General features: G+C 35.8%; 1 protein-coding gene and 1 non-coding gene across 2 annotated transcripts; both read right to left on the bottom strand.

The window, feature by feature from the left end:
* Nucleotides 1-39265: 39265 nt before the first annotated feature.
* Nucleotides 39266-41804, bottom strand: LOC115702218 (peroxidase 4). Its single transcript, XM_030629666.2, has 4 exons — nt 41500-41804; nt 40463-40654; nt 40191-40356; nt 39266-39935 (listed from the first exon to the last, which is right to left on the bottom strand). Exons 1-4 carry the CDS (start codon nt 41713-41715, stop codon nt 39544-39546), a joined length of 966 nt encoding a protein of 321 aa, XP_030485526.2. The 5' UTR covers nt 41716-41804; the 3' UTR covers nt 39266-39543.
* Nucleotides 41805-47102: 5298 nt separating this feature from the next.
* LOC133033771 (small nucleolar RNA R71) lies at nt 47103-47209 on the bottom strand. Its single transcript, XR_009685836.1, has one exon. It is a non-coding gene; the product is annotated as a small nucleolar RNA R71 (small nucleolar RNA).
* Nucleotides 47210-72089: the final 24880 nt, after the last annotated feature.

The following is a 72089-nucleotide window of genomic DNA, read 5'->3' as shown; positions in this document are numbered from 1 at the left end:
AATCGAAGCATCGTTGGATTCTTATTTATAAACGAAATTATCCTAATTCCTCTTAACTTATTCATTTCGAATTAGCTTCAAAACATATCATTGGATGAATGGTCTATAAATCATTTCATGTCATTCTATATTTTCTCTTAAGAAATTGAATGACGCATATGATTATAATCCCGAAATTCTATTCCCAATTGATATAAATCCTCAATCTTAGAAATCTCCTACTTGTATGGGTAAATCAGACTTAGAATTAAATTAGTAGTGGTCGTCCAAGATAGAATTACTCATTATATTTGGTTGAATTTAAGTCTTTAACTTTAATTTTAGAATCCAAACAGAAATTTTCTTATATTTCTAATTCCAGATACAATACAGTTACACTTTCTCAAATGTTTAATATCCATCTTTTATTTATGGATTCAAATTGTATGGAATATGAGTTAGGTATTCTGTGACCAGGATCTACTTGCACTATTCTAAGAATTCTTTTATAAACCTATGTCATCAAAAGACAGTACCACACTTTTTTTAATCTATGGCATTTGTATCTTGTTCATAATGGATTTGACAAGATCCATCTCTGCAAAGAGTTAATATGCCTATATCCAGTGAAAGTAAGTTCATCTCATTCGCAGATGGATGTACATTCAGGGGTGGATATGAGTTTTTCGTTGTGTTCTGAAAACGATCACTCTAGATTATACCTTTTAGCAAGAAATTTGAAATTTTTGAAAAATTTCATTAATTTCTAGCAATGGTTAATCCATTAAGGTAAGTGGTTAAAGATCTTGCGAACTGATAGGGGTGGAGAAATAGTTAGTAGATATGCAGTTCAAAGATCATTAAATTGATTTTTGAATTATATCCAAACTTACCTCCCTAGAAATTTCGAGTTGCATGTTGATGATTAGTTACTAGTCGTTGCCTAATTCCTTCTATGGTAATACAATTTCAGAATGATGTAATGGTTGTATACTTAATGTAAATCATTACTAGATTCATGGATGACCTAATCAAAATCTTAAGAAAAGCTAGAACTGTTAACCATGTTTTCTTAGCTATTCTAAGTGATTAGGGGTGGACCATCCCATTGTCAATAGATAAGAAAGTGTTTGTTCAAACAAATACTACTTTTCTAAGATAATGACTAAGTCTGAAAACAAGTAGAAAATAAAGGAGATATTTTTCTTGATTCCAAAAGTGTTCTATCATCTTATATAACATATGATGATCCCACTGCCTCTGTTGTCTTGTCACAACCAAAGAGGTTAATACCATTTAGTTTTCTTCGACATAATTCACGGTACCTCGTCGTAGTGGGAGAGTTTCTAGGAACTCACCTTCTTATGACTTCGGAGACACTAGTGATTAAAATCCATTGTGAGTTTAAACAAGTAATGGATTGTCAAGATAAGAAACTTAGAAGAAAAGCCAATAGAACTATGGTTTAATCCATTCACATGGAATAACCTAAAGTTTTCTATTACAAGGACATAAAAGGAAATTTTAGTTAATAAGTCTATTCTATGGACTTAACAAACTTCTTGTTCCTAGTATTATAGGTTTGAGTTTATCTAAACCTATGGCTTGTGGTATACCTGGTAATTACTTACTCTAATGCAAGCAACTTACTTTAGTAAGATGCTGAAGCATTTTATTTCTAATGGCAATCTATAGAAGCTTCACAACTTCTTAGGTATAGATTTTATTTATCTAAGGAAAAGTCTTAACTATTCCAGAAAAGATAAAGCCATGAAAAAATTTCTTATATCAACAGTGAGAGGTCTTAGATATGCTTTTGTATGCCTTAGACCAGACACCTGCTGTTGAGTGGGAGTAATGAGTAGGTGTCAGATTAATCCAGGAGAAGAACATTAGAAGACAATCAAGTAAATCTTAAGATTAAGAAGAGGAACTATATGTTAGTCTATAAGGGTGTGTTTAAAACTCTTAGACTACACCATATCAGATTTCGAAATTTGCCTTTGTGCTAGAAAATCTTTCTGATAAGATGGTGATTACTCTGGGGGTGGAATAGTGATTTTGGAGAAGTGTAAAAACCTATCTAAAGTCTCTAGGTCTACCAGAGAGAGACTGAATGTTAAAGCTGCAGGAAAGGTACTTATTCAGTCTAAGAAAAGTTCTATACATCTTTGGCACCATTCCAAATTGCCTTAAACTACTAGTGTTAATTTCCTGATTAACCAAAAGTAGTTGCCAAAGGTATAGAATCCAGTATCCCAAGAGAGTAGACATATAGAGAGGAATTTCACATTATCAATGATTTTGTGATTAAAGGAAGAGTAATGGTGGAGAAAAGGTTGTGGTTAATTCAACCTTTCAGATCCTATTACGAGGAGTTTACTACTACTACACTTGATTTGTATATCAAGGTGTTGAGATTATTTGAAACGCACTTTTTGTTTTATATTAGTGCAAGTGGGAGTTTGTTGGGTTTTATGCCCTAAATAAAACTCATTTCAATATAATCAGATTTACTTATTAATATAGATCAAAAATAACATTTAATGTTGCATGGTTCACATGATTTATTTCATGATTATATGTACATAATGTATAAATTCATCTGAAACCCTTTTCACATACTTGATCCTGTTTATTGTGCCGTCAACACATTGGAAAGTAAACATGACTATGTGAATAAAGTTTCCTAGAATGATCAGACATAGGGTTTTACTGATATGATAATCTACAACAAGAGTTTACTTGTATTTGGAGAAATACTATGTTCTTTCCAGAACATTGGTTAAAGTAAAGCTCAGGTTGGATGCATGGAGTATGCATCGGAAGGGACCGATATTGAACTTTGACTTAGATTTATTAAACTTACCGTAATATCTATTCAAGTCAATATCGCCAAGTTGATCCTAGATCAAATGTTCTTAATCCTGTTATGATTAGGCTCAATCTTGAAAGGCTATTCGTGTTCTTTGATTTGTTAGTTAAGCCTACTTTTAGGTCAGGGTGATACGTACATTTTGGGAACACGGTAGTGCAATTGAGTGGGAGCGCTATCATAAACATGGAATCTATAGCTTCTATCTGGCGAATAGTAAGCAAAGGATGATCTCCTTCGAGCTTGACCAAACGAACATAAATGGTGGAGTACTCATTTCACATTAGCTGAAATATCATTTATACGGGGTCAAGTGTTTTAAGGAATAAATACATTGTAGGGTGTAACGGTAATCTAATCCCTTTACAGTGTAGATCATTCATATAGAGGATCATTGATCAAATTAGGATTATAACAATGGATAACTAATGATGTGTCTATATGGTGGAACATATAGAGCATTCTATATACTGAGAGTGCAATTCTAAGTTCTATGCGTTGATTCAACGAAGAATTAATAAGTTAGTGAATTTTAGTGCTAAATTCTTGATCTACTTATTGGAAGCTCGGTTATATAGACCCATGGTCCCCCCACTAGTTGAGATAATATTGCTTGTAAGACTCATGTAATTGGTTTTGATTAATCAATTATAATTCTCAAATTAGACTATGTCTATTTGTGAATTTTTCACTAAGTAAGGGCGAAATTGTAAAGAAAGAGTTTATAGGGGCATATTTGTTAATTATGATACTTTGTATGGTTCAATTAATAAATATGATAAATGACAATATTATTTAATAATTATTTATAGTTATTAAATAGTTAGAATTGGCATTTAAATGATTGAATTAGGAAATTGGCATTTTTGAGAAAATCAGATACAAAAGGTGTTAAAATTGCAAAATTGCAAAGCCCAAGGCCCAATCCATTAAAGGCATGGCGGGCCACCTATTGTAGCATTTTAAATTGATTTTTTCATTATTTTAATGCCATATAATTCAAATATAACCCTAGTGGAATGCTATAAATAGATTGTGAAGGCTTCAGGAAAATTACACTTTTCTTCAGACTTTCTGAATCAGAAAAAACTGAGCCTTCTCTCTCCTTATCTTTAGCTGACCACTCTCTCTCTTCTTCCTTAGAATTTCGAAATCCTTAGTGTATGAGTAGTGCCCACACACATCAAGTGATACCTCAATCATAGTGAGGAAGATCGTGAAGAAAGATCATCAGCAAAGGAGATTCAGCATCAAAGATTCAGAGAAAGAGATCCAGGTTCAGATATTGATAATGCTCTGCTATAGAAAGGAATCAAGGGCTAGATATCTGAACGGAAGGAGTCATATTATTCCGCTGCACCCAATGTAAGGTTTCTTAAACTTTATATGTGTTTATTTCATCGTTTTAGAAAGTTCATATTTAGGATGTTAATCAACATACTTGTGAGTAGATCTAAGATCCTGGTAAAATAAATTCCAACAGTTCATGTGAGGGGGTGCTGGGTTCAGTATGTCGTACCCACTTCTATGGCTCCCAACTCTCACACAAGGCCCAAAAGAGAGGAATTTAACCTTAATAAGAACAACTGTTATTAATTGAATAGGCCCAAAAACTAAATGGGCCTAAATAAATTCTATCAAGAACTATGATAATTTATTTTAGCAACAACAACCTATATGCATCTATAATAAAATTAAACATATAGGCTCACACAGGCACACTTTGGATGGCTCCTATCATGTTGCTAGGTCATACACAGATGAAAGAAGATTGTAAATTATACCTGTTACAAATTATTATCTTGACCAAGGGAGCCATCAGATCGTTAGATCTGGCAAAAGGTAACCATGGCTATCATTGAAAAATTTAAAAAAAATTGAAAAATTCGAAAATTAAAAAAAAATTAAAATTAAACCTACAATTTTTGAAAAATTAGGTTTCAACCAACCTAAATATCATTTCAAAAATTTGCTAACTACTTTTAAATTTTAAATGTTATTTTATAAATAAAAATTAAATAAAAAATTAGAAAAGATAAATAAATATCTTTTTCAAATTTTGAATGTAATTTAAATAAATAAAATAACAAAATTTAAAAAATTAGCAAAATATCTTATATCATTTAAAAATTACATGATTATAAATATCTTATTTTTAAATTTAAAATAAGATGAGATATAATCAAATTTTAAAATAAGATAGATTTTTAAGCAAGAAGATAGATACTAATTCTATTCAAATTCAAATTACACTAATATCTTGAATTAAATTTAAAAAATATTAAATTAATTCAAAAAGATAATTAGAATTGAATTAGGAATAGTAATAGTATAAATACAAAACTATACCAAAAATCGGAAATTAATTCCATGAAAAAGCATGAAAAATCGAAGAAAAACAAAAAAAATTGTGAACTGTACGGACAGATTTGCGATCGCAGGAAAATATCAGCACAGCCCCGATTTTCTTAAATCTTCAAAAAATCATAACTAATTCAAATAAAATCCAAATTAAGTTCTGTAAAAGGCTAACTTGCTTAATTTTTTCCATACTATCCAATAAAAATAATTCCAGAGATAAAATCGCAATTATTTTTCACGAAAATTTTACAAACATCAATCAATCATCAAATAACACTCAATACAACATGATACCATCCAAAGAACATACAAACAATCGTTTTAAAGTCCAAATTTCTTGTAAGTAAATCAATTACCATGGCTCTGAGGCCAGTTGTTGGAATTATTTTACCAGGATCTTAGATCTACTCACAAGTATGTTTATTAACATCCTAAATAAGAACTTTCTAAAACGATAAATTAAACACATATAAAGTTTAGGAAATCTTACATTGGGTGCAGCGGAATAATATGACTCCTTTCGTTCAGATATCTAGCCCTTGATTCCTTTCTGTAGCAGAGCATTATCAATATCTGAACCTGGATCTCTTTCTTTGAATCTTTGATGCTGAAACTCCTTTGCTGATGATCTTTCTTCACGATCTTCCTCACTATGATTGAGGTATCACTTGATGTGTGTGGGCACTACTCTAATCACTAAGGATTTCGAAATTCAAAGGAAGAAGAAAGAAGAAGTGGTAGCTAAAGATAGGGAGAGAGAAGGCTCAGTTTTTCTGATTCAGAAAGTGTCAGAAGAAAAGTCTAATTTTTCTGAAGCCTTCACTATCTATTTATAGCATTCCACTAGGGTTAGGTTTGAATTATATGGCATTAAAATAATGAAAAAAAACAATTTAAACCACACACAACAGGTGGCCGGCCATGCCTTAGTGGATTGGGCCTTGGGTTTTGCAAATTTGCAATTTTAACACCTTTTGTATCTGATTTTCTCAAAAATGCCAATTTCCTAATTCAACCATTTAAATGCAAATTCTAACTATTTAATAACTATAAATAATTATTAAATAATATTGTCATTTATCATATTTATTAATTGAACCATACAAAGTATCATAATTAACAAATATGCCCCTATAAACTCTTTCTTTACAATTTCGCCCTTACTTAGTGAACAATTCACTAATAGACATAGTCTAATTTGAGAATTATAATGATTAATCAAAACCAATTACATGAGTCTTACAAGCAATATTATCTCAACTAGTGGGGGGACCATGGGTCTATATAACCGAGCTTCCAATAAGTAGATCAAGAATTTAGCACTAAAATTCACTAACTTATTAATTCTTCGTTGAATCCACGCATAGAACTTAGAATTGCACTCTCAGTAAATAGAATGCTCTATATGTTCCACCATATAGACACATCATTAGTTATCCATTGTTATAATCCTAATTTGATCAATGATCCTCTATATGAATGATCTACACTGTAAAGGGATTAAATTAGCGTTACACCCTACAATGTATTTTATCCTTAAAACACTTGACCCCGTATAAATGATATTTCAGCTTATGTGAAATGAGTACTCCACCATTTATGTTCGTTTGGTCAAGCTCGAAGGAGATCATCCTTTGCTTACTATTCGCCAGATAGAAGCTATAGATTCCATGTTTATGATAGCGCTCCCACTCAATTGCACTACCGTGTTCCCAAAATGTACGTATCACCCTTACCTAAAAGTAGGCTTAACTAACAAATCAAAGAACACGAATAGCCTTTCAAGATTGAGCCTAATCATAACAGGATTAAGAACATTTGATCTAGGATCAACTTGGCGATATTGACTTGAATAGATTTTACGTTAAGTTTAATTAAATCTAAGTCAAAGTTCAATATCGGTCCCTTCCGATGCATACTCCATGCATCCAACCTGAGCTTTACTTTAACCAATGCTCTGGAAAGAACATAGCACTTCTCCAAATGCAAGTAAACTCTGTTGTAGATTATCATATCAGTAAAACCCTGTGTCTGATAAATCTAGGAAACTTTATTCACATAGTCATGTTTACTTTCCAATGTGTTGACGGCACAATAAACATGATCAAGTATGTGAAAAGGGTTTCAGATGAATTCATACATTATGTACATATAATCATGAAATAAATCATGTGAACCATGCAACATTAAATGTTATTTCTGATCTATATTAATAAGTAAATCTGATTATATTGAAATGAGTTTTATTTAGGGCATAAAACCCAACACTACCGTGTTCCCAAAATGTACGTATCACCCTGACCTAAAAGTAGGCTTAACTAACAAATCAAAGAACAAGAATAGCCTTTCAAGATTGAGCCTAATCATAACAGGATTAAGAACATTTGATCTAGGATCAACTTGGCGATATTGACTTGAATAGATTTTACGGTAAGTTTAATTAAATCTAAGTCAAAGTTCAATATCGGTCCCTTCCGATGCATACTCCATGCATTCAACCTGAGCTTTACTTTAACCAATGCTCTGGAAAGAACATAGCATTTTTCCAAATACAAGTAAACTCTTGTTGTAGATTATCATATCAGTAAAACCCTGTGTCTGATAAATCTAGGAAACTTTATTCACATAGTCATGTTTACTTTCCAATGTTATGACAACATAATAAACAGGATCAAGTATGTGAAAAGGGTTTAAGATGAATTTATAAATCAAATAGACAAGCAATTGATAAAGTGAACCAAAACATACACAAATGAATGAAAAATACTTCTGTTTCTTTATTGATGTTGAATAAAATAGATTACATTGAAATGGAGTTTTATTTAGGGCATAAAACCTAACAGCCCACACATAGAAGGTTAGGTACTCAATCATAGTGAGTAAGACGGTGGTAACCAAACCCGAAGGATACAAAGAGGTCCAGGCTTAGATCTCGATAATACTCTACGACAGAAATAAAAAAGGGTTAAAGATCTGAGCGGAAGGAGTCATTATATTCCGGTGCAACCAATGTAAGGTTTTCTAAACTCTTATGTGTTTAATTTCATTGTTTTAGAGATATTCATATTTCAGATGTTAATCAACATACTTGTTTGTAAATCTAGATTCTGGTAAAATATTCCCAACATATGTTGTGGTCGCAATGGATTATTTCATAAAATGGACAGAAGCCAAGCCATTAGCAACGATCACACCTAAAAAAGTTTTGGACTTTACAATAAACATAATATGTCAGTTTAGACTTCTGCACAAGATTGTTTCGGACAATGGCAAACAGTTTGATTGCCAAATATTTACAAATTTCTGTGCAACACATGGAATCATAAAAAGTATCTCCACGGTGGCACACCCTCAAACAAATGGTCAGGTCGAGGCAGTCAAAAAGATAATCAAAGACACCATGAAAAAATGGCTTGAAAAAGCTAAAAGGAATTGGCCAGAGGAACTACCAGAAGTATTGTGGTCATACCGAACAATGGAGAAAACAACAACTGGGCAAACACCATTTGTTATGGCTTATGGTTATGAAGCAATGTTTCCCATGGAGTTAAAACCTTCGTCCCATAGGAGATTAACCTATAATAAAGAAACCAATCATGCCCTCCGAGCAGGTTCACTTGGCGAGATTGAAGAAGAATGAACCTCAACAAACCTAAAGCTAGTAGATCATCAGCAAAAGGTAGCTCGGTACTTAAAAAAGCAAGTGAGGACAAGAAAATTCCTTGTGGGAGATATGGTCCTTAGAAGAGTATTGCTTAACATAAAAGACAACTCGACTGGCATGCTCAAAACATCTACTCTTAAGTAGATGGCCTTCTGAGCGGATCCTGCTTAAGGGTTTGGATAACATGACTGGAACTCAGGTCAAATGACCATCTCTAAAGTATAGTCTAGATTATATTTTAATTAGATAAAGATCAGTTAGATCATGTAATAGCTTTCATAATTCAATAAATGTAAATTACTACGATAACAAAATTATTCAACCCAATAAATAAATAAAGATATTAATTATCATTCTAATTGTGTCAATCATTTTTTATAGAAATTTATGAATTTATCATTAAAATGTGTACAAAAGCTCTGCTCGAACCCAATAGCTGAACAGAAAAAACCTGAACTTGTGTAATACAAGTGACCAACAGTCATAAGTATGCTCTATGACTCTTGGTCACTTGGGAGGTAATTATACCCGTAAAAGGCATAGGTAAACAACAAGCTCAAAAAATAAAAAGACAGCGGTTTGCATGTGAAATTACTAAAACAAGGGAAAATATTCATTTGAAGAAGATAACAAAGCACGATAAGTTCAGGATTAAAGGTTGCCCGACCTCTTAAAACAAAATGAAGCATAACCAAGTTTAAAGGCCGCTTGGTTGACCATATTTTATTGGAAAAGGCCCACGGGCCGAACTGAACAAAAAAAAAAAAGAAAAAGAAGGTTTCACACGGCCGGAGTCTCTAGCTCTTTCTACAGATTAGCTTGGTCATCAGTGGCCAGATCGTCAGTGCTTTGGTCGATCAGAGCTGTGGAGTTGGCTGCATCAAGGTCTTACTTGTCTTTTTGGGCCGCAAAAATCTGAGATATGCCTCCTCGGTTTCATTGAGGTAATTAAAGTTTCCTTGTGGGTTGGCCTTCCACAATTCATTGAAATCCTCCAAGGTGGCCGTCTCAAAATTTTCGACCTCCATCTGAAGCACTTCCCGCTCTTTCTGCTTGGATTTGAATCTTCTTCCAACTTTGTCTTCTTCTGGGTTAAGGTGGCGAGAAGAGTTCAGAAACCCTCCCTCTTGTCCTTCAGAGCATTGACCTCTCTAGACAGAGCCTCGACGTCCGCTTGAAGTAGGGCGGTAGATGGCATATCCTCAATCTCCTTCTACAACTCCTCAACTCTCTTGTTTGTGGCCAAAAGTTGCTTATTCTCCTTGCCTAGCACCACCCTCGTGCCCTCAACCTCCTTTTTGGCTGCATCCACCTCCTTCTGCAGGTTGTTGGTGGTGGTTATGGTTCTTAAGGCCGTGGACTTGGCTCGGGAGTAAGTGTACGCCATCTTCAAGTTGAGCTACATAGAAAAGGTCAAAACTTCCATGGATAAGAGAATGAGGTAAAAGACCAAAGGACAAATACTTACTCGGGTTGCCTCCTTCAAGAGCTCGCCCATCAGTAGCTCCATAAACATCTCGTCTCCTCCGGCCAGCTAATCATTTACCTCGGGGAGTAATCGGTCCTAGTAAAATTGAAGCATATGTTTCCCCTTCTTTGTCTCAGGGTTTAGCATAACGACAGAATTATTTGAAGACTTGGGCGGACCGGACCCATCTATGCTTCCCCCCTTGGCACTCTTGGTCTTGGAGCTCTTCACCGGTGGGTCCACCTCTGACACTACCTCCTCAGAAAGGTTATTGGGTGACTCGACCAAACTCTTTTCCTTGGGTGGTACCTCATCCACCTTGGATCGTTTGGCCAAATCTACCTAGTAGGAGCTATCACTTGGCCTCTTTTTTAAGGCTTGAAACACCTTCTGAGACATATCTTCATATGAATAAAACAAGAAAGTTAAAAGCGAATACAATATAAGCAATTGCAAATGAAAATTAAATGCAAGGTAAGGTACCCTGCATGTAAGCAGGAGCATTTTCATGAACAATGAGAGAAGGAGCATTATCATCTGAGGAATCCTCCTATTCTTGCTCAACTAGGACGGACTTTCCCTTTCCTGCCACTAGGGCAGATGACCGAGAAACTATTTCAGGGTCTAACCTGATCTGGATAGATCACTCAACAGGTACTTTGTTTTTTGGAGAGGCATTCCTCTTCTTCTTCCTCTTGCTCAGGGCCTCCTGGTCGGACCTAATCTCTTCTGATGCCACAACCTTTGGTATGAAATTGGCCGGAAACAGCTTGTACTTGACAAAATTAGCCTCAGCGGCCAAGAGAGAGATGTTCCATTCAGCAGGATAAAGTTGAAGAATCTTTTGAGCCCTCTTCCTAGGCTCCAGTGTGAACGGAGGGTGGAAGTAGGACGGTACATGCTGAAAGCTGGTGTGGTTGGTGTCCATCCCCTTGACAAAATAATACTCGTTGACAAAGCCTCCTATCTTCATAACCTCGGTGGCCATCGTGCCCGTGAACCATGACTTCTCAATCTTAGAGAAGTAGAAACACCCAGACCTATTCTACTTAGGGCTTGAATTTAGATCAAAAACCCAAGTTGTATCGTGGGGGGACGGCTCACCCTATCCTTGTGAGGCATAGAGTATAAACAGGGCGGATAAATACTTGAGTCCTTGCAGGTGAACTGGGTCAGACTTATGTGATAGTAGTCCACAATCATCTTTAAATAGGGGTGTAAGGGAAACATCGCACCCTGCTTAGTGTGAGTTCTTAACCAATCACAGTATTCTTCTTCTGGGTTAGTAGCTAGCTTGTCGGGGGAGGGAAGGAAGCATTCGACATTCCCGAGGAGACCATGATTGAGCAAATTTGTAATGTTCGTCATGGTCACCATGGGTGGTGGAGAAATCCATCGATCTCATAGCGCCCTTAGCCTCCTCAAATGAATAGCCTTGGTGTATTCCTCAATAACATAGTCCTCGCTGGCCTTTAGAACATTGTCTGCCTCAAATACAAGCTTTCTTTCTTCATTGTAGCCACCGAACGGCAAGACTCGAGCTACTCCCTCTTTCTCATCTCCTTCAGCATCAAGAGGAGTAGCAAGATAGACCTTGCCCTGGTCCTCTACTTCTTGGACTTCAAAGTCCCCAACAATATCCCCCTCTTCAGTAGCAGGTCGGGCCTGTTCTGCCTTAGGCAAGGTGGTAAGGCGGGCAATGTGGGCCGGTTAGTGAAGATTTCCGTACACTTTTCTTAGTCTCAGCCATCATATTATGCTTGGACGAATTTTTATTATACGTTTGCCTAGTAATAGTCACAACAAAGGTGGCAACGGGTTTACCCGCAACAGTAGGTTTGGGCAGCCCTCGAGTATAGTGTCGACTACATCTGGGCGGACTATGTACGTCCAGTTAGATGGAAGGTAGCATTTCTACCCTTTTGTATGTTCCCAAATGAAACTACCGTATCCCTCACATTGAATCTGGTCAAGATAGAAAGTGATGTTGCACCTCGGGTTCTGAGGAAAGCGTTTTCTCAATGCTTATTTCCTAGTATTCAAAGCTAGAGTTAGAAAGATTGTCACTAGATGAAGATTGGCTAGCACGAAGACGAGGATGATCCTCGTACAGAAGTTTAAGCAAATCCTGGTCAATGCAGTGGTTGCCTCCCCAAAACTCACCACAGTTCATCTACAAAAGGTAGGAAACAAGAAAATGAGAATTGGTTTGAGAAATGAATTAAAAAAAAAATTTGAAAGTACTGACCAGGTTCATTTGAGGAATCAAAAGTAGAAATTTCACTCAGAAATAGAATTTTCACCCAGAAGTTCAAAACTTCGAATTGTAGTTTGATTTTCACTAAACCCCTAATGGATGAGTGAAAATGGATATTTTAATGTTAAAATGAAAGTGCAAGATTCCATTGTTAAGCAAAATCAAGATTCCTAAACTTTGAACCTAGGATTTTTAGGGTTACCTTAGAATAGTTCAAGAACAGGCAAAATTCATGGCCTAACATCTAGAAAATTCAGCATGCATTTCATTGCAACTATGTAAAAGGAAGAAATAAAGAACTTGAGGCTTCTTGTTCTGCTCGGATGATGTTGTCGAGAGTTTTCTTGGGAATCCTTTGAAGAATTTGAGAGAAAAAATTTCTTGAAAACTTTTACGCTCTGGTTTATCAAGAATGAGAATGGATAAAAGGATCCTTGAAGGTTCTCGATCCTATTTAAAATTAGTTAAAAAAGGGTAAGTAGTCATTTCAAAAATTTAAACTCCTCGAATTCCCCCCTAAAAATATGTTATGTACTTTTTATAGGCAGAATAACCGTTAGCACGCGCAGACATCGAGTCATGATTTGAGGCAGGACTGTCAATCAACATTAAATGAATTACAATTGATGAGAGCCCTAGTCAAGGTCACGTCAGTTCGTCATTCGACGCCTAGGACACACGTCACCCATCAAGACAAGACTCTGGGTTGAGTTAAGTCCACGTGCGATTAGGAGGATCCCGTCCAGACTTGCAAGGGAAATGTTATCCAGATTTTTGCACCTTGATGTGGTAATATGATCACATGACACGTGTCTCATATGTCTGATGCTTGGGCAGAGGAAAATGTCCCTAGCAGCCCGCACATGACTAGTCAGCATCTATAACAGTCGGTTATCTGAGCAGGGCTGTGGAGAAGACATCCGACCAGGTAGAAGCATTTTTCCACTGAGCGACTTACAAGAGATAGCAATTTCAGAGAATAATCTCGTTGTGTCTAGACACGAAGAAGATCCCAATATTCATGGGATTGAGTCAAAGCAACATGGCAACTTGTTTTAGTTTTCTATTTCATATATTGTAATTATAGAATCATTGTAATTTCTTATTTTGTCATTGTAAGCAAAAGGGAAACCATCCCTCATGCTTAGGTTCCTATATTAGTTACCTAGCCTCACTATGAAAGCGATCGAAAGAATTGCCTCAGATAGATATTCTAGAGAGAAAAGAGTGATCTAAGAGAGAAACACACTCAGAGATCAGTTGTAAGAGCTTTCAAGAAGAAGAATACTTTGTTCCTTCTCTTAAGTCAATACAATACAAGGGGAGTAGGCTATTGTTGGAAATATTTTACCAGGATCTAGATTTACTACCATTTATGTTTCATTAACATCCTAATATGAATTCTAAAACAATGAAATAAACACATATAAAGTTTAGGAAACCTTACATTGGGTGCAGCGGAATATAATGACTCCTTCCGTTCAGATCTCTAGCCCTTGATTCCTTTCTGTAGCAGAGCATCACCAAGATCTGAACCTGGATCTCTTTCTCTCCTTCCTTGATGCTGATTCTCCTTCTTGTTGATTGGATTCTTCACAATCTTCAACACTATGATTGAGATACCACTTGATGTGTGTGGGCACTACTCTATCACTAGGGTATTTCAAAATTAAAGAGAAGAAAAGAGAAGAAGAGGGTGGCGGCTATAGAGAAAGAATAGCAGGCTCAGGTTTTTCTCTGAAAGGAATAAGATGCATGCCATTACTTCCTAAGCCATTACTATCTATTTATAGTAAGCCATCTAGGTTTAGGTTAGAATTATATGGCATTAAAATAATGAAAATATAAATGGTAAAATACTTGCATAGTGGCCAGCCATGATATGGATAATGGGCCTCACTTTGCAATTTTGCCATTTTGTCATTTTTGCATCTCACTTTCTCAAAAATGCCAATTTTCCAATTCAACCATTTAAATGACAATTGTAATTATTTAATAACTCAAATTAATTATTAAATAATATTGTCATTTAATATTTTTATTAATTGGACATATAAAGTCCCCTAATTAATAAATAAAACCTAGAATCTCTTTTCTTCACAATTTTGCCCTTGCTTAGTGAAAATTCATAAAGTAGACATAGTCTAACTTTAGAATTATAATTGATTAATTAAAATTAATTAACTGAGTCATACAAGCAGTATGGTCTTAACTAGTATGGGGACCATGGGCCTATATAACCGAGCTTCCAATAAGCCGAACTGAATTTACCAAGTAAATTCCCTAACTTATTAAGTCCTTATTGAATCCACTCTTAGAACTTGGAATTGCACTCTCAGTCATATAGAACGCTCTGTATGTTCCACGATATAGATATGATATTAATTATCCATTGTTATAATCCTAATTTGATCAATGACCCTCTAATAGATGATCTACATTGAATAGGAACTAAATTACCGTTACACCTTCAATGTATTTTGTCCTTAAAACACTTAGCTCTGTATAAATCAAAGAACATGTATAATACTCTTGAGATCGAACCTAACCATATCAGGATTAAGATCATTTAATCTAGGATCAACAGCTGATATTGAATTTAATAGATATTACGGTAAATTTTAACAAGTCTAATCAAAGTTCAATATCGGTCCCTTCCGATGCATACTCCATACATCTGATACTGGTAAACTTTGCTAATGCCCTGGAAAGGACATAACACTTATCCAAGGTGTAAGAATACCTATAACTGATTACCATGCCAGTCTAAATCCAGTGAACTGACAAATCAGGGAATAAACTTTCGAACATATAATTAAGATTATATTCCACTGTGCTGACAACACTATAATAATTAACAAATTCATATGTTCTGGACTTAAATAGAATTTATACATTATATATATAATCATGAAATAAATCATGTGAACCATGCAACATAAAATGTTATATCTGATCTTTATTAATAAGTAAATCTGATTATATTGAAATGGGTTTTATTTAGGGCACAAAACCCAACAAACTCCCACTTGCACTAATATAAAACAAAAAGTGCTTTTCAAATAATCTCAACACCTTGATATACAAACAAGTGTAGTAGTAGTATACTTCTCGTAATAGGATCTGACAGGTTGAATTAAACACAACCTTTTCTCCACCATTACTCTTCCTTAATCACAAAATCCTTGATATTGTGAAATTCCTCTCTATATGTCTACTCTTTTGGGATACTGGATTCTATACTTTTGGCAACTACTTTTTGGTTAATCAAGAAATAACACTAGTAGTTAAGACAAGTTGGAACGGTGCCACAAATGTATAAAACTTTCCTTAGACCGAATAAGTACCTTTCCCGCATCTTTAACATTCAATCTCTCTCTGGTACACCTAGAGACTTCAGATAGGTTTTTACACTTCTCCAAAATCACTACTCCAGCCCCTGAGTAACCACCATCTCATCAACAGACTTTCTACCACAAAGGGAAGTCTCGAAATCTGATGTGGTGTAGTCTAAGAGTTTTAAACACACCTTTATCGACTAACATATAGTTCTTGTTCTTAATCTTAAGATTTACTTGATTGTCTTCCAATGTTCCTTTCCTGGATTAATTTGATACCTACTCATTACTCCCACTCAACAGCAGGTGTCTGGTCTAAGGCATACTAAAGCATATCTGAGACCTCTCACTGTTGATTTAAGAAATTCTTTCACGGCTTTATCTTTTCTGGAATAGTTGAGAATTTTCCTTAGATAAATAAAATCTATGTCTAGAAGTTGTGAAGCTTCTATAGATTGCCATTAAAAAGGAAAATGCTTCATCATCTTACCGAAGTAAGCTGCTTGCACTAGAGTAAGTAATTAACCAGGTATACCATAAGCCATAGGTTTAGATAAAATCAAACCTATAATACTAGGAACATGAAGTTTTGTTAAGTCCATTGAATAGACTTATACACGAAAATTTCCTTTCCTGTCCTTGTTAATAGAAAACTTTAGGTTACTCCATATGAATGGATTAAACCATAGTTCTCTTGGCTTTTCTTCTAAGTTTCTTATTTTGACAGTCCATTACTTGTTTTAACTCACAATGGATTTTAATCACTAGTGTCTTCCAAGTCATAAAAATGTGAGTTCCTAGAAACCCTCCCATTACGACAAGGTACCGTGAATTATGTCTAAGTAAAACTAAATGGTATTGACCTCTTCGGTTGTGTCAAGACAACAAAGGCAGTGGGATCATCATATGTAGAATAAGATGATAGAACACTTTTGGAATCAAGAAAAAATATCTCCTTTATTTGCTACTTTATTTTTAGACTTAGTCATTTTCTTAGAAAAGTAGTCTTTGTTTAAACAAACACTTTCTTATCTAATGACTATGGGATGGTCCACCCCTAATCACTTAGAATAGCTAACAAACATGCAAACCATGGTTAACAGTTCTAGCTTTTCATAAGATTTCGATTAGGTCATCCATGAATCTAGTAATGGTTTACACTAAGTACCCAACCATTGCATCATTCTGAAATTGTATTACCATAGAAGGACTTAGGCAACGATTAGTAACTAATCATCAATATGTAACTCGAATTTCTGGGGAGGTAAGTTTGGATATAATTAAAAATCAACTTAATGATCTTTGAACTGCATATCTGCTAACTATTTCTCCACCCCTATCAGTTCGCAAGATCTTTAATCACTTACCTTAATGGTTTTCACCATTGCTAGAAATTCATGAATTTTTTCAAACATTTCAAATTTCTTTTGCATAAGGTAAAATCTAGAGTGATCGTTTTAAGAATTTAACGAAAAACTCATATCAACCCGTGAATGTACATCCATCAGCGAATGAGATGAACTTACTTTCCGTGGATATAGGCATATTAACTCTTTGCAGAGATTGATCTTGTCAAAACCACTATGAACAAGATACAAATGCCATAGATTTAAAAAAAATGTGGTTGTAGTCTTTTGATGAGTTAGGTTTAGTTACATTAAAGAGTTCTTAGAATAGTGCAAGTGGATCCTGGTCAAAGAATACTAAACTCATATTCCATACAGTTTGAATCCATTGATAGAAAATGGTTATTAAACACTTGTGAAAGTGAAACTGTATTGTATTAAAAAAAATTATTTGGAATCTATAACTTAAAGTCAAAGACTTAAATTTATACCAAATATAATGAGTAATTCTTTCTTGGACCACCACTACTAATTTAACTCTAAGTCTGATTTGTCCATACAAGTAGGAGATTTTTAAGATTGATGATTTATATCATTTTGGGATAGAATTTCGAAAATATAATTATATTCGCCATTTAATTTCTTAAGAGAAAATAGAATGACATTAAATGATTTATAGACCATTCATCCAATGATATGTTATTGAGCTAATTCGAAACGAATAAGCTAAGAGGAACTAGGATAATTTCGTTTTTAAATAAGAATCCAACAATGCACCGATTAGCGAGAGTCAAAGTAATCTTATTTATATAATCTTCTTGTTTCATATTGTAAATACTAGTCTAAAGTGTCATCAATTGATGAACAACTAGATGTTGCATTTATAATATTTATCTTTCCAGATCTAACACTATTATGTTTGTCTAATGGTTGACAATCCATTGGGTATTTATCCCATTAGAACAACAAACCAAGTTAGACCAACAATGAAGATTCGAAATTAAACTACAATTTAATAATAGAAGATAACATGGTTCAATATAAATTCATACGCAATTCAGAAATTATTAAACACATAGCAAGTAGGAATGACAAGTGAAAATACTAAAATATACAATCCTAAATAATTTCCAAGGTCTTCAACAAACTGATATCAGTATCACGTTTAGGCGAGAGTCAGTGATACCATCTGTTGAACAGAGTTGTCGGCTCATCTAAAATGATAAACATTCTAGCAACCTTTTATTCGATCAAGATTAGAATCCAGCGTTGTCCCGTTTAGGCGAGAGTCAAGGCTATTCTATCTTATGAGCTTCCACCATTATTTCATACTTTTGTAAGTCTTATACAGTTGCCACCATTAGGGTGATCAATACTAATATAAAAAACTTACAAAAATACTTATCCTTCGAGATTAAACGGCGCTAACTTGCTAATGAACGTTCCTCCATTAGGGAGGATTACTCACTAAAATAATAGCTATGTAAAACCAACAATGGAGATCGAATATCCTAATAATAATAAAGCTCATTATTTAAAGTGTATTTTCTTCTATTATTTATTTTAATCTATTTTATTTTAAATATATATTTATAAATTATACTTAGATGGATATGAAAATAACGTGAATTATTTCCATCTTAGTAATAATTGTCAATAAATATTTAGAAAATTATTCAATTTAAATTATTTCAAAACTAATTTAAATTAATTTACAACTCTAATTTAATTTTCTATAAATATATATTGCATTTCGAAAAATTGAAGTATATATAAGAATACAATTTTCGAAAATGCTTGTTAAAATAAAATAAAAATAAATCCTAGAAAAAATTATTCTAATTTTATGTTGGCCCAACATTAATTAATAAAATTAATTTACAACAAAAATATCATTTTCCTATTTAATTAAATATTTAAGAAAAATTTCAAATATTTAAGTATCATGATTAAGAATCAACTTAATTATTGATTGTTTATTTAATTAAATATCACTAGAAAAATACTTCAAGCATAACAGATAATAACTATCTAGACTTTCATTGACTAATTAATTCATTTTCTTATTATAATATATTTTAGTTCATTTATTTTAATTAATCATTAAATGAAAAAATCATTGATTTAAGTTTTTCCAGAATTAAAATAAAAAAATTTCAACTTTAGTCTATTTTTCAAATAAAATTCGAAATTTCTGCATTAAAGAAATGCAATTTCGAAATTGTGGGAAAAAGATTAATAACATAAAATATATTTTCAAAATTATTTAAATTTAAGTTATTCTGAAATAAGATATCAAACTTAAAATATTTTTCTATTTAATTAAATATCATGAAAATAAAAATATTTAAGTATCATGATGAAAATCAACTTAGATATTGAATTTTCAATTTAATTAAATGTATTAAATTCAAGAAATAAATAATTAGGTATAGAGAAGGCATAATTATTAATTCTAGTTTAATACTAGGAAAAATATACTTAACTTAGATTGTACAAAAATTAATTATTAAACAATTAATCTAAAATATTTTCCTAATTCAATATTAAAAAAGATAACTAGTATAGAAATAACTATCTAGAAAATATCTCAATTTAACTAAGTATTTTTTCAAAAATGTGGAAAGTATCTAATTTAAGTTGTTATAGAAAGAATGTAAATTAACCAACTTAAAAATTTCCAAATAAAATTTAATTAAATATCAAAATTAAATTGTAACCACCTAATTTAAGAAAATTCCTTTTTAAGTTTAACAACTTAAAAAATATCTGTAGAACCTTCAATAACCAACTCCTAGAATTCCTCAACTTAATTTTAAATTCAAAAGATATTCAAATTTAAGTTGATAAGAAAAATTAGTTAGTAATAACTAATTTATAACTTAAATAGGAATATTTAATGAAATAATTAAAATAAGCTTCAGAAAGAATCTAGTTAGTTAAAATTTTTTATTTAATTAAATACAAGAAAAATACAAAACTTTATCTAGAAATTAATTTATTAAACTAAGTGTGTTTTTCTTAAATTAATTTCAAAAAAAAAAAAAAAACTTTGAAATTAATTATGTTGCTAATCAATTTTATTAGGTTTAACTAATTTAATTAACCTAGTACAGTTATCCAAATCAGGCAAATGGGCCTTCACAATTTGGGCAGTTCATGTGAGGGGGAGCTGGGTTCAGTATGTCGTACCCACTTCTATTGGCCCCCATCTCTCACACAAGACCCAAAAGAGAGGAATTTAACCTTAAAATAAATAAATGTTATTAATTGAATAGGTCCAAAAACTAAATGGCCCTAAATAAAATCTATCAGGGTGTGACATTTTATTTAGCAACAACCTATATGGATCTAAACATAAAGTAAACATAGAGGCTCATACAAGCACATAGATTTGGATGGATCCTATCATGTTACTAGGTCATACACAGATGAAAGAAGAATGTAAAATTTACCTGTTACAAATTATTTACTTGACCTATTGACACTTGAACCATGGGTTAAAATCAAATCATTGGATCTGTCAACAAGTTAACCATGGCAATTTAGATCAAGCAATAATAGGTTTTAGAAAAATTACAAACAAGCTAAAACACATACTCCTGCAACAAGTTGAATTTTGATAGCTGCATGTAGGATTTATTTAATTTTAAATTAATTAATAAAAAGAATTCGAAAAAAAAAATTAAATAAAAAAATATTTTCGGTTAAAAAAAATTTAAAATTAAACCTATAATTTTGAAAAATTAGGTTTCAACTAACCTAAATATCATTTCAAAAAAAATGGCTAACCACCTTTTAAATTTCATGTTATTTTATAAATTAAATATTCAATAAAATAAAATGATAAATACATACCTTTTTCTTATTTTATAATTTAATTTAAGTAAAAATAACAAAATTTAAAAGTTAGCAAAAATATCTTATTTCTATTTAAAATACAATGATTATTGTAATCTTATTTTAAATCTAAATAAGGTCAAATTACTTAAAATAGAATATTTTATAAAAGGAATTTAAAAAATCAAATTAATTTAGGGATTTTTTCAGTTTTAACCAAAAAAAGTAACAATATTACAAAAATACTTCCTGTTGGCCAAATAAACAAATATACATCCCAACTAAAAAAATTTACACAAATACCACTTATACACACCTTTAACCCAGGATCTATGCTTCCTAAGCAACTATCACGCAACCATCGCGCAACCATCATGCAACTACGCAGCAACCCAATGCAACCGAAATGAAAATTCAATCAAAAAGAGAACCACCATTAATTCTGGCGACTTCACCTGAGAAGACGACCAGAATCAATCGAAACAGAGGTTGTTTCAAATTCATAAAAAAAGTGTAGAAAAACTACTACGAAACTAAAATTCAATTGGAAATCTATTTTAATTTGCATAAAACTAATTTCTTGACTTCAATTTTTAGATCCATGAAACACAGATCTTAAAAAGTTGAATTGGAGTTCCCAAACAATCCAACTCAAGTATAATCCAAAAAAAAAAAAATACATCAATACTATAGTAAAATATTTATCCTGGTGTATTTTGTTGTTTTCCAAATTTCTAATGGTGAATTTGTTCATATTAAATTATAAAAAGACATATAGATAGAGTTATGTACGTGAAAACATAGTTTTGATTTTTAATGTTTCACAACAGTTGCATTACAGTTGCATAAACATTTTACTAACAATTATTTCGTCTGATTGAAACCTTCGTTTGATGCAACCTTCGACCAACTACCTAGCAACCACCCAGAAACTTTCGTCTGATTGAAACCTTCGTCAGATGCAACCTTCGACCAACCACTTAGCAACTACCATGCAACCATCGTCTGATTGAAACCTTCGTCTGATGCAACCACCGCGCAACCACGCAGCAACCACTCTGCAACCATCGTCTGATTGTGTAAGGGATGATAGTGTAAGTTATATTTTGGTAATTAAAATTACATAAAAGGTATAAATGTTGACTTTACCTTATGGATGTATTTTTGTAAATAAAATGTCAATTTATATTTTCTATGTAATAATTCCATTAATTTATTTCTGATAATTAGATTTGAAACATGAAAAGTAAAAATCAAAATACAAAACTACACAAAAAATTAGAAGTTAATTCCATGAAATAGCATGAAAAATCAAAGAAAAACGAAAAAATTGTGAGCTGTACGGATGGTCTGCAAAGCACACCATCCAGGTGCACATTCTTGGGCGCAAGGGGCTGCTTGGGCGCACAAAGGGTGCTGCTTGGGCGCACAAAGGGTGCTGCCAGCAGCGAGCCACGCGCACAAGGGTGTGTCACCACCCCCGATTTTTTCAAAATTTCAAAAAATTATAACTAATTCAAATAACATCGAAATTGAGTTCTGTAAAAAAGGAAATTGCTTAATTTTTTCCAAACTATCCAATAAAAATAATTCCAGAAGCAACAATCAATCATCATATAACACACAGATCAACATGAAACCATCCAAATCATCACATATCATCGTTTTAATTCATATTTCATGAAAGTAAATCATTACCATGGCTTTGGTGCCAGTTGTTGGAAATATTTTACCAAGATCTTCTAGATTTACTACCATGTATGTTTCATTAACATCCTAATATGAATTCTAAAATAATGAAATAAACACATATAAAGTTTAGGAAACCTTACATTGGGTGCAACGGAATATAATGACTCATTCCGTTCAGATCTCTAGCCCTTGATTCCTTTCTGTAGCAGAGCATCAACAAGATCTGAACCTGGATCTCTTTCTCTCCTTCCTTGATGCTGATTCTCCTTCTTGTTGATTGAATTCTTCACAATCTTCCACACTATGATTGAGATACCACTTGATGTGTGTGGGCACTACTCTATCACTAGGGTATTTCGAAATTGAAGAGAAGAAAAGAGAAGAAGAGGGTGGCGACTATAGAGAAAGAATAGGAGGCTCAGGTTTTTCTCTAAAAGGAATAAGATGCATGTCATTATTTCCTAAGCCATCACTATCTATTTATAGTAAGCCATCTAAGTTTAGGTTAGAAATATATGGCCTTAAAATAATGAAAATATAAATGGTAAAATACCTGCATAGTGCCCTGCCATGGTGTGGATAATGGGTCTCACTTTGCAATTTTGCCATTTTATCATTTCTGCATGTCATTTTCTCAAAAACGCCAATTTTCCAATTCAACCAATTAAATGCCAATTCTAATTATTTAATAACAAAAAATTAATTATTAAATAGTATGGTCATTTAATATTTTTATTAATTGGTCATATAAAGTCCCTTAATTAATAAATAAAAGAGAGAATCTCTTTTCTTCACAATTTTTCCCTTGCTTAGTGAAAATTCATAAAGTATACATAGTCTAACTTTAGAATTATAATTGATTAATTGAAATCAATTAACTGAGTCTTACAAGCAGTATGGTCTCAACTAGTATGGGGACCATGGGCCTATATTACCAAGCTTCCAATAAGCCGAACCGAATTTACCAAGTCAATTTCCTAACTTATTAAGTCCTTATTGAATCCACACGTAGAACATCGAATTCCACTCTCAGTCATATAGAACGCTCTATATGTTCCACAATATAGATACGCTATTAATTATCCATTGTTATAATCCTAATTTGATCAATGACCCTTTAATAGATGATCTACATTGAATAGGAAATAAATTACCGTTACACCTTCAATGTAGTTTATCTTTAAAACACTTAGCTCCGTATAAATGATATTTCAGCGAAGTAAAATGAGATCTCGAAGGATATCATCGTTTCACTTCTAAATTCCTATAGAAGTTATAGATTCCATATTTATGTTAGCGCTCCCACTCAGTTATACTATCATGTTCCCAAAATGTACGTATCACCCTGACTGTCAAAAGTAGGCTTAACTAACAACTCAAAGAACATGTATAATACTCTTGAGATCGAACCTAACCATATTAGGATTAAGATCATTTGATCTAGGATCAACAGGTGATAAAGAATTGAATAGATATTACAGTAAATTTTAACAAATCTAATCAAAGTTCAATATCGGTCCCTTTTGATGTATACTCCATACATCCGATACTGGTAAACTTTACCAATGCCCTAGAAAGGACATAACACTTATCGGTGTAAGAATACCTATCGCTGATTACCAGGCCAGTCTAAATCCAGTGAACTGACAAATCAGGGAATAAACTTTCGAACATATAATTAAGATTATATTCCACTGTGCTGACAACACTATAATCATTAATAAATTCATATGTTTTGGACTTAAATAGAATTTATACATTATATATATATATAATCATGAAATAAATCATGCGAACCATGCAACATAAAATGTTATTTCTCATCTTTATTAATAAGTAAATCTAATTATATTGAAATGGATTTTATTTAGGGCACAAAACCCAACTGCTATTACCACACTTATAGGGTTTAACCTCTTTAAAATCTTGTGTTCACTTTATTATTTTTGTTCTCTTTTAATTATATTACATAATCGCTTTATTATTTGACTCACTGTTGTTGGCTAGAAGCAAAATCAACACTAAGAAAGGGCATATTTGAGAAGAAAAGAGAATTTAGAGTTTATTTATTAATTAAGAGACCTTAGAGGGTAATTAATAAATATATTTAAATAATAATTTTATTTAATAATTATGTATAATTATTAAATAGATAAAGTTAGCATTTAAATAACTAGAATAAAAAAAATTGCATTTTTGAAGATAGAAAATATTTTTTATTAAGGAAACAAAATAATGATAAAAATCAAATGGGCCCTTAAAGGGGATTTCAGCCATGGGGCTTATATAATTGTCATTTTATTTTTTATCAACTTCTTTATTTCTAAACCTCACCCTATTATCCCATTATAAATAGAACATAATGGACTTTGGTTCAAGACAGATCACTCTGTCTTTATTTGACAAAATGGAATAAAGAAGAAAGCTGTTCTTATTCTATTAATTAATTTGATTTTTTTTTTGGATTTCTTCAAAAAAATTTGTGCTCCTTGGTGTTGAGTGTTTGCCCACACATATCAAAGTAATACTCAGCATAGGGAGGAAGACTATGTAGTTCAATTATCATGAGAAGGAGAATCCAAGTTCAGATCTTGATAATGCTCTACTACAGATAGGAAGCATGGGCTAGAGATCTTAATGGAAGGAGTCATATTATTTTCTTGCCATCACTGTAAGGATTTCTTAATCTCTTATGTGTTTATTTATCATTTTTAGAAATTTCATATTTAGAATGTTAGATTATAAAATTATGATCCAACATACATGTTAGTGAATCTAGATCATGGTAAAATAATTTCTAACACAACATTACCCTTAAAACAGTGTAATGTCAAAAGATTCTCGACCCCGAAAATACTCATCCCATCTTCCACCTATCAATAATGTCAATCTCTGGCCTACTAATCTATTTTTTCTTTATGTTACTAAGAAGAAAACAGTAAATAAAATAAAATACAACAACCTTGAAACCTAAAGCATCATCATTTCCCCATACACAACTAGAAATAACATCTCAACAGATTTATGAGTAGTCTGTTTAGCACCCAAAAATATGTGTCAATAATATGGTTTGAATCCTAAGAAAAATTATTTTTGTTGTAATCCCCCATACAATCCAAATCCAAATTCAATGTGAACTCTTCTTGACACTAAATCGAACATAACGATCATAAATATTAGCATAAAATTCCTTAACATTTGATTACTGCAACTCTCTTAACACAATTTTATGAACAATTTGTGGGTAGAATTTAAATGAAGAAATGTGTAAGAATTTACTGAATTGGGTAGAACGGAACAAGGCCTTGACATTTAACGAAAGGTTGTCATTAAGCTTCTTAATTACTTCTAAACTACAAGCAAATACAACTTGAGATGTAATGTTTAGACACAGAGAGTTTGCATTCCCATTCATGAAATCAAACAAAAAAGTGTCATGATCACAGGGTGATGTCAAAACAGATCTTTACAGTAATGAGAATTTAACAAACTATAAAAAAGAACCACAAAATATCAAACCAACAACATAGGTTTCAAATTGAGCTAATACCTGTGATAAACATAAAAATACATAAACAAAAAAAAAATAACAAAATAAATGACAATTATGAACTAATTTATATAAACAATAAACAAAAAATTAGAAACAAACACACAAAAAAACAAAGCTAATTTCATGGAGAGAAATATTTTTAGCCATCAAAATTGAAAAAATTAAACTACAAAAATATGAAAACAACTAAACAATCTAAACCCTAGAATAAAATCATAAGGGAACACAAAACAAAAATAAAATTTTAAAGTTAGGAAACACTAAAAATGAAACAAAAAACAAACCTTCGGACTTCCATCTTGTTAGTTCTTTCATTTCTTAATTTTAGGAAGGAAAATATTTTCAGTCACGTTACTCTTCGATTTCTTCTTAATTTGACAATCGCATTTAAAAGCAGGTGCAACAAAGTCCGAATCACCGTCTTTAACAATGTGACATTTTTCTTTAGCTTTGTTGGCAAGTGATTCAACACCCATTTTGAATGTTTTTCAGCAATGGTGGTGGAAAAGATGAAAATCGAGTAATAGCCATTTACATAAATATATATATATATAACAGATCAAAGAAGAAGATAAAAAAGGAAAAAAGATGGGCAGTTGATGGAGGAAAGAAGTTGGAGATGATGGAAGAGATCAATTTTTTTTTTTATCAATAAAGGGTTTTGATCGTGGGAAAAAATTTCAAGCAAAAAGTGGGAATGAGAAGATAAAAATACATAAAAAGAAAAAAGATTAGGAAAAGAGAGGAAAAACTTGATTGAGTGTAAAACTTGTCAAATGAAAACATGCATGCAAAATGTATGTGGAAGTAGTAGTTGTGTAAATAAAAAAAAAAAAAAAAAAAAAAAAAAAAAAACTAAATGTAAAAAAGTTGCTCAAACTATGAAGGGCACATAATAAAAGTGCCCATTTTTATTTTTTAGATAATTTTTTTTTTAATTTTTATTATATTTAGCGATTTTGCTATTTTAAAAAAGAAAACATACGTACATTTACCTTACTAATACATCTATTGAACTCTAAAAGTAAAGTATCGGGCATTGCCCTAGCTACTTGGCATTAGCTTGAGGTCACATGTGGCATAATTTTATTTTGTGGATCTAGGGGTCCATAGATAATTATTAATAATTTATTTTGGAAAAGAAAAATATTATACTAAAAAACTTTAATATAATAATATTACATATAGAGAAGGGTAATTTTCTGCTAGACTTCCTATACTTTTGTGTTTGTTACGGTTTAACCCCTAACTCAAAAAGTTATAGTTATATTGTCTGGACTTGACAATCGTTTTGCTTTTTAGTCCTTCCATCCATTTTGGTTTGTTAAGTGCCAAAGTGGACTGCCACGGTATACACAAGTGTACACATGACAAATTTTTATTAGTCCACCTAATATTAATAATTTATATATTAAAAAAATAGTTTAAAATTTTCAAAAATAAAATAAAATTAAAATAGTTAATATTTTTTCTTTTTTTTTTCATTTTTTTTCATCTTTCTTCTTCTTCGTTTTTTCCCAGAAATCAAACCCCCCAAAAATCGAACCCCAATCATTCAGCCCAAGCCACCCATCCCCGACTGTCCAACCTCAACCGTCTGAACTCTTCTTCGTCTCTCCTCTGTAAACGTCGACATCTTCTCCTTTCTCCTCTGCAAATGTCGATGGTAGCCCAAACGAACCACTTCGCCTAGACGCCTCCGCCCAGACCCTCTTTCTTGCTCTCCATAACTACGGCGATGGTCACAACCTCTTCTCCTCACTCCCTTCAACACCAACTCCGCTCCTCTTTCACCTTGAATCTCAACACCACCCCGTGCCATTGAAGATTGCCAAGGAGAAGAAGAAGGATCAAAAAACTCTGCTCCTTGAATCGTTTAATCCACCGCGTTGTGGGCATTGTGGTTTTCAGATCTAGGAAAGTTATTTATTTTTTTCAAATATTTTTGTTAAGCTTAGAACAAAGATTTGATTAGGGGTGTGTTAGCCTTATTTTTGGTAAATAATATTTTTTTTTTCAGATTTGATAAAATTTGTTAATTGTTGTGTGAAGGTGATAATGGTGGTGGTATGGTGCTTGTGGTTCGAATTTTGGATTGGGATTCGATTTTTGGTTGGGGTTCGTGGGGGTGGGGGGTTTCATTTCTGGGAAAAAAATGAAGAAGAAGAAGAAAGATGAAGAAGAAAAAGAAAAAGAAAAAAGGAAAAAAAATATTAATTATTTTAATTTTTTTTATTTTTTTCTATTTTTTTAGTATATAAATTATTAATATTAGGTATTCCATGAAAATTTGTCATGTGTATACGTGACAATGTCACTTTGACACTTAACAGACCAAAAGGGACGGAAGCAAAACGATTGTCGAGTCCAGGGAGTATAGCCATAATTTTTCGAGTAAAGAGGTTAAACCGTAACAAACATAAAAGTATAGGGAATTTGACCGCAAATTACGCTATAGAGAAAGCAAAAGAGAGCCTCCAAGCTTTGTTACAAATGACCGTAGTCAAGGTTAAAATATAGTAATTGGTGCATTTTCAAATGAAAACTTTTAGTCGAATTGGGCAACTGTAGGCAAAAATAGAAGAGAAATTTACGCATTCCAACGTAAATATCAAATTATTTCCAAAAATATGCCCATTTGTTTTATTATATGAAATAACAATCACATACCGAAACTACTTTTTATATATATGCAATTGGAGATTTATCTCGTCCCTAATATTATTACTTTGCACATATAATTTAGTGTGATTTTATCTTTTCACTTTGCACCAGTCAAGTTACTCTTCTTCTCCTTCCACACATTATCATTTTTTTTCTATGTATATTTTCTATATTAAAATATTTATCTTTCTTTATTTTTATAAATTTTAAAAATATTTCTTTTTGACTATACTAATAATTATTTAGTCTCAAAAGTTTACAATTTACTTTTTAAAATATTCATTTTAACATGTTGAAAGCATATATTTTTGTCATTACTAAAAAAGATAATCAATATTAAATATAACGTTTAAGTTTCTTTTATATTTTGTTATCCAATAAGTAACTACTTCTTGAACTTGAGTAAAATTTAATACATCAATAATTAAACAACTTTTTAGTTTTTTTTTTTTTGTTTTCAGAGAACTGAAAGTTCACAATTTTATAAGTTTTTAAAAAATATTTTTCTTATTTTATCTTAAATGTTACAAGATTACATTTTAAATAAACTTATTTTTTATAAGATAATTTTGATAAGTTTATAAAATATTTTTAAGGAAACAAAATAATATCCTAAACATGATATGTAACATTTCCAATGTCAAACTTTGGGTGTAAATAAAATTAAATATGTCAACAAATTTCATATGTTACTAAAAAAATATATTTTATAATTTCAAATTAAAAAGTAACTAAATTACAATTTAAAAATAACTTAAAAAGAAACAAGATAGTATCTTAAATATACTTCTAGTATATTGAATAATATGTGTAGGATTTTTACCCTCTTACCCTATACCAACAAGAAACCTTAATATCAGTATCAAGGTCAAAATCGACATTTACAAGTCTAACTTAACCTTAGACCAATACGGCATCGTTCAATCCCCACGACACCAAACTTGATGTCATATTGAACCTTTGGTTTAAAGACTGTGATCGAAGAGTCTAGAAACCCTAGCCACTCAAACACAACACTCAGCCTCCCAAAACTCGAAACCCTAACAGAGCAAGTTCTTAAAGAACTTGCTCGATTCTGAGCTAGAAACCCAGATCCACACCCACACACAACATAAGTTAGATTAAATGAGTGAAAAACGAAAAATAAGGAGAGAAAACACCAGAAATTTATTTCAGAGTTCACCCAAAACTGGGCTACAGCTCCGTCAAGCTCATCTCAGAGATAGAAGCTTGATATCCACTACCACAATGTCGATTTACAAGGTTTGGAGCTTCCTGTCACAGAAATCGATCAAGTAAACTCGATTTCTCTCTTTTACACTTTATGTTTTTGTTATTGTCACTTGATTTGATCTCGATCTAACTCCCTTCTTTGTTTTCTTGTGCATGTACTTCCTCCTTCGAGCTCCTCACCATGAGAACTGGTTTCTCATCTCTGGATCTTGGAGCAGAAGCCTCAATCTAGGGTTTATTTCTTCTCTCTCTCTCTATCTCTTCTCTGATCTGTTTTTTTGTAGTAGATCTTGGTTTGTTTTCTTTGATTTCCTGCTTTTATAATGTTGTAGAGTAAGTTGATCAAAGACTTAGGAGTTAGTTACTATTTCAGTTGTAACTAACTACTAAATCTTGATCCACTAGATGCGAAGCCACCTAGGATCGAGTCCATTTGCTTGTTTTTGTTTGTATGTTGCTTATGTGGATATTTGTAAGTGTACTGGACTGGTTATAAGTGGAATTTATTCAACAATTTCCACCTGAATTCCTCTTATAACCAGTTCTGATGTCTGAGTGTTTATCTCTTAGAGTCTTAGCTTGATAGGTCCTACTTTTAGTCTCCTGAGTTGATTCTTAACAAGTTCATACAGTGTGTGAACTTGTTAAGAGTCACAATTTTAGTTCCCATGTCTTCCGGGTTATCTTCAGTAGGCACCTTCTCAATGTCAATTTCACCTTGAGTCACTTTATCTCTGATAAAGTGATACTTGATTTCTATGTGTTTTGTTCTGTCATGGAACATAGGATTTTTACATAGAAATATGCAGCTCTGGCTGTCTGAATACACAGTAGGCACACCTTTAAGTAAATTCAGCTCCTTCATTAGCCCTTTTAGCCATATTGCTTCCTTTATAGCTTCAGTTGTGGCCACATACTCAGCTTCTGTAGTTGATAGTGCCACAACAGGTTGAAGTTGCACTTTCCAGCTAGCACAATTGCCACCAATTAGAAAGAAATAGGCAGATGTAGATCTCCTATTATCCCTATCCCCAGCATAATCTGAATCACTATAACCTTCAATTATAGTGTTAGCCTTCTATCTATTGTAGATTAATCCAACTTTAGTTGTCCCAAGTAAATACCTAAATCCCCATTTCATGGCCAACCAGTGAACTTTTCCTGGATTTGCCATGTATTTCCTAAGTACACTCATAGCATAACCTAGGTCAGGTCTTGTGCTTACCATTAAGTACATCACTGACCCTACTGCATTAGAGTAGGGTACATCCTTCATAGCTTCAATCTCCTTTTCTGTCTTAGGGCTTTGTTCTTTAGAAAGTGTGTACTGACTAGTAATAGGTTGCTTAACAACCTTAGCATCCCTCATAGAGAACTTATCTATGTTCTTTTCAATGTAGTCTTCCTGTCTAAGTATTAGTTTTCCTTTATCCCTGTCTCTTAGGATATAGAAATCCCAAGGATCTTGGTAGCATTTCCAAGATCCTTCATTTCAAATTTTGTCTTGAGCAGAGCCTTAACCATTTCAACCCTAGACCTTTCTTGACTTATAATAAGCATGTCATCTACATAAAGCAATAAGTATATGACATCTTTTGTAGAGTCACCCTTGTAGTATAGACAAGTGTCATGATAGCTCCTATTAAATCCATGCTTTAGCATAAACCGATCGAATTTCCTATTCCATTGTCTGGGAGCTTGTTTGAGTCCATACAAGGACTTAACCAACTTACAGACCATATTTTCTTTTCCCTTAATCTCAAATCCCTTAGGCTGTTCCATATAGATCTCCTCTTCTAGGTCTCCATGTAAAAAAGCTGTAGTAACATCCATTTGATCAATTTCCATGTCAAATTGATTTGCTATTGATAGCGTTATCCTTATGGTCTTGTACTTGGCTACTGGTGAGAATATCTCATTGTAGTCAACTCCCTCTTTCTGTGTGAATCCTTTGGCTACTAACCTAGCCTTAAACCTTATAGGTTCACCTTCAATTATCCCCTCTTTATGCTTGCCAACCCATTTGCAAGCTATTATTCTTTTCCCTTTAGGCCTTAGAACCATTATCCAGGTCTTGTTTTTCTTTAAAGAAATCATCTCTGCATCCATAGCTTTAAACCACTTCTTAGCATTAGGCCCTGTCATAGCTTCTTCATAAGTTTGAGGCTCTACACTTAGAGATTGCATGGCTGTCATGAAGGCATAGGCTATGTCTTCATTCCAAATATTGAAACTGTACTTAGGATTAGGTTTAGGTGTCCTCTTCTCTCTGTCTCTAGTCAATTGGTAGTTATCTAGAGCTTCAGTGGGTTGAACAACCTCAGCTTCATCTCCCTGTTGCTCTGCATTCTGTATCTCTTCTCTGTTAGAATTTTCTGTATGTTCCACCTGATCCTGATCAGGTTCATTTCCAGCTGGTTCCACCGGATTTATATCAGGTTCTTCTTGGTCATCTAGCCTCCATAGAGTAGGATCAAATTGTATTGTACCTGCATGGTTAGTTTCTACTGTACCTGCAGGGTTAGCCTTAAGCAAACAAGGAAATTCATTTTCTTTAAAAATAACATCTCTGCTAATAATAGTTTTGAATCCACCTTTTTCTCTTAGCCAAATTCTATATCCCTTAAATCCTTCATGATAGCCTAGAAAAACTCCTTTAATAGCTCTAGGTTGAAGTTTACCAATACTTTGGTGCATAAAAGCACTACACCCAAAAACTCTTAACTTTGAGAGATCAGGTGGTTTACCAGACCACCTTTCTTCAGGTGTTTTGAATTCAGTAACACTTGAAGGATGTCTATTTATTAAATAAGCAGATGTCATCACAACCTCTCCCCAAAAACCAAGGGACAAACCAGATTGTATTAACATACATCTGGCTTTGTTCAGAATGGTTCTGTTCATTCTTTCTGAAACACCATTTTGTTGTGGTGTTAGCCTAACTGTTCTGTGCCTTTGAATACCTGTTTCTCTGCAAAACATATCAAATTCATTGTTGCAAAATTCCAGACCATTGTCTGTCCTTAGGTTTTTAACCTTTCTGTTAGTAAGATTTTCAAAAAGTGTTTTCCAATGTTTAAACCTTTGAAAAGCATCATTTTTATTTTTAAGTAAGAAAATCCATACTTTTCTAGAAAAATCATCAACTATAGACATAAAGTAGGTATTACCTCCATTGGTTGGTGTCTTTTCAAGGCCCCATAAATCTGAGTGTATATAATCCAATATACCTTTAGATTTATGTGTCCCTGTTTTGAACTTCAGCCTGTGATGTTTTCCAAGTATGCAATGCTCACAAAATTCCACTTTGCTGATTTTGTCTTTGCCTAGCAATTGTTGTTCATTTACAATTTGTAATCCCTTTTCTGCTAAGTGTCCAAGTCAGTTATGCCAAAGAATAGCTTTAGCGTCTTCAGGACTTTGCAAAATGTTGCTCTGTCCAACAGTGTTGTTGCTTCCTCTATCATGTAGTATAGGCCTTCTCTCTTGACTCCTTTGATAATAGTCATAGATCCTTTGCAAATTTTCATTTGTCCATCTTTGATTTTGCTTTCTATTTTCAAATCATCAAGCACACTTAGTGAAATACGGTTTCTAGATAAATCAGGCACAAATCTTACCCCAGTTAGTGATCTAGTGACCCCATCATGCATCTTAAATGCCACTGTTTCTGCCCCTTTAATTTCACAACTTTGGTCATTCCCTAAGATCACTTTTCCTTTAGTAGAATCCCTGAAATCAATCAAAATAGATCTATTATTAGTCATATGAAATGTACAACCTGAGTCAAGTATCCAATCATCTTTAAAAGGTGATCCTGCAACATAAACTTCCCCATTTTCATAACAATCACTAAAATTTGCATTTTGGTGATCTGTTTTACTCTTAGGGTTTCTAGGATCTGAGTTGTAGTCAGTTCTTTGTCCATTGAATTTGTTCTTTCTGTTCTTGTTCAAGAAATAGCAATCTTTCTTGAAGTGTCCAGGTTTCCCACAGTTATAGCATCCTTCTGTGTCTTGTGGCTCTTTAGAATTTGATCTTCTTTTATTCTATCCTCTGTTTGGACCCCTGCTATGGCTTTGACTCCTCCCTTTTCCATGCCAAGGTTTCTTCTGAGTAGATCTGCCTCTACTCAGATTTAGTTCACCATTAGAGCCACCATTTCTTTCTGACTTCATCTCTAAGTCCTTAGATTTTAAGGCAGAGATAACCTCATCAAGAGTGATAGAGGTTCTTCCATACTTAATTACTGTTTTAACTTCTCTGTAAGTTTCTGGCAATGAGTTAAGTATGATGATGACTTGATTCTCATCACTAAGAGCCTCATTCTCCCCTGAGTTTGCAAGCTCAATGTGCATTCTCAAGAATTCATCAAGATTTTGATCTAAGGATTTGGATTGGTTCATCTTGAACCCAAAAATCCTTTCCTTGAGATAAATCATGTTTGTCAAAGATTTCTGCTGAAATTGCTCTTCTAGCTTTTTCTAGATCTTTGATGGAGTCTCTTCTTTATCTACCAATCTGATAATTGCATCTGATAGGTTGAAGATTAGAATTCCAGTAGCAGTTTCTAGGTATTCTTCCTGTTGAATCTTTGAAGTTCCTTCTGGCCATTCAATAGGTTCATCTAGCACTCTTAGTAATTTATGTTGAGCTAGGAGAGACCTAATTTTCCTTCTCCAGATTCTGTAATCCCCTGTACCATCAAATTTATCAATATCAACTTTTATGTTACTCATATTAATAAAATTGAAAAAAAATAGATAGGGTTTTAGAAATTCTCAGTTTTGTGTTTCTGAATCTGAATTTAATTCAGAACTTGATCTTCTTGCTGTTTTGAGTGTTGTTCTTTATTGTCAATCTTTCTTTCAAGATTTTCTTGCCAATTCCTTCCTGATATCTTCCTTGAATCTTGTTGATCTCCCTTAGCCAAACCAGGCTCTGATACCACTGTAGGATTTTTACCCTTTTACCCTACACCAACAAGGAACCTTAATATCAGTATCAAGGTCAAAATTGACCTTTACAAGTCTAACTTAACCTTAGACCAATACGGCACCGTTCAATCCCCACGACACCAAACTTGATGATATATTGAACCTTTGGTTTAAAGAATCTGATCGAAGAGTCTAGAAACCCTAGCCACTCAAACACAACACTCAGCCTCCCAAAACTCGAAACCCTAGCAGAGAAGGTTTTCTTCAAGAACTTGCTCGATTCTGAGCTAGAAACCCAGATCCACACCCACACATAAACACAAGTTAGATTAAATGAGTGAAAAACGAAAAATAAGGAGAGAAAACAGCAAAATTTGTTGGGTTTTATGCCCTAAATAAAACTCATTTCATTATAATCAGATTTACTTATTAATATAGATCAGAAATAACATTTAATGTTGCATGGTTCACATGATTTATTTCATGATTATATGTACATAATGTATGAATTCATCTAAAACCCTTTTCACATACTTGATCCTGTTTATTGTGTTGTCAACACATTAGAAAGTAAACATGACTATGTGAATAAAGTTTCCTAGATTTATCAGACATAGGGTTTTACTGATATGATAATCTACAACAGAGTTTACTTGCATTTGGAGAAATGTTATGTTCTTTCCAGAGCATTGGTTATAGTAAAGCTCAAGTTGGATACATGGAGTATGCATCGCAAGGGACCGATATTGAACTTTGACTTAGATTTATTAAACTTACCGTAATATCTATTCAAGTCAATATCGCCTAGTTGATCCTAGATCAAATGATCTTAATCCTGTTATGATTAGGCTCAATCTCAAGAGGCTATTCGTGTTCTTTGATTTGTTAGTTAAGCCTACTTTTGGGTCAGGGTGATACGTACATTTTGGGAACACGGTAGTGCAATTGAGTGGGAGCGCTGACATAAACATGGAATCTATAGCTTCTATCTGGCGAATAGTAAGTAAAGGATGATTTCCTTCGAGCTTTACCAAACGAAAATAAATGGTGGAGTACTCATTTCACATAAGCTGAAATATCATTTATACGGGGTTAAGTGTTTTAAGGATAAAATACATTCTAGGGTGTAACGGTAATCTAATCCCTTTACAGTGTAGATCATTCATATAGAGGATCATTGATCAAATTAGGATTATAACAATGGATAACTAATGATGTGTCTATATGGTGGAACATATAGAGCATTCTATATACTGAGAGTGCAATTCTAAGTTCTATGCGTGGATTCAACGAAGAATTAATAAGTCAGTGAATTTAGGTTATAAATTCTTGATCTGCTTATTGGAAGCTCGGTCATATAGACCCATGGTCCCCCACTAGTTGAGATAATATTGCTTGTAAGACTCATGTAATTGGTTTTGATTAATCAATTATATTTCTCAAATTAGACTATGTCTATTTGTGAAATTTTCACTAAGTAAGGGCGAAATTGTAAAGAAAGAGTTGTTAGGGGCATATTTGTTAATTATGATACTTTGTATGGTTCAATTAATAAATATGATAAATGACAATATTATTTAATAATTATTTATAGTTATTAAATAATTATAATTGGCATTTAAATGGTTGAATTTAAAAATTGGCGTTTTTGAGAAAATGAGATGCAGAAATGATAAAACTGCAAAATTGCAAAAAGTGAGACCCAAATCCATATTGCTTAGGGCTGGCCACTTTTATAGGGTTTTTCATCTGATATTTTCATTATTTTAATGCCAAATAATTCAAACCTGACCCTAGTGGAATGCTATAAATAGATAGTGAAGGCTTCAAGAAATTTACACTTAACTTTCACACTTTTCATTCAGAAAAACCTGAGCCTCTCTCTCTCTATGTGGCCGCCCACTCCCTCTCTCTCTTCTTCCTTGAAATTTCGAAACATTTAGTGATTAGAGTAGTGCCCACACACAACAAGTGATACCTCAATCATAGTGAGGAAGATCGTGAAGAAAGACATTCAACAAGAAGGAGTTTCAGCATTAAAGAATCAGGGAAAGAGATCCAGGTTCAGATATTGATAATGCTCTGCTACAGAAAGGAATCAAGGGCTAGATATCTGAACGGAAGGAGTCATATTATTCCGCTGCACCCACTGTAAGGTTTCTAATACTTTATATGTGTTTATTTCATCGTTTTAGAAGTTCATATTTAGGGTGTTAATCAACATACTTGTTAGTAGATCTAAGATCCTGGTAAAATAATTTCCAACAAAATTTGTTTCAGAGTTTACTCAAAAGTGGGCTACATCTCTGTCAAGCTCATCTCAGAGATAGAAGCTTGATATCCACTATCACAATGTCGATTTACAAGGTTTGGAGCTTCCTGTCACAGAAATCGATCAGGTAAACTCGATTTCTCTCATTTACACTTGATGTTTTTGTTATTTTCACTTGATTTGATCTCGATCTAACTCCCTTCTTTGTTTTCTTGTGCATGTACTTCCTCCTTTGAGCTCCTCACCATGAGAACTGGTTTCTCATCTCTGGGTCTTGGAGCAGAAGCCTCAATCTAGGGTTTATTTCTTCTCTCTCTCTCTCTCTCTCTCTCTCTCTCTCTCTCTCTCTCGATCTCTTCTCTGATCTGTTTTTCTGTAGTAGATCTTGGGTTGTTTGCTTTGATTTCCTGCTTTTATAATGTTGTAGAGTCGGTTGATCAAAGACTTAGGAGTTAGTTACAATTTCAGTTGTAACTAACTACTAAATCTTGATGCGAAGCCACCTAGGATCGAGTCCATTTGCTTGTTTTTGTTTGTATGTTGCTTATGTGGATATTTGTAAGTGTACTGGACTGGTTATAAGTGGAATTTATTCAACAATATGCTATATAATAATTTATTATAATTTAATATGATTTATCAATTTTAAATATGTTTGAAGGTAACGTAAAAAAAAAGTAACACAAATGCATCTTGATTAACAATAAAATTAAACTATAGTTTGAAAGCAACTAATTAGTTGGTAAAATAAAATTATAGTTCTAAAGTAAAGTAAGTAACAAAAATGTATATGGGATAATATTATCTCAAAATATAGCTTATTAAAAAGGTGAAATAGTATCTTAGTTCTTTTATTTTTTTCAATAATATAGTAACTCTTCAATATAAAATGAAACTTTTTTTGATAAATTAATACAATAAAAAATACTTTTAGTATATGATATATATTAAATTTTGTTTGTGTTTAATTTTTTTTTTTATAATTATAAAAAAAATTAAAAGATTATTATTTTTGACTTCAACATCTTAGTAACAGTGTAGAAATATATATTTTCTATATAATCAACTTAAAAAATAAATAGTACTTTATATATATATATATATATATATATACATACTACTTTCTAAAATAAAATAGCTAAGTGTAGTTGATATTTTCTTTTCAAATTGTAGTAAAAAGAAAAACAAATAGGGAAAAAAGAAATTAATAATTAAAAATTCAACAAAATCATGCATAAAGAGAAGAAGAAAACTCAAAAGATGAAGCTAACAGTGATAATTGACTATAAAAAAGAATTGCTTGCATTTGTTTGTATATTCCGTACAGAAGTAACGGTAATTGCATCAATTAAATAATTAACGGTATATTTATTTATAATTACAATATTACGTATATAATTAAAAATTCTGCAAAATAGAAAGGTTATTGCCGAAAATATTATAAATGATTATTTTTCAATAAACATTGCATTAGCATTAATCAGTAATATTAGACTCGTTTTTTGGCTCTTGAAATGAACAAAAGAATCAAATAAAATATGCTTATTTTAAAGACGTGTTGAATTTAACGAATCAGATATATCTCTGTGTGTGCATGTGCTTATAATATAGTGTATATTAAACCTGAAGATGACTAATTCGTTTTACATAAAATAGTTGGAGTGCACGTTGCACAATACTAGAAGTAACCTTCCACTACTCAAGTTAAACATATATTTCTTTTCAGTCGATAACTTCAATAAACCTCGAAGAATATTTATATAAAAAGAAAGTGAGTCAACAAAAATATAACAAAAGATGATAGCTTCATAAATCAATATTACACACACTACATGTCATGTGTCATATGTGAAATTGTGAATACAGAACCTACAAACATATAATTAATAATAATTCAGAAAGAAAGAAAATATGTTCTTTTTTTCAAAAAAAAAAACATCATAATTAATATAGTTTATTGGGTTTAAAGCAAAAAAAAAAAAAAAAACACACACACAAAATATAGAGCACACATGCCATCAATTATAAGCTCATATATATATATATCAATTAATTTTGTAATTATTAATTGGCTCTTCTGCAATTCTTTCTAATCTCTCCCTTGGAACCAGTGAGAGGGCTGATATCTCCCATCTTGACCATGGCAGAGGCAAAGTCAGAAAAGAAAGTGTTCTGGGCGTTGCTGTAAGACTTGACAGTGGAATCAGTTGATCCACCGTTGAATAGTTCTTGGTCGGAGTGGAGTAGTCCCTTCTTCTGGATAAGGTTTTTGAAGTAACCGTTGTCAAAAGCTGTGGGGCTTTGGATATCAAGTGGTGCCAAATTGTTATCTCCTGACCCACTCGACTTAGGACACTTGGATTTCCTTGTTTGGGCAAACGAACTGTCAATGTTGCTATCGTTGTATATGTGGGCCCTGAACGATGTGCATCTAGCTTGTCCGATTGTATGAGCTCCTGTTTGTTTGTAATTTTCATATCATTTTACCATTTCAATTAGTTAGGATAAATACATATTCATTTGATACGTACTCATGAAGGAAGAAAAAAGACACTTCAATAATTCCAATATTTCCTTTTACTAACCATAATATATATATGAAGTAAGTAAACAATGGGTCTGTGTTATTAATGTCTCATTTTTTTTTTTTTTCATCAATGTTATGAGGGGACGTTTATCTTTAAGGAAAGAAGAAAGGGATAAGAGGTAACCTGATAGAGCAACCAAGTCAGTGTTGGAGAGGCCAAGAGCACTGAATCTAGAGCTGAGCCTGTTTAAGTTAGAGCTTGGTTGAGGAATACCATTGTTTGCGGCAGCTTTGCTAGTAGTTCTGGCATCCCTTCTTCCCAATTTTACATCCCAATTTGGACCCCCAAGCTGGATCAGCAACATTTTGAAACATATTAATTAATTATGTATATAATAAAGAAATATTGTGTTATTACTTGAAATAATAATTAATTAAGTAATAAAATGAACTCACAATGGTAACAGAGTCTCTTGCAGTAATAGCCAATATGTCAGCACATGAAACGACACCAGGACACACACTCTCCACGGCAGACTTGATATCGTCAACGACATCGAAACCTCGAGCTGAGTTTCGATTAGCATTAGCAGTTTTCTCACCCACGAAGTTAGATGTGTCATCCAGAAGCACTGATCCATCACATCCCTATATCAGAGATCGATCAATTAGTTTTAATTAACAGAAAACGACGTTGATTATATATAATATAAAACAATATTGTCATCAGACGATATTATATATATGTCACTATTTACATTTTGTCGGTCCATTTACTTTGAGACATGTCCATATACCCACAAGAAAAAGCACCTTTATTTATTTATTTAACTTTCCTCAGAAAGAAACGTGTTCAATATAAATATGAGAGGAGATTGTAAAATGGCCCAACAATATATAACACCAATTTAAAAATTTCATGTCGATATTGGTTATGTTAAAATTAAGTTTTACATATAGGTCATCCTAGCTAGATAACATACTCATGCCTAATATCAATATTCTATAAATATATAAGTAGCAATGATATGTGTATAAAACACTACCTAGTTACGTGTTTTTCCGCTAATATCATATCGTGATTAAAAAGAAATTTAGAATTATCACATGAACAAAGTTAGAGATACACAAAAATTGTACACTTGTTAGTTAATCGTGTTATGCGCTCTAAATATTAATATTATTACATATTAAATAGTACTATCAGGGCGCATATGATATTGTAAATTGCACATATAGCAAACATAGCTAGAAAATTAATTAAAACATGTCTATTTTTCTTTTTCTTTGCAAAGATTAAGATATGTCTATTAAGTAGATGATAAATATATAAAATATTATTAGCGATACATATCCTTATTACTTATTTAGACTTACGTACGACTAGCCTAAGTGATGAGCTTGGGATTTTTGACAACTTAGGACAAGCTAAGTATTATAAAATTAGAAGAACTAGTAGCTAGAGAGAAGTACTATATAGTCATATTACGTACATTGACAAAGCAATCGTGGAAGAACAAGCGGAGGAGAGAGGCACCCATTCGGCTCTCTTTGGAAATAGCGGAGTGCACCTTGGATTTGACTGTGGGCAAGAGTTTTGGGCAAGTTTTTGAGTAAAAATTAGTTGAAAGTTGAGCATTGGCATTCCCCATGACGAGCATGAGGAGACCCAAACTCAATAGGGTCATAAATAAAGAAGAAGAAGCCATGTTATTATAGTATACTAGTTAGTTAAGATAGGTGGTGTATTAACTAGCTAGCAAATATTATTTTGTGATGATGAGCTGATGAATTAATCGGAGGACTAAGTGAGGTTTATATAGAGGACCTTCTCAAGGTAATTAGGGTCGGCAGGTCACCTAACACGTAGACAAAATATGCATGGCTTTAGTAGAATTCACACACGATGATCATAAAAAAAAAAAAAAAACAGAGAGAGAAAAAAAAGAATAAAAAACAATATAACTAAACAAGAATTAGTGAGAGAGCTACGTAGCTTTGTATAATTGGTACATACTGCATATGTTAATTGAACTTTCTGTAGCAAAAACTTTTGATTGGTGTGTTTACTTAACAGCTAATTATTAATTAAAAGAGTAATAAAGTGATTTTGTTTGGAGAAGCACATTATTTTATTTTTTGTGTTAAATAAATGTGTCTGCGTACAATGTGACTGTGTGGTGTAAAACCATTTGTCAATGACGAGTAGTAGTAGGTGAGCTATTTGTCAAAAAGTAGGGTCCCACTAAACAAACTTTGTCTTAAAAAAATATGATGATTTATCTTCAGATTGGCCGGGCTAGTACGTACCATGGTCTAAGGAACAGAACAAAAAATTGGAAAATGTTCAACTTTTGACTTTCTTCATTATCAAAATATATTATATACTGCAATACTAAAATGTACCCTTTGGTCATCCTTTCACCGCAGGCAAACGTTGTATATTATATATGCATCTTTTTATAGATTTCAAAGTTACATTAATTAATATAATAAAGTATATAATTTAGTTACAACGCAGGGATTTATATATATGGTTATTACTTAGTTGCCAAGCAATGCACGCCAGAAGTTTCCAATATCTTGTCTTTGAGAAAAAAATCAAAACAGTATGACGAACCTCCACTTTCTCTAAATTAGATTAGAGAAAGCAACCCCCCCTAGTAAAAATTAGATTTAGAAGTTTATACAGTACTTTTTTGGAAGGATAAATAGCTTTTTCTTTTTTCTAAATTATTATCCGTGTATAGTACTTTTACTTTTGAACTTTTTTCAGTATGCTAAATATTCTATAATTAATTGATATTGCCTTCCTTGAATATACTATTCATTTTTTAAGCGCTATTGTTTTAGGGCTCGTTTGAAATGCCGTATTAGGTCGTATTGTATTGTATTGTATTATATTGAATTGGATTATACATTATATTTTTATATAATACTATGTCAAACTTTAAGTTATACTAAAATATTATATATTTAAGTGTCCATAAAAGTTAATGCCACATATAGTTTTATATAAAAATATTGCATAAAATACAATTCAATATAATACAATACAATACAATACAATACGACCTAATACGGCGTTCCAAACGAGCCCTTAATGTACATTATTAACCTACATGTGAACGGAAAATTCTAAGAATAAATTTATGGGAAATTTTTATTAATGGGAATGTATGCGAAGGATTTGGGGGGAAATAGATCTAACTTTCAAATCTACCATGAGATTGATGTTCAAAGAGTGATCGAAAGAAGTCTATGGACCTTCAAAAACGCTCCTCTGATATTTGAGAGGCTGAAACCAAGAGATGTTCCTAGGGCCATGAGACTACACCATCTGGAAATTTGGGTGCAATTGCATGATATACGATCGGGGTTTAAGACTTAAAGAGTGGTTCGGGATGCTGGGAATTACATAGGGGGATTGATTAAGTCTGATGAGAATAACTTTAATGGAGTTTGGAGAGATTATTTACGGGTACGTGTCCAGATTGATATTGAGAAACCGTTAAAGCGTATAATGAAGTTGTAGCAAATCGGAGGAGACTGGTTTTGGATTAATTTTCGATTTGAGTTTGTGCCTACATTTTGTTTTATCTGTAGAATTATAGGCCATACTGATCAATACTGCTCCCGATTGTTTCTTCAACAAATTGCTACCATTGTTAAACCTTACGGTACATTTATGAAGGCAACACCCAGAAGAACACAGTACGCAATGGGATCCAAACACTACTACAATTTGCTCTTTTAGTGACACAATATAGTGACTCACAAAAAAGTGTGTGTCATTAAAGAGTGGGGAGTAATTTTTAGTGACATGCACAAATATTAGACTCTAAAAGTTCAATGTTAGTCTCTTGTAATGTGGGTCACTAAAAATATAGAATGTCACTAAAGAGTGAACACTACTACAATGTAGGGCTTTAGCTTCCTTTTTTTCAACCCAATTTATAAAAAGGGAATCTAAAGGGTGTGAAAATATCTGCATTGACATTTAGAGGCGGTTTTTTAGTAAAAACCATAGGTATAGAATATATATATATATATCTATGCCTTCGGTTGGGGGTTGGGGAAAATTAGGGTTTTTTTAATAACCCTATGGCGTCGGTTATTGAGTATTAACCGACGCCATAGGTGCTACCTTTATTCGACACGGGGCACCTATGGCGTGGGTTACTACTCAATAACCAACACCATAGGGTTATATATCAGACCCTTGGGCATCGTCTTCCTCATTTCACACCTTGCTAAACACGAAGAATAGCCACCCACCGCAGCCCCAAACCCACGAAAAAACCCTCACCAACCAGTACTAAAACAACCTCATTCTCCCTCATTTCTTAACTATTTTACCCCATTTTTGTCTTAAAATCTTCTCTTTTCTGTACCTAAACCTATGCTGTAAAAAAGTTTAGTTTTTTCCCCTCTATATACCAAACCGAACCTATTATAAAAAAAGGTGGTGGTATAACTCCGACCACTGATTTTAGCGGAGAAAACGTTGAGTCTCAACGTCCATTACAGTATAAATATGCTTTCTATTCATTTTATTTATGTACATTGGTATTATTTCGTTTTTGTAATTTTTTTTAGATTTTTTTTTATTTTTTTAATATTGTATTGTGTGTGTTCTAGAGGTGGTCGGATTTTTGTAGCATTTTATCGCTGGATTGCGTTTATAAGGTAAATAGTTATTAACTTGATATATAATATATATGTATATATTTTGTGTTTTATTATTGAATATGTGTTTATATATATGGTGTGTGTATATATATTCTGTATATACTCTTTGTGTATTTTGTGTATTTGTATTGTATATATATTTGTTGTGAATGAGAATGAGAAGTGGTAGGAATTTAATTAGTTTAGAGTTAAAGTTTTTAAAATAATGGTAGTGTGATATATAATTGATTATATATGTATATATTTATATGTTATTTTTAAAAAAATTAACTATGGAAATTAGTAACTAGTAACTTGCTACTTTGTTTAATAACTCGTAAGTCATTTAATAATTAAACTTTTAATTTGGTTGTATATTGCATTATTTTAAAGGTTGTGTGCTAATATTTGAGGGTCGACATATTTCGGTGTTGATCGGATTTGCAATAGGTATATCCATCCGCTAACCTTTTGTTAGTATAATTAATTATCAATGCATGCTTAGTTGAGTTTGTGTTAGGCTATTTTTAGCCTATGTTTTGGATCCAATTTATGTGCATTTTTAGCTGTGTTGGGACGGAATTACGCTTGTTTTCTATGTTTTCAGGTTCTTTGGAGTAAAAGAGGTCTCGGGTGCAGAAATTCATTGAAAGACGTGCTGAGCCGAAGAAAAACTTAATTTTTGAGTTTTTCCATATCTGGCCGCGGCGATGAAGAGGCTCGCCGCGACGAGTTACGAGAAACAGAAAGCACCTAAAATTGGCAAATTCTCGCCGCGGCGAGAGGAAGCTTGGCCGCGGCGAGATCCCGTACGGACTAGGGGTATTTTCGTCCATCGAACCCTAAATTTCAAGTATAAATAGAAAACTGCGATTGGAAGTCAGAGAGAGCGATTTGGAACCCTAAAACACAGCTGAGAGCGGCAGGAAGAGCATAGAGATTCAAGTGAAGATCCAGAATTCATCCACCAACAGTTCTTTTCTTTATTCCTCTTTAATTTATTTATGTTGAATATTGCTATAGGAATGGTTATGGATTTGTTTCTGAACTAAATTTCCCATTTAGGGAGGATGATGATTGTTGTTTAATGTTTTCCTAGTTAATGTTTAATTACCATTCCTCCATTCTTGTGTGTGAAATTATCTTAATTTGTTTCTAATTCCATGTTTAAGATTGATCACCTTGTGCATGTTCTATGATCTCAATTCAAAATCTGAAAAGTGAGAATTGAGAATGCTAAAATTAAGATAATCGATGTTCTATGTGAAACGAAAGTATTTACATGACTTATGTGACGAGTAGATTATTGCTTAATGCTGATTTCATGTTAGTTTAATTAAGGAATTAATTAGATAACATGTGATTTAGAATCTAGAAGATCTGAAAGGAGCTAGGTTGTTTCATAATCTGTCATTCACTCCAAGAATAGGATAGTAATTAATCATTAACAATTTGGGTAAACAACAACAGGATTCTCCTCCCTATTGTCTCATCTTGCTCAACCTTAAATTGTGTTATTAAGTTTTCTGAATTTCTTTCATATTTTACTGTTTTTAAATCATACTTGCTTTCGATTTACCGAATAGAATCATAAGTATAATTTAGTGGTACTTAATCCAATTCCCTGTGGGATCGACCTCACCTGTGTGAGATTTACTACTTGATTGCGTATACTTGCGTAGTGTTTAAAATTATAGCAACAAGTTTTTGGCGCCGTTGCCGGGGAATTGTTAAAGATTAATATTACATAAAATTATACTAACTTCTACTTTGGTATATTTTCTCTTGCTGATTTTTCTAACCTTTTTCTTGCAATATTTTCTTTATTTATTTCAGGAATCCTAAGTGCATGCGCCGTCAAGGACAATCAGTCATATTACCAGTTGATCCTGAAATTGAGAAAACTTGCAGGAAGAATCGAAAGAACAAGAGGCAAGAAAGAGTTTCAGCAACTGCTGAAACATCAGAAATCATGGCTGCCAATGTGAATAATAATGTTGGGAACAATGGGCGTAATAATGGTAATAATGGAGGCGCTGTGGAAGATCAAGCTAATGGCCGAAGCTTGAGAGATTACATTCTCCCTACTCTGACGGGAGTGCAGTCATGTATTAGGCCACCGGCAGTGGATGCAAACAACTTCGAGATCAAACCTGCCATCCTTCAAATGGTGCAGTCTTCAGTTCAGTTTGGTGGTCTCCCTTCTGAAGATCCTAATTTGCATCTCTCTAACTTCATGGAACTTTGTGAAACTTTTAAAGTTAATGGAGTTAGCGACGATGCCATTAGATTGAGGTTGTTTCCATTCTCGCTCAGAGAACGAGCCAAGAGTTGGTTGAATTCTTTGCCACCGAATTCTATTGCTACATGGAATGATCTGGCAACAAAATTCTTGTCAAAGTTCTTTCCTCCAGCTAAGTCTGCAAAGCTAAGAGGAGAAATCAACAATTTCTGCCAACAAGATAATGAATCTCTCTATGAGGCTTGGGAGAGGTTTAAAGATCTGATCAGGAGGTGTCCCCATCATGGTATAGAGAAGTGGATGCTGGTTCACAACTTCTACAACGGGTTGGTTGGTAATACTAGAACTCTAATAGATGCAGCAGCGGGCGGAGCTTTTATGAGAAAGAGTGCTAATGAGGCATATGATCTATTGGAGGAGATGGCTCTAAACAACCAGCAGTGGCCAACTGAAAGGAGTCAATCCAAGAAGGTAGCTGGTGTGTTAGAAGTCGATGCCATCACAAAGTTAACAGCTCAGGTTGAGGCATTGACTAAAATCATTGCAGGGCAAGCTAAGCAAGCCCAAATTGTTTGTGAGTTATGTGGAGGAAGTCATCACTTTTCGGAGTGCCAAGCAGATGTGGATGATTTGCCAATGGATGAAGCTAAGGCCATGGGGAATTTTTCACAGAACAACAACAACAACAATTATGGGTTCAACCAGAATAACAACCGAAGAAATAGTGGGTTCTATCAACAAAGAAATCGTAACCAACAGTTTAATCAGCAACAAGCCTCTGGTGGAAGTTCTAGTTTGCAGACAGATTTACTGCTCCAATTCATGACTGAAACTAGATCTTCAATTAAAGACCTGCAGACTCAGATGGGCCAGCTAGCAACTCAGGTAGCAACCCGCCCTCAAGGAAATTTGCCTAGCACTACTGAAGTTAATCCTAAAGAAAACTGCAAGGCAATTACCCTGAGGAGCGGTAAGAAGTATGATGGGCCTGAGTTACCACAACCAGTTGATGTAGATGTAGAAATAAATGCTCAACCAGTGCCGACATCAACACCGACAGCAGAGAAGGCTACTGATAGCCCAGCACCACCGCAACAGTCTCCACCGATTAGTATTGATCATCATGTAAAGATACCCTATCCTCAGAGGCTGAGAAAGTCAAGCTTAGACAAGCAGTTCACCAAGTTTCTAGAAGTCTTCAAAAGACTTCACATTAACATTCCTTTTGCTGAAGCTCTAGAGCAGATGCCAAGTTATGTGAAGTTTATGAAGGAAATTTTGTCAAAGAAGAGGAAGATGGAAGACTATGAGACAGTGGCTCTAACTGAAGAGTGTAGCGCTATTCTACAGAAGAAACTCCCTCCAAAACTCAGAGATCCAGGGAGTTTCACTATTCCTTGTACTATTGGTAAGATTGAAGGGATAAATGCACTATGTGATTTGGGAGCCAGTATTAACTTAATGCCCTTGTCAGTGTTCAAAAGATTGCAGCTAGGTGAAGCAAAGCCAACTACTGTAACTCTTCAATTGGCAGATCGATCGCTAGCTCACCCTAGAGGAGTCATTGAGGATGTGTTAGTAAAGGTGGACAAGTTCATCTTCCCAGCTGATTTCATTGTTCTGGACATGGAAGAAGACAGTAATGTTCCTATCATCCTGGGGAGACCGTTCTTGGCAACAGGGAAAGCACTAATAGATGTTCAGAAAGGAGAGTTGAAGCTAAGGGTACAAGGAGATGAAGTTGTATTTAATGTGCTCAAAGCAATGACCTATCCTACAGCTAGTGACAACTGTTTTGCAATTGATGTGGTGGACCAGTTGGTGGAGACAAAGACACATGCTGAAGATCCTCTTAATCTGACTTTGGTACAAGAAGAGGTGGTGGAACAAGATGGTAAGGAAGCTTATGAATATGCTATGTGGCTCGATTCTTATGGACCGCTGAATAGAAAATATTATGAAGAGTTAGGAGTCATACCAACAAAGCCTACCCCATCTACTGAAAAGCCTCCTCAACTAGAGTTGAAAGTCCTACCAGAGCATCTCAGGTATGAATATTTGGGAGAAAATAAGACACTTCCTGTTATTGTGGCTTCTTCCCTATCTTCTGTAGAGACAGATAAGCTATTACGGGTTCTAAGGAAGCATTCAAAAGCCATTGGATGGACTTTAGCAGATATTAAAGGGATCAGCCCTTCAACTGTAATGCATAGAATCTTAATGGAGGAAGGAGTGAAACCAACCATTGATGCACAACGTAGATTAAATCCACCAATGAAGGAGGTTGTCAGAAAAGAAGTCTTGAAGTGGTTAGATGCCGGGGTAGCGTATCCTATTTCAGACAGTAAATGGGTGAGCCCAGTCCAAGTTGTTCCAAAGAAAGGAGGGATGACGGTGGTAAAGAATGAGAAGAATGAACTCATCCCAACCAGAACTGTCACGGGATGGAGAATTTGCATTGACTACCGAAAACTCAACAAGGCCACAAGAAAAGATCACTTTCCACTCCCATTCATTGATCAGATGTTAGACAAGTTGGCAGGACAAGAGTACTATTGTTTCCTTGATGGGTACTCAGGGTATCACCAAATAGCTATAGCACCGGAGGATCAAGAGAAAACAACATTCACATGTCCATATGGTACTTTTGCTTTTCGACGAATGCCATTTGGGCTGTGTAATGCTCCAGCAACATTTCAGAGGTGTATGATGGCTATATTTTCAGATTTAATAGAAAAGTGCATCGAGGTGTTCATGGATGATTTTTCAGTGTTTGGCTCATCGTTTGACCAATGTCTGAGTAACTTGGAGTTGGTTTTAGCAAGATGTGAAGACTCTAATTTGGTGCTAAACTGGGAAAAGTGCCATTTCATGGTTACAGAAGGAATAGTGCTGGGACATAAAATCTCGAAAGAAGGTATTGAGGTTGACAGAGCCAAAGTATCTACAATTGAGAACTTGCCTCCTCCAATTTCAGTTAAGGGAGTTCGAAGCTTTTTGGGTCATGCCGGGTTTTATAGAAGATTTATCAAAGATTTTTCCAAAGTGGCCAAACCGCTATCCAATCTTCTTGCTAGTGGAGTACCTTTTGAATTCGGGAAAGATTGTCTTGAAGCATTCCAAATTCTCAAGGAGAAGTTAATCTCAGCACCGATTGTGACTACACCAAACTGGGAATTACCTTTTGAAATCATGTGCGATGCAAGTGATTATGCTATTGGAGCAGTCTTGGGACAACGGGTTGACAAGGTATTCAGAACCATTTATTATGCAAGCAAAACCTTGAATGATGCCCAACTAAACTACGCTACTACAGAAAAAGAGATGCTGGCCATAGTGTTTGCATGTGACAAATTTCGACCCTACTTAATTGGTAATAAAGTGATAGTGTATACAGATCATTCAGCAATCAAATACTTGATGACTAAGAAGGATGCCAAACCACGACTGATTCGATGGGTTCTTCTTTTGCAAGAATTTGATCTAGACATAAAAGATAAGAAGGGTACAGAGAACTTGGTGGCAGATCACTTGTCAAGACTAGAACTGGAAGAAAGTCAGAATACAAAAGAGGTACAAATAAATGAACAATTTCCCGATGAACAACTCTTTAGTGTGAGGGAAAGTCTGATGGTACCATGGTATGCTGATTATGTTAACTTCTTGGCTGCCAATATCACTCCTCCTGAGCTATCTCGACAACAACTAAAGAAGTTCTTTTCTGAGGTGAAACATTACTATTGGGAAGAGCCAATCCTCTACAAGCACTGTGCAGATCAGATAATAAGAAGGTGTGTGCCTGAAGAGGAGATGTATTCTATTCTTAATCACTGTCATGCTTTACCATGTGGGGGACACTTCAGTGGAACTAGAACAGCTGCCAAGGTGTTGCAAAGTGGATTCTTTTGGCCAACACTTTTCAAAGACGCTAGTACTTTTGTGAAGGCATGTGATCGTTGTCAGCGTACAGGAAACATCTCAAGGAGAAACGAAATGCCTTTGACAGGAATCTTGGAAGTTGAATTGTTTGATGTATGGGGGATAGATTTTATGGGTCCTTTTCCTTCATCGTTTAGCAATCTATACATCCTATTAGCTGTGGATTATGTGTCAAAATGGGTGGAAGCTGCAGCCACACCAGCTAATGATGGTAAAACAGTCCTTCGGTTCCTTCAAAAGAACATATTCACTCGGTTTGGAACTCCCCGAGCAATCATAAGCGATGAAGGGAGTCACTTTTGCAACAAACAATTCGAAGCACTCCTTTCGAGATATGGTGTTCGTCATAGAACAGCTCTACCTTATCATCCGCAAAGTAATGGCCAAGCTGAGATTTCTAACCGTGAAATAAAGATGATTCTGGAGAAAACGGTGCAGAGATCAAGGAAAGATTGGTCAAGAAAGTTGGATGACGCATTGTGGGCTTATAGAACAGCGTTCAAGACGCCAATCGGGATGTCACCATATCGGTTGGTGTTTGGAAAGGCTTGTCATCTACCGGTGGAGCTAGAACACAAGGCGTATTGGGCAATGAAAACTTTGAACATGGACTTAAAAGCTGCTGGGCAGAAAAGACTACTACAGTTGGATGAGTTGGAAGAATTTCGAAATGAAGCATATGAAAACGCCAAGATTTACAAGGAAAGAACTAAGAGATGGCATGACAGAAATCTAATCAGAAAGGAGTTTCAACCTGGTCAACAAGTTCTACTCTTTAACTCAAGACTAAAGTTGTTTCCTGGTAAATTAAAATCAAGGTGGTCAGGGCCATTTACGGTGATCAAAGTGTTTCCCTACGGAGCAGTGGAACTAAAAGGTGAAAGTCCTAATACTTTCAAAGTGAATGGACAGCGATTAAAGCTCTACTTGGGAGGTCAATTTGATCAAACCAAGTCCGCCATGATTCTGGCGCCACTTTAAAGATCTCGATCAACGTCTAGCTGAGCGACGATAAAGTTAGCGCTAATTGGGAGGCAACCCAAGTGTTCTTTTGATTTAGTTGAACTCTTTTTAAGTTTACTGTTATTTTTCTTGATGTTCATTCTGTTTCGTTACTGAAAAAAAAAAAGAAAAAAAAAAAAAAAAAAATTTTTTTTTTTTTTTGGTCAGTGGCCGCGGCCATGGAATGTCTGGCCGTGGCCAGAATGGACTTACAGAAAGTCCTTGTTTTTGGCGAATTCTAGCCGCGGCGAGGGTATATACCGCCGCGGCGAGATAAGACTTACAGAATGGGGCTTAAATTCACGGATTCTCGCCGCGGCAAGGCTACATGTCGCCGCGGCGAGAATGGTCAGATTACCCTTTTTAAACTCAAAATCCCTAACATTTCAAATCAAAACCCCACATTCCAACCCTACCTTCTCCAGCCGAAAACCACCCTTTTCACCCTAATTTCTTCATCTAACCCCATTCAAACCAATTTTCCTCAAAATTACCCATAAACTTTCATCCCAAATCATCATAATCCCTTATTTCTCTCATCTAACACTCTTTTCCTCTAAAAATCCATTCCAAAATCCCTAAATCTCACCCAAATTTCAGAAAAATCACTATTCACCTTCTTCTTCCCTAAAGCTTCAAGGTTCTCATCAATGGAGGTTGACTAAAGAGTGATTTTCATTGAGGTAACAAATTTTAATTTCTCTACACAAGTTTGATTGGATTATTTGTGGATTGCTAGAGAATATTAGACTTTGTGTTGAAATTTTTGGAATTGTTGATCATACATTGTTGAACATTATTGTGGTGAGTCAATTGAATGTGATTGTGAAAGGGTTAAATCCCGGGAAGTCGATTTTTAAGGGGAAGTGCTGCCAAAATTTTGAAAAATCTTGAAAGTTAGAAAAAAATTTGGGTGCTATGGGTCCAAAGAGGTCAAGGGTTAATGAAGAGGGAGCTTCATCATCCAACCCATCTAGGGGACGCCCGAATCTAGATAGAGTTAGGTTTACCAACATGGAGGCTCAAGAGCGGTCTTTGAAATTGAAAGATAGGGCATTCATTGAAGATAGAGGGATAGACATTGTCAACCTAAGCCAAACTGCCAACATTCCCCCTGCTTTTGCATCTATTAGGGATCAAATCCTACAGAGGCAGTGGACTATGATCCAAACTATTTTCCCATGCCACCCCGTTTCAACCCTTATGACCAGCCACCGCCGCCAAACCCCTTTTAAGGGGCTCAGGTAAGTTTCTCTCACCCTGGTTTATTTTCACACATTGGGGACAATGTGCATTTTAGTTTGGGGGGGGGAAACTTAATTTATTTTTTCGCGTTTATTTGTTTTAGTTTAGTTTTTTTTAGTCTTGCGTGATAGCTAAATTGAAAAATGGATTGAATTGTTGTTATTCACTTGTGCAATGGATTGAAACATAACTGTGTGCTTGACTTGCAACTGTTTGAATTAAACTGGATGTGTGCTAGGAAGTGATTCATGTAGATCTAAAACATTTGCTATTCTCACATATCACCTCTGTTCTATTTGGATTGTGGAATGATTGATTGAACATGGAATAGAATTTGTTTGACATACTCTCTTGAAGCGAAATCCTTGATGATTTTTGTTTGGAAAGTGATTTAGGCAAGTTTTCTTTGGAACGATTGAGCCTTTCAAGCCTGCCTATGAATTTTTTTTACCATAGTATACCCAAAGTTGAGCCTTAGCCTGTTTGAAAAAATTTTTTTTCACCACTTAACTGAGCTAAATTCGTTATCTTCAACTCTTTTCACCCTGAACATATCTTATTATGCCATGAGCCTTGAAGCAAGTTTGGGGGGGAATAAGTGCTGTAAGTGAAAAAAAAAAATATAAAGTGTAGGAATGGGAGATTGAAAAAAAAAAGGAAAAAAAAAGAATAATATTGTGTGTTGTGCCTATATAAAGAAAAAAATGTGTCTTCTTGAAGAAAAAAAAAAAGTTAAGAAAATTATGAGGTACACACACAAGAAAAATTACAATCTCTTATTTCTGTTTTTGGGATATATGGAAAGAAAGCAAAATAAATGTCTAGGCTTGCTTGGTTAATAGTGCTTATGGTATAGTATAGCCTAAATGACTTCTCACCTACCCATGTACCTAAGCCATGTGATTTTAACCGAAAAAGACCTATTGATTCCAGATAGAAATTTGTCAACATTAGTGGAGAGAGGTATGTCATTCAAACTTATTGATCATGTGTTAGTGGGATGTTGGAAAGTTAGAACAGTTGTGATATTGATGGGAATTGCGATGCTTTATGTTTGTATGAATTACTTACTTGTAAACTGCACATTCAACTTAGTTCTTAGAGTTGGCAAGTTGAAATTCTGGTTATTGATGGATTGAAGTTGTGCAGGTGGTGGTAACAATTTAATTGTTGGAAAGTTCAGCTATCATTGTCAGTTTTTTTAGTTTAGTCTTAGTTTACTCGGGGACGAGTAAAGAGTCAGTTTGGGGGAGTTTGTTAGGCTATTTTTAGCCTATGTTTTGGATCCAATTTATGTGCATTTTTAGTATTTGTGTTGGGACGGAATTACGCTTGTTTTCTATGTTTTCGGGTTCTTTGGAGTAAAAGAGGTCTCGGGTGCGAAATTCATTGAAAGACGTCTTTGGCTTAGAAGAAAAACTTAATTTTTGAGTTTTTCCATATCTGGCCGCGGCGATGAAGAGGCTCGCCGCGGCGAGTTACGAGAAACAGAAAGCACCTAAAATTGGCAAATTCTCGCCGCGGCGAGAGGAAGCTTGGCCGCGGCGAGATCCCGTACGGACCAGGGGTATTTTCGTCCATCGAACCCTAAATTTCAAGTATAAATAGAAAACTGCGATTGGAAGTCAGAGAGAGCGATTTGGAACCCTAAAACACAGCTGAGAGCGGCAGGAAGAGCATAGAGATTCAAGTGAAGATCCAGAATTCATCCACCAACAGTTCTTTTCTTTATTCCTCTTTAATTTATTTATGTTGAATATTGCTATAGGAATGGTTATGGATTTGTTTCTGAACTAAATTTCCCATTTAGGGAGGATGATGATTGTTGTTTAATGTTTTCCTAGTTAATGTTTAATTACCATTCCTCCATTCTTGTGTGTGAAATTATCTTAATTTGTTTCTAATTTCATGTTTAAGATTGATCACCTTGTGCATGTTCTATGATCTCAATTCAAAATCTGAAAAGTGAGAATTGAGAATGCTAAAATTAAGATAATCGATGTTCTATGTGAAACGAAAGTATTTACATGACTTATGTGACGAGTAGATTATTGCTTAATGCTGATTTCATGTTAGTTTAATTAAGGAATTAATTAGATAACATGTGATTTAGAATCTAGAAGATCTGAAAGGAGCTAGGTTGTTTCATAATCTATCATTCACTCCAAGAATAGGATAGTAATTAATCATTAACAATTTGGGTAAACAACAACAGGATTCTCCTCCCTATTGTCTCATCTTGCTCAACCTTAAATTGTGTTATTAAGTTTTCTGAATTTCTTTCATATTTTACTGTTTTTAAATCATACTTGCTTTCGATTTACCGAATAGAATCATAAGTATAATTTAGTGGTACTTAATCCAATTCCCTGTGGGATCGACCTCACCTGTGTGAGATTTACTACTTGATTGCGTATACTTGCGTAGTGTTTAAAATTATAGCAACAGTTTGAATATCTTAAATATTCATCTGTAGTGAAGTAGGTTCTGCGAATACATGTACTGCGGTCAGATGGGTAGATAAATTTGGTATTGTTTATGTTAGTTTCTTTGTTCTGTATTGTTATATTTGTTTTGTTTGTTACTTTAGGCACTTTTAAAATTTTTGGGAACGTCCAATTACAGCCGTTATGCTGCCAAAATTTCGGTAGAATTTGGATCAAATTTTATTATAAAAAACATAAATGTTAAAGGAAAAGTACATAACATAAATAACTAGGTTATTACTCCCTAGTTGTAAGAAATTAGGTGACATAACACATTCATATTTGACTCGAAACATGTTCGTGTTAGTAGGTCTTTATATTTGACTCAAAACATGTTCGTGAAATTAGGTGACATTTGTTTTGTTTGTTACTTTAGGCACTTGTCTTGTATAATCTAATTGATGTGTCCATGCATTTATTATACTGAGTAGGTTTTTATATTTGACTCAAAAGATGTTCGTGAAATTAGGTGACATTTGTTTTGTTTGTTACTTTAGGCACTTGTCTTGTATAATCTAATTGATGTGTCCATGCATTTATTATACTTACTAGGTCTTTATATTTGACTCAAAACATGTTCGTGTTAGTAGCATGATTATCAATGTCAAAGTTCATATTTGAAAGGTTCTCAAATTTTGTTTATTAATGGTGTAAATATGGCCAACTCGGGTTCAAGATCTGATTCAGGCCCAGAGGCAGAGTGTCCAACAGTAATACCTACACGAGGGCCAACGCAGATGAATGAAATATCCAAATTGGTAATTTTGTTAGTATTTCTTTATGTTGTAGGTTGTGAGGTCAATTTGCAAGGATTCGACTTATTTTGTGTTGATCGATTTCTAGGTAGCTCAAGGTATACATTTACTAACTTTTATTATAAATTAATTATGGATGCTTAGTAGAGTTTGAATATCTTAAATATTCATCTGTAGTGAAGTAGGTTCTGCAATATATTGTATATATCTTATTCGGCAATAAGGCCTTTTTTTAAGACATCGTGACTTTCCAAGCGGTCTTTAAACTTGGAATTATTTTTCATTTTACAGACAACAAGCTGACCGGGCAGCTTTTAATCCCGGTATTACGTGCTTTTGCTATCTTTAATGAATTTTATTCTCTATTTATAATCATCGTATAATTGTGTTTGTTTTATCTTTACCAAATGCTTTGTACAGGTATAGGTGCCCCCAAGTGACCGAGCAGACTTATGACTCTTGGTCACTTATTTTTTTACAAGTATACTTTTTTATCTGTTCGGGGTTGGGGGTTCAACCAAACCTTTTGTACGCATTGGATGGTAAATTAGCAACATGTTTGTAATTTTGACTCCATTTGAATTTTGAAACAAACATCTTTATTCATTTATTGATCGAAAATGTGCTTGTTACCGTAGTAACTTACATCAGAGCTATTTGATCTAATCTAATCTTTTAGCTTAACATGAAATAAAAAATAATTGCAGAAATTAGAAATTGTACTTTAATTAATGGTGGTCATCTGACCTGAGTACTTTTTCATTTTATCTGAACCTTTGGGCGTGATCCGCCCAGCAGGCCATTCACTTAAAAGTAAATGTTCTTTCAGTACTTAATATGGTCATCCGACCTGATACTTTATTGGTAGTACTTTCTTAAATGTTCTCCATTCCAATACCGTGGCACTAGAACATGTTGCATTTTTTCATCATATTTACCCAATTTGTATGCTCCTGATTCGAGAACTTCGACTACCTGATATGATCCTTCCCAGTTAGGTCCGGGTACACCTGTCGTACTGTCTTTGGTGTTTAGAAATACTCTTCTTAGGACCATATCTCCCACAAAAAATTTCCGAGCCTTCACTTGTTTGTTGAAATACTGAGCTACTTTTTGTTGATGGGCAACCAACTTTAAGTTTGATGTACTTCGCTTCTCTTAGATTTCATCAAGTGATTCGGCCAAGAGTATCTGATTGGTATCTTGATTGTACGCCGATCTTCTGTGGAATGGTGGCTCGAGTTCTATGGGCAGCATAGCTTCATATCCATATGCCATGGCAAATGGAGTCTATCTGGTTGCTGTTTTTTCAGTTGTTCAATACGACCATAGAACTTCAGGAAGTTCCTCCGGCCAGTTTCCCTTACCATCTTTGAGTCTTTCCTTTAGTGTATCCTTGAAGGTCTTGTTCACTGCTTCAACTTAACCATTTGCTTGGGGATGCGCGACTGCAGAAAAGCTTTTGATGATGCCATGGTTCGCACAAAAATCAGTGAAGGACTGGCTGTCAAACTGTTTACCATTGTCCGAAACTATTTTGTACGACAATCCGAATCAGCAGATTATGCTCTTCACAACAAAGTCTTGAACTTTCTTAGATGTAATGGTTGCGAGCGGTTCGGGTTTCGTCCACTTAGTAATCAACCGCTACCACTGCATACTGCACTCCTCCTTTGCCTTTGGGTAATTGTCTGATCAGGTCCATTCCTGTAAAGCCCGCTTAGTTAATTTGGAAATTAGCAGTTGTTTATGTTTAATCAGGAAATTATTTATAGCTATTTAAATAATTTATTATTGATATTTATGGAATTCAGATATGCATAATTATGTCATCAGCAGTTTTTATATTTCGCATTTCCGGTGTCCGGTTTTTGGAACTCGGCGTTTGGCTCAGTAGAAATCACAACTTAGTATGTTAGTATTTTGGGGACGGGTTTTAGACATTGGGAATGTCGGGAATGGCCGGGAATTTAGAATGTCCCAAAAATACCCCTTTAGTATGATTTTTGTGATTTTATGGTGGAGGGGCAAAATGGTCTTTTTGCCCCATTAGTGTTTTGTCTTATATGAGTTTATTAAATGAAATAAATGTTTATTTATTTAATTGCTTTTGGCTGAAATGGGTTTAATAAAATGGCATTATTCTTCATTTCTTTCTTTTTTCCAACACTTAGTCATTTTGAAAAGAAAATTCCAAAAATAGAAAAAAAACTCTCTCTCTCTCTTTTCCTCTCTTTTCGGCTGAGCTTGGGGGTTCAAAGCTGGGATTTTTGGTTGTGAATTCAAGTCATTTTAGCAAGATCAAAGTGAATTTTCTTTAAGGTAATTCTTGGCTTTAATCTCTTACTTGTTTTTCTTGAAAAAAATGATGAAAATGGATGAAAATGCATGTAGTTTTGGATGTTGTTGGCTGCTGTGTTTTGTGATTATTTTGTGTGATTCAAGCATGTTAAATTGATAGGAATTAAGCTATGTTGAAGCATGTAGGTTAGATTGTTAAGCTTTTAGTTTTTATGTGAAAAAGTATGAATTTTGGAAGGAAAATGTTGTGATTATGTTACGTGTTGTTTCTTCTTGTTCTTGTTAGTTTGCAGAGGTGATATTATGCTTAGTTATGTTGAATTAAGTTGGTTTGCATGCTTGTTTAGGTGGTTTGCTCAAGCTTGAGTTTGGAACTCAAAGCTTGAGCTCCAATGGCAAATTTTGTATTTGTGGTTTCTGGGTAGGTTTGTTGCCTTGGATTTGTTCTTTAGGGTATTTAGAACAGGTCTGGAAAGTTTGGGACCAATTGGGGTCGAATTGGTCAAGTTATGAGATTTTATGGTTCCGCTCGCGAGGAACCGGAATTCCGGTTGAGCATCCGGAATTCCGGATGGGGGTTCAGAATTTCCCAGAACCGGAATTCCGGTTGGGCAACCGGTCTGCCGGTTGGGGATTTTTCAGAACCCTAGTTTTCCTCGTTTTTGGGTTTTTAGGGGTATTGCCATGCTTTTTATCGATAGGGAAACTTTTAGTTTCAAGTTTTAGTCCGGGAAGTGATTTAGCGTGTCAACTTATAGCGTTGTGATTTTTATGGTTTAGGAGCCGATGTCCGCCGTTCGGCTTCGGTTCCGGTCGGGTTGGCCGGCACACCCGAAATCGGAATCCGAGTAAGATTAGTATAACGGTATGCATATGTAGATTACATGTTTAGCGTGCATGTAGGAAGCTGCTAGATTACATTAGATATGTATTTAGGCTTCGAACCATCCAACCTGTCACGTCGGTACAGGTGGAGTATGACCGGCCAGCGGAGTATGGCCAGGCTCGACCGATCGGGGCCGACACTTGGTTGGTGGTTCGGTGCTATTGACCTATCCCGTCGGTACGGGCTGGAGTATGACCGGCGGCCGGAGTATGACCGGTTCGACCGATCAGGAGGATACTTGTCAATAGTACCGTCCCCTGAACGTTCAAAACTCAGTACCATGTTGGACATGGCAGTAGTGCTCAGTACCATGTTGGACATGGAAGTAGCGGGACTCAGTATCGTGTTGGACACGGCAGTCAGTTTTATGTATGATATTAGTATGCTTTTCTTGCGAGTACGTCGACTCACGGTTTGCGTTCATGTGTAGGTAAAGGCAAGGCTGTGGGCGATGGACCGTGACCGAGCATATGAGATTGTACATGTCGGGGCGGTTAGGCTGGAGCGTACGATCCTCGGGACGACGGGGCTGAGATTTTGTAAGCGTCGTTAGACGACTTTCTTTTTGTTGTAAAAGTTAAACAGTTAAAACGTTTGTAAATATTTTATAAATCGGGATCCCGAGACTTTTGTAAAACGGTTTATAAGTTTAATGAAAAAGCAAAATTTTAATTAATCACGTTTTTCCATAAACCTCGTTGATTAGCAACGAGCTGCACAGTACGTTTAAAAATCACGTAATACGCCTAAGATAGTTAGGGTGTTTCAATTTGGTATCGAGCCGCTGTGTTGTCTTCGAAGATCGTCACGACATGTACAATCATCATCGGCCAGTTAGCTCGGTTCACGGTTCGGTAAGCCTTTATTGCTTTAGTAGTTTATTTTATTCGGTTATGAAAAAGAAAAGCTGTTAGGAAGCATGTTAGTAGCACCGATAGTAGAATAGGCGCATGTTTCATTTCTAATTTCCAAATTAAGCGGCATTAGTAAGCTCGCCTTGAATACGACACGATATGCCAACTCTTGGTTTCGCAGGCGGTTCTAATTCGATGGACGCCAGGCGGACTACCAGGAGTCGGGGCAACTCCGTGGGGTCGAATCAGGGAGAGGGAGCTCGGTTTCCCCCACCTGCTAGGGGCCGAGGTAGAGGTCCCCGAGGCAGGGCTCGTGGTCGGGGTGTTGAGGACCCGCCACAGGCTGCCCAGGCTCCCCCAGCCGATCAGGGAGCCCCGAATTGGGAGTTGCGGTTTGCGGAGATGCAAGCCCGGATCGAAGAACAAGACCTCGAGATTCGAGAGGTTGAGACGGCGGGGTGCTCCTGCGGTTCCGTGCCGGTAGTTCCGGTGGCACCTGCCCCTGCCGCCCGTGCCGAGATAGTGGTGGCGGCCCACGGATTGGAACCTTTATATGAGCGGTTCGGAAGCAAGCACCTCCGGTATTCTGGGAGGTCCGGATGTATCGAAAGCCGAACAGGTGGGCGACGGTGATCACCGGAATCTTGAACTTCATGGGTGTCACCGGTAACGACGCAGTGGTGTGCGCCACATTTCGGTTCCGGGGAGGATGCCCTGGTATGGTGGGACATGGTGTCTCAGATTCACGATGTCACCACCATGACCTGGGAAAGGTTCCAGGAACTCTTCAACGCAAAATACTATAATGAGGCGGTCAGAAGCGCCAAGAGGAAAGAGTTCGTTCACCTGACCCAGCGGGAGAACATGAGTGTCACTGAGTATACTACTCAGTTTGACCGGTTGGCGAGGTTAGCCTCGGGAATTGTCTTAGGCCGACTTCGGCGGGGAAGGAGAAGTATTTGGACGGGTTGAATCCCAAGATCAGGCATGACCTGATGATTACCACAGACGACAGCACCACCTATGCTCAGATGGTGGAGAAGGCACTGCGAGCTGAGGGCGCAGTGGGGTGTATGTCAGAATCGGCCCGGTACTCGGTTAGTGGCGGAGCTCCTACCCCTCACCGCATCGGGCTTTAGCAGGGGGAGTAGTGGTTCGGCCATTGATCGGAGGAAGAGGGCACCCACGCTTCCGGCGGCTCGAGTCGGAACAAGAGGTTCGGGGGAACCGAACGAGAGGGAGTCGTCTGGTGGTAATGAGACCCGATTCTCCTATCCCGAGTGCCACACAGGCGCAAGAGGCACCATCGGGGCGAGTGCAAGGGGCAGGGATGCTTCCATTGTGGCATGCCCGGGCACTTCAAGAGGGAATGTCCCCAGCTCCAGCCAGAGGCACCGAGAGCTCCAGCGATACCCACTCCAGCCAGGGTATTCGCCATCACGCAGGCTGATGCAGATGCCAGCCCATCAGTTGTTACAGGTCAGCTTTTTATTAACAACTCGCTTTATTCAGTGCTGTTTGATTCTGGGGCTACACGTTCTTATGTGGCGGCCAGAGTCTTTAGTAAGTTGGGTAGACCCTTTGATAGATATGAATCAGGGTTTGGAACCTGTTACAGCGGAGAATTGGTTATCTCCAATAGGTGGATTAGGTCTATGCCGATCAGGATAGATGGTAAAGAGTTAAGCGCTGATCTGATAGAGATAAGCTTAGTCGAATTTGATATTATTTTAGGAATGGATTTCCTATCTAAATATTCGGCGAGCATTGACTGTAAGAGGAAGATGGTGGTCTTCCAACCGGAAAGTGAAGAACCGTTCGTGTTTGTGGGTTCGGTTCAGGGATCTCGGATCCCGGTGATCTCGGCTATGTCAGCGAGAGAATTATTGCACGGTGGGTGCTTAGGGTTTCTGGCCGTGGTGGTGGACACCACTCGGCCAGACACCATTCGGCCAGAGGACATCAGTGTGGTTCGGGAATTTTTGGACGTTTTTCCCAAAGAACTTCCAGGGTTACCACCTCAGCGGGAGATTGACTTCGTGATTGACTTGGCACCAGGGGTGGATCCGGTTTCCAAAGCCCCGTATAGGATGGCTCCAGCTGAACTTAAGGAATTGAAGATTCAGCTCCAGGGGTTGCTTGACATAGGGTTTATTCGGCCCAGTGTGTCACCTTGGGGAGCCCCGGTTTTGTTCGTGAAGAAGAAGGATGGATCTATGAGGATGTGCATCGACTACGAGAGAGTTGAACAAGGTGACGGTGAAGAATAAATATCCATTACCTAGGATCGATGACTTGTTCGATCAGCTTCAGGGGAAGACGGTCTTTTCCAAGATTGATCTCCGTTCGGGTTATCATCAGTTGAGGATCCGAGAGGAGGACATTCCAAAGACGGCTTTCCGCACTAGGTATGGACACTACGAGTTTCTGGTTATGTCATTCGGACTAACCAACGCTCCTGCAGCATTCATGGACACGATGAACGAGTATTCAAGGATTTCCTCGATATCTGTGTGATTGTGTTTATCGACGACATCCTCGTGTACTCTCAATCAGAAGAGGAGCATGAGTTACATCTTCAGATGGTACTGCAACGACTTCGAGAACATAGACTCTACGCCAAGTTCAAGAAATGTGAGTTCAGGTTGTCTCAGGTGTCCTTCCTAGGACACATTGTGGGTAAGGACGGGATCAAGGTGGATCCCCGGAAGATCGAATCCGTCGAGGATTGGCCGAGACCGAAGACGGTGACGGAGATCGAAGCTTTTGGGATTAGTGGGTACTACCGTAGGTTCGTGGAGGGGTTCTCCAAAATTTCAATGCCACTCACCGAGCTTACAAAGAAGAATCAGCGATTTATCCGGTCGGATAAATGCGAAGCTAGTTTTCGGGAGGCTGAAACGAGAGGTTGATTCTTTGCTCCGGTGCTAGCTTTGCCTTCGGACAAGGAGAAGTTCGTGGTCTATTGTGACGCATCCAAACAGGGTTTGGGGTGCGTATTGATGCAAGCCGATCGGGTTATCGCTTACGCCTCCCGTCAGTTAAAGGATTATGAACAGCGATACCCGACTCATGATTTAGAATTGGCCGCAGTGGTTTTTGCACTGAAGATTTGGCGGCATTACTTGTATGGGGAGAAGTGTGAAATCTATACCGACCATAAGAGTCTCAAGTATTTCTTTACTCAGAAAGATTTGAACATGAGACAAAGGCGTTGGTTGGAATTAGTGAAGGATTATGATTGTGAGATCCTTTACCATCCCGGGAAAGCCAATGTAGTGGCCGATGCCCTGAGCAGAAAGGGTCCCGGGCAGGTAGCTAGCATGGTTCAGATCTCACCTCAGCTAGCAAAGGATATGGTTAGATCCAGCATTGAGTTTGTGGTAGGTCAGCTTCACAACTTAACGCTGCAATCTGATCTGTTAGAAAGAATAAAGGTTGCTCAGACGTCAGATCCGGAGTTAGTGAAGATCCGAGATGAGGTATTGGCTGGTCAGGCCAAAGACTTTTCAGTGTCAGCTAGTGGAATGCTTTTGTATAAAGCCAGGGTTTGTGTCCCGAACAGTGTGGACTTGAGAAACGAGATCTTTGAAGAGGCTCATTCTACCCCGTATTCTCTGCATCCCGGCACCACCAAGATGTACCAAGATTTGAAACCGTACTTCTGGTGGAGCGGTATGAAGAAGAATTTGGTAGAATTCGTTTCGAGATGCCTCACATGTCAGCAGATCAAGGCTGAACATCAGAGACCAGCAGGGTTGTTGCAGCCTCTAACCCTACCAGAATGGAAATGGGAGGATATTACGATGGATTTTGTGGTCGGGTTACCTAGGACCACGGGTTTGCATGATTCCATCTGGGTAGTGGTGGATCGATTTACGAAATCTGCTCATTTTCTGCCGGTTAGAACGACATTTTCAGTGGATCAGTTGGCAGAGTTATATGTCAGGGAGATAGTGAGACTTCACGGGGTACCGAAATCTATAGTTTCGGACAGGGATCCGAAATTCACCTCCAAATTTTGGCAGAGTTTGCAACGGGCAATGGGTACGAAGCTAAAATTCAGTACAGCATTTCATCCTCAGACAGATGGTCAGTCCGAAAGGACAATTCAGATATTGGAAGATATGCTGAGAGCCTGTGTTATGGACTTTGAGGGTTCATGGAGTAAATATCTACCGTTGATAGAGTTCTCGTACAACAACAGTTATCAGAGTACGATAGGGATGGCACCCTACGAACTGTTGTACGGTAGGAAATGTAGATCCCCTATCCACTGGGATGAGACAGGGGAGAGGAAATACTTAGGTCCAGAGTCAGTTCAGCGGACCAACGAGGCAATAGAAAAGATTAAAGCTAGAATGCTTGCCTCACAGAGCAGACAGAAGAGTTACGCATCCGAAACGTAGGGATGTTGAGTTCCGAGTAGGGGACCATGTGTTTTTGCGAGTATCTCCGATGAAGGGGATTAAACGTTTCGGGAAAAGAGGCAAGTTATGCCCTAGGTTTACAGGACCTTTCGAGATTCTCGAGAAGATAGGTCAAGTGGCATATCGGTTAGCATTGCCTCCAGCTTTATCAGCAGTGCACAACGTATTTCATGTCTCAGTGTTGAGAAAATACGTTTCAGACCCCTCTCATATACTCAGTTATGAGAGCCTTCAGCTTCAGTCAGATATGTCTTATGAGGAACAGCCAGTGCAGATCCTGGATAGAAAGGATAAAGTCCTTCGGAATAAGACCATAGCGTTGGTCAAGGTTCTCTGGAGAAACAGTAAGGTGGAAGAAGCCACACAGGAGCTAGAATCGGATATGCGAGCTCAATATCCAGGAGTTATTCGGAGTTAGATTTCGGGGACGAAATCCTTTTAAGGGGGGGATAGTTGTAAAGCCCGCTTAGTTAATTTGGAAATTAGCAGTTGTTTATGTTTAATCAGGAAATTATTTATAGCTATTTAAATAATTTATTATTGATATTTATGGAATTTAGATATGCATAATTATGTCATCAGCAGTTTTTATATTTCGCATTTCCGGTGTCCGGTTTTTGGAACTCGGCGTTTGGCTCAGTAGAAATCACAACTTAGTATGTTAGTATTTTGGGGACGGGTTTTAGACATTGGGAATGTCGGGAATGGCCGGGAATTTAGAATGTCCCAAAAATACCCCTTTAGTATGATTTTTGTGATTTTATGGTGGAGGGGCAAAATGGTCTTTTTGCCCCATTAGTGTTTTGTCTTATATGAGTTTATTAAATGAAATAAATGTTTATTTATTTAATTGCTTTTGGCTGAAATGGGTTTAATAAAATGGCATTATTCTTCATTTCTTTCTTTTTTCCAACACTTAGTCATTTTGAAAAGAAAATTCCAAAAATAGAAAAAAAACTCTCTCTCTCTCTTTTCCTCTCTTTTCGGCTGAGCTTGGGGGTTCAAAGCTGGGATTTTTGGTTGTGAATTCAAGTCATTTTAGCAAGATCAAAGTGAATTTTCTTTAAGGTAATTCTTGGCTTTAATCTCTTACTTGTTTTTCTTGAAAAAAATGATGAAAATGGATGAAAATGCATGTAGTTTTGGATGTTGTTGGCTGCTGTGTTTTGTGATTATTTTGTGTGATTCAAGCATGTTAAATTGATAGGAATTAAGCTATGTTGAAGCATGTAGGTTAGATTGTTAAGCTTTTAGTTTTTATGTGAAAAAGAATGAATTTTGGAAGGAAAATGTTGTGATTATGTTACGTGTTTATTCTTCTTGTTCTTGTTAGTGTGCAGAGGTGATATTATGCTTAGTTATGTTGAATTAAGTTGGTTTGCATACTTGTTTAGGTGGTTTGCTCAAGCTTGAGTTTGGAACTCAAAGCTTGAGCTCCAATGGCAAATTTTGTATTTGTGGTTTCTGGGTAGGTTTGTTGCCTTGGATTTGTTCTTTAGGGTATTTAGAACAGGTCTGGAAAGTTTGGGACCAATTGGGGTCGAATTGGTCAAGTTATGAGATTTTATGGTTGCTGCCTGCGAGGAACCGGAATTCGGTTGAGCATCCGGAATTCGGATGGGGGTTCAATTTCCCGAACCAGGAATTAGGTTGGGCAGACCCAAGTCTGCTAGGTTGGGGATTTTTCGAACCCTAGTTTTCCTCGTTTTTGGGTTTTTAGGGGTATTGCCATGCTTTTTATCGATAGGGAAACTTTTAGTTTCAACTTTTAGTCCGGGAAGTGATTTAGCGTGTCACTTATAGCGTTGTGATTTTTATGGTTTAGGAGCCGAATCCGTTCGGCTTCGGTTCTAGTCGGGTTGACCAGCACACCGAAATCGGAATCCGGGTAAGATTAGTATAACGGTATGCATATGTAGATTACATGTTTAGCGTGCATGTAGGAAGCACCGCTAGATTACATTAGATATGTATTTAGGCTTCGAACCATCCAACCCTGTCACGTCGGTACAGGCTGGAGTATGACCCGACGGCGGAGTATGGCCAGGTTCGACCGATCAGTGACACTTGGTTGGTGGTTCGGTGCTTTATTGACCTATCCCGTCGGTACGAGTGGAGTATGACCAGCGGCGGAGTATGACCGGTTCGACCAGATCGGAGGATACTTGTCAATAGTACCGTCCCCCGAACGTTCAGCGAGTACCATGTTTGACATGGCAGTAGTGCTCAGTACCATGTTGGACATGGCAGTAGCGGGACTCAGTATCGTGTTGGACACGGCAGTCAGTTTTATGTATGATATTAGTATGCTTTTCTTGCCGAGTACGTCGACTCACGGTTTGCGTTCATGTGTAGGTAAAGGCAAGGTCATGTAGGCGATGGACCGTGACCGAGCATATGAGATTGTACATGTCGGGGCGGTTAGGCCTGGAGCGTACGATCCTCGGGACAGCAGGGCTGAGATTTTTGTAACTGTCGTTAGACGACTTTCTTTTTGTTGTAAAAGTTAAACAGTTAAAACGTTTGTAAATATTTTATAAATCGGGATCCCGAGACTTTTGTAAAACGGTTTATAAGTTTAATGAAAAAGCAAAATTTTAATTAATCACGTTTTTCCATAAACCTCGTTGATTAGCAACGAGCTGCACAGTACGTTTAAAAATCACGTAATACGCCTAAGATAGTTAGGGTGTTTCAATTCCCCAGATGGCGAAAGGCCACGGGCCTTGTATCTGAGTTAACTCGTTGGTCGGAGCACGAGGTATCTTTGAAAATCTCTGGCATTTGTCACATTTCTTAACATAGGCCTTTGAATCTTCAATCATTGTCGGCCAAAAATAACCCTGCCTTAGAATTTTGTTAGATAAACTCTGCCCAACGGCATGATTTCCACAGAATCCATCGTGCACCTCAGACAGAAGTCGTGCAGCTTCTTCTTGAGTGACACATCTGAGCAATGGCGTGGAGAATCCTCTTTTGTACATAATTCCCTCTACTATGATATATCGTGTTGCCTTCCTCCTCATCTTTCGAGCTTCATTTCGATTATTTGGGAGTTCCCCAGTGTTGAGGTAGGCGGCTATTGGTGTCATCCAGTTTGGGGAAGTATCAATCATTTCGATTTCTTCCGTGCTAGTAATGCTAGGCTCTTCGAGGAACTGGATAGGAACCAAGTTTGCCTTATCACTTACATTACTGCTTGCCAATTGAGCTAAGGCGTCTGTAGTTGTGTTTTCTTCCCTTGGAATTTGTCTAAGACCGTAGATTTTGAATTGTGCGAGCAGGTCATGTATTTTGCTCAAATATGCAATCATCTTTTTTCTGCGAGCCTCGTATTCTCTAGATACATGATTTACCACCAGTTGTGAATCACTATAGATTTGAATGTGTTCGGCTCTCATCTTCTGGGCTAGTTTTAGGCCAAAGATTAAAGCTTCATACTCGGCCTTGTTATTGGATGCTTTGAATCCGAACTTGACTGCAGCGTGCAGGTGTTGCCCCCAGGCGTAAGAAGGGCGATTCCTGCACCAGATAGCTAATCTATAGCCGACCCATCCACGTGTAGTTTCCAAGTCGACTTGTCTTTAATATTACTTGGCTGAGGTGTTTGTACCGACTTGGGGTTGCTTTTTAGTATGCTTTGTTCTTTGCCTGTGCATTCTACCACAAAGTCCGCTAGGGCCTGGCCTTTGATTGTTGTTCGGGGTTGGAAGGTAATTTCGTATTGACCCAGCTCTACTGCCCACTTGAGTAGCTGTCCAGAAGCGTCTGGCTTTTGCAATATTTGGCGTAACGGTTGATTAGTGTACAACCGAACAGGATGAGCTTGAAAATATGGCCTTAACTTTCTTATTGCTAGAATTAGGCAGTAAGCGAGTTTCTCTATCAATGGGTATCGGCCTTCAGCCTCAATGAGTCTTTTACTGACGTAATAGATCGGGTGTTGTATGTTGTTTTATTCTCTGATCAGCATGACACTTACAACGTACTCCGTAACATCTAAGTATATTCCAAGTTCTTCTCCATCCAAGGGTTTTGAGAGTACAGAGGTTTTGCAAGTTGCATTTTTAGCTCTTGAAAAGCTTTTTCACATTCCTCCGTCCACTTGAACTGTTTATTTCCTCGCAGGATGTTGAAGAATGGGACACACTTGTTTGTTAATTTTGAAACAAATCTACTGAGTGCGGCGATCCCACCAGTCAACCTTCGCACTTCCTTGGTTCTTGTTGGCGACTTCATATCCAGGACGGCTTGAATCTTCTCTCGATTGGCTTCAATTCCTCGTGCGTTGACAATGAAGCCCATAAACTTTCCCAAGCTGGCTCCAAAGGAGCACTTTAGGGGATTTAGTTTCATGTTGTATTTCCTGAGGACTTTGAAGCATTCGTCCAGGTCATCTATGTGCCCCCCAGCCTTCCTAGATTTGACGAGCATGTCATCCACATATACTTCAATATTTCGCCCGATCTGGTCTTTAAACATTTTGTTTACCAATATTTGGTATGTCGCTCCAGCATTTTTAAGACCAAACGACATTACTTTGTAGCAATATATACCCATATCTATTTGGAAACTTGTATGTTCTTGGTCTGGTGGATGCATTTTGATTTGATTGTACCTTGAGTAAGCACTAAGCATCCATGAAGCTTAATATTTCATGCCCTGTTGTTACATCCACGAGCTGATTGATTCTTGGGAGTGAAAAACAGTCTTTGGGCTTGCTTTGTTGAGGTCTCTCAAATTAATACACACTCACCATTTCTTGTTCAGCTTGGGTACTAGTATTGGATTTGCAACCCATGTTGGGTAGAAAGCTTCAATTATGAAATTATTGTTGTGTAGCTTCTCTACTTGTTCTTTTAGGGCTAGTGCTCACTCTTCTTCCAATAGCCTTCGCTTTTGTGGAACTGGTCGGAAGTTGGGATTAATATTTACGACGTGCAAAATTACAGAAGGATCAATTCCGACCATATGCTCATGTGACCAGGCGAAAATGTCCAGGTTTGCTCTCAAGAATTTTATCAATGTTGATTTTACTTTGAGCAACAAACCTTTTTCGATTTTTAGCTTTCTGGCTGGGATATCTGGATGGATCTCAATCTCTTCTAATTCTTCCACTGGTCCAACATTGCTGCTCGGGTCCCCAAGTCGAGGATCCACATCTTCATCCCTGCCTTGGGAAACTCCCTACTTGAAATTTTTTTCCCTTGTTTGTTCTCTGGCTAGAGTATACTTCCTGCTTAGCCTTGGCCACTTTAAGGTTATAACATTCCCAAGAAGTTTGCTGGTTTCCTCTCAGACACCCTACCCCATTCTTCGTTGGAAACTTCAGGCACGAGTGGAGTATCGATGTGACAACCAATAAGTCATACAAAGCTGGTCGACCAAGCATGACGTTAAAGGCAGACAGAACATGTAATATAAGAAACTGTGTCATGATAGTCAAGTTTGTGGAAGCTTGTCCAACAGTGAGGGGTGGGGGAATTTGTCCTAGAGGTGCGACTCCTTGGCCAGAGAAACCATATACAGGCAGGAGACAAGGGGCTAGATCCTTGAGTTGTAGCCCCATCTTTTCATAGGCAGTTTTGAATAAGATGTTAGAAGAGGCTCCTTTATCTATCATGGTTCTAGCCACCATCTTGTTGGCTATCTGGACTTCTAGGACCAGGGGGTCTGTAAAGCCCGCTTAGTTAATTTGGAAATTAGCAGTTGTTTATGTTTAATTATGAAATTATTTATAGCTATTTAAATAATTTATTACTGTTATTTATGGAATTCAGAAATGCATAATTATGTCATCAGTAGTTTTTATATTTTGCATTTCCGGTGTCCGGTATTTTGGAACTCGGCGTTTGGCTCAGTAGAAATCACAACTTAGTATGTTAGTAATTTGGGGACGGGTTTTAGACATTGGGAATGTCGGGAATGGCCGGGAATTTAGAATGTCCCAAAAATACCCCTTTAGTATGATTTTCATGATTTTATGGTGGAGGGGCAAAATGGTCTTTTTGCCCCATTAGTGTTTTGTCTTTTAGTGACTTTTTATTTGAAAATTAAATGTTTAATTTTTAGTATTATTTGGCTGAAATAAGGGTTATGTAATGAGGGTTTAATTCATTTTATCAAAAATTTCAAAGTTTAGAAAAAATTAGAAAATTGGAAACTTTTTCTCTCTTTTCTCTCTCTCTTTTTTCGGCTGAAAGCTTGGGGTTCAAGGGTTGATTTTTCTTCAATTTGCAAGCTAGTTTCATCCAATCTAAGTGTTCTTCAAATCTTTGGTAAGTTTCTAACCTTTTCTTGTTGTAATTTCTTGAAAAAAAATGATGAAAATGGTGATGCATGCTTGATGTTTTGATGTTGCTGCTGCTGGTTATTGTTGTTGTTGTTTCTGTGTTTAAAGTGTTGAATTCAGTAGGTTTGATGAGATTGAATTGCATGCTTAAGTTCTTGTTCTAGTTGGTTAGATGTTTATGTGTAAAAGTTATGAATTTTTGAATGAAATGGTTCAAATGGTTGCTGTGAAGTTGTTGGATATTTTTAGTTGTTTTCAGAGGCTTAATTATGCATGATTTAGTAGATTCTAGCTTGTTTGAATGCATGATTGTGGGAATTGCTCAAGTTTGAGTTTAGAACTCAAAGCTTGAGCTTTAATGGTGATTTTTGTTTCTGAGTGTTCTGGGTGATTTTGTTGCCTTTGAATGGTTATTTGGGGCATATAGAACAGGTCTGGAAGGTTTGGATTGATTTGGGTTAGAATTGATCAAGTTAGGAATTTTTGAAAAATTCTGCGAGGCTCGGAATTCGGTTGTGCAACCGGAATTCCGGATGGGTGTCCAGTAATTCCCAGAACCGGAATTCCGGTTGGGCAACCGGTCTACCGGTTGGGGAATTTTTCCGAACCCTAGTTTTCCTCGTTTTTATGTATTTAGGGGTATTGCCATGCTTTTTATCGATAGGGAAACTTTTAGTTCCAAGTTTTAGTCCCCGGGAAGTGATTTAGCGTGTCACTTATAGCGTTGTGATTTTTATGGTTTAGGAGCCGATGTCCGTAGCTCGGCTTCGATTCCGGTCGGGTTGACCGGCACACGAAATCGGAATCCGGGTAAGATTAGTATAACGGTATGCATATGTAGATTACATGTTTAGCGTGCATGTAGGAAGCTGCTAGTTTACATTAGTGATGTATATAGGCTTCGATCCATCCAACCCTGTCACGTCGGTACGAGTGGAGTATGACCGAGCGGCGGAGTATGACCGGTTCGACCGATCAGG

Source organism: Cannabis sativa, chromosome 1 (genome assembly GCF_029168945.1).
Source record: "Cannabis sativa cultivar Pink pepper isolate KNU-18-1 chromosome 1, ASM2916894v1, whole genome shotgun sequence".
Taxonomy (NCBI): domain Eukaryota; kingdom Viridiplantae; phylum Streptophyta; class Magnoliopsida; order Rosales; family Cannabaceae; genus Cannabis; species Cannabis sativa.
This window is presented reverse-complemented; position numbering and strand designations above follow the sequence as displayed.

What these genes read in the sequence shown, in the direction of transcription:
- LOC115702218 (XM_030629666.2), bottom strand. Translation starts at nt 41,715, where the DNA reads ATGGCTTCTTCTTCTTTATTTATGACCCTATTGAGTTTGGGTCTCCTC. An exon ending in CAAGAGACTCTGTTACCATT is followed by an intron (nt 40,357 to 40,462) that starts GTGAGTTCATTT and finishes TTGCTGATCCAG; the next exon opens with CTTGGGGGTCCAAATTGGGA. An exon ending in TGACTTGGTTGCTCTATCAG is followed by an intron (nt 39,936 to 40,190) that starts GTTACCTCTTAT and finishes ACAAACAAACAG; the next exon opens with GAGCTCATACAATCGGACAA.